At 43.8% G+C, this 69,908-nt stretch overlaps 3 protein-coding genes across 4 annotated transcripts in view; 1 reads left to right on the top strand and 2 right to left on the bottom strand.

Annotated features, from left to right (window-relative positions):
• Positions 1-9,162: 9,162 nt before the first annotated feature.
• otol1a (otolin 1a) lies at positions 9,163-14,125 on the bottom strand. The gene is made up of 5 exons (XM_029642367.2): positions 14,017-14,125; positions 13,347-13,859; positions 12,452-12,541; positions 10,494-10,565; positions 9,163-10,307 (listed from the first exon to the last, which is right to left on the bottom strand). The coding sequence occupies exons 2-5, from the start codon at positions 13,831-13,833 to the stop codon at positions 9,427-9,429; spliced, it is 1,530 nt and encodes a 509-aa protein (XP_029498227.1). The 5' UTR covers positions 13,834-13,859; positions 14,017-14,125; the 3' UTR covers positions 9,163-9,426.
• Positions 14,126-18,184: 4,059 nt separating this feature from the next.
• On the top strand, positions 18,185-42,915 carry LOC115114268 (protein phosphatase 1L). The gene is made up of 4 exons (XM_029642365.2): positions 18,185-19,067; positions 36,239-36,413; positions 37,899-38,060; positions 41,200-42,915. The coding sequence occupies exons 1-4, from the start codon at positions 18,669-18,671 to the stop codon at positions 41,550-41,552; spliced, it is 1,089 nt and encodes a 362-aa protein (XP_029498225.1). The 5' UTR covers positions 18,185-18,668; the 3' UTR covers positions 41,553-42,915.
• A 19,075-nt stretch (positions 42,916-61,990) lies between these two features.
• The window catches only part of LOC115114266 (schwannomin-interacting protein 1-like), a 14,805-nt gene continuing 6,887 nt past the window's right edge, over positions 61,991-69,908 (bottom strand). For both annotated transcript variants that reach the window (XM_029642363.2, XM_029642364.2), the window contains exons 5-7: positions 64,016-64,139; positions 63,758-63,851; positions 61,991-63,246 (exon numbers count right to left, since the gene is read on the bottom strand). In XM_029642363.2, coding sequence (XP_029498223.2) covers positions 63,195-63,246; positions 63,758-63,851; positions 64,016-64,139 — 270 coding nt within the window. In that variant the 3' untranslated portion in view covers positions 61,991-63,194. The remainder of the gene's footprint in view (positions 63,247-63,757; positions 63,852-64,015; positions 64,140-69,908) is intronic.

Below are 69,908 nucleotides of genomic sequence, written 5' to 3'. Positions count from 1 at the left end.
AAACATGATGCTGCCACCCCCGTGCTTCACAGTTGGAATAGTGTTCTTCGGCTTGCAAGCCTCCCCCTTTTTCCTCCAGACATAATGATGGTCATTATGGTGAAACGGTTCTATTTTTGTTTCATCAGACCAGAGGACATTTCTCCAAAAAGTACGATCTTTGTCCCCATGTGCAGTTGCAAACCATAGTCTGGCTTTTTTATGGAGGTTTTGGAGCAGTGGCTTCTTCCTTGCTTCTTCCTTCAGGTTATGTCGATACAGGACTCGTTTTACTGTGGATATAGATACTTTTGTACCTGTTTCCTCCAGCATCTTCACAAGGGCCTTTGCTGTTCTGGGATTGATTTGCACTTTTCGCACCAAAATGCGTTCATCTCTAGGAGACAGAATGCGTCTTCTTCCTGAGCGGTATGACAGCTGCGTGGTCCCATGGTGTTTATACTTGCGTGCTATTGTTTGTACAGATGAACGTGGTACCTTCAGGCGTTTGGAAATTGTTCTCAAGGATGAACCAGACTTGTGGAGGTCTACAATTTTTTCTGAGGTCTTGGATGATTTCTTTTAATTTTCCCATGATGTCAAGCAAAGAGGCACTGAGTTTGAAGGTAGGCCTTGAAATACATCCCAGGTACACCTCCAATTGCCTCAAATGATGTCAATTAGCCTATCAGAAGCTTCTAAAGCCATAATTTTCTGGCATTTTCCAAGCTGTTTAAAGGCACAGTCAACTTAGTGTATGTAAACTTCTGACACACTGGAATTGTGATACAGTGAATTATAAGTGAAATAATCTTTCTGTAAACAATTGTTGGAAAAATGTATTGTGTCATGCACGAAGTAGATGTCCTAACCAACTTGCCAAAACTGTAGTTTGCTAACAAGAAATTGGTGGAGTGGTTGAAAAACAAGTTTAAATGACTCCAACCTAAGTGTCTGTAAACTTCCGACTTCGACTGTATACTTTCATATTTTTTGTTGTTGGTCAGGGGCCGTAACATGATTATAAAAAATATAAAAAACATTGAATGCAAACCGACCGCATGAAGCCTAAACAGACAAAATATTTGACTAAACCTTGATTACATTTGGGAACACTGTCCTGTGTAGGGTGCCGTCTTTCAGATGGGATGTTAAAAACGGGTGTCCTGACTCTCTGTGGTTATCCAAAATCCCATGGTGCTTATTGTAAGACTTGGGGTGTTAACCCCGGTGTCATGGCTAAATTCCCAACCTGTAAACTATCAAAATGAAGAAAGTGGCACACTCCATGTATAAACTCCCAGCAATTTAATGGAATACTTGAACCAGGTTATGTAGACACACAGTGCAATTAGTGCAACCGATGCCAGTAGTGAGGGGTGTGTAATAATGATTAGGTTCATTCAAATTAATTAGTGAAACTGTTAAAAAATAGTATATGGCATATTAAATATATGACACTATTGTTAACATATAGAAACATCATGGAATATTGTACATCATATTAGCATCAACATACACTGTTTCGTTCAATTTCACATAATCATTTCATATTTAATTTTTGTTACATGTAGTCTTTTGGTTCAACCTTAATATATAATGAACATCAACAGGGGGAACATATTAGGTGTACGCTAATAAGCTGTAAAAAAAAATATATATTTTTCAGTTTATAAGACTTGTTCATAAAGGAAAATGGTGTTCATAAGAAGGGCCTGAGATTAAAGGGCACTAAGGGGTCAATGTTTTTAGATAGGATATGCAGTAAGCCTCCCTTTGTAGTAGTGGGATCTCGATGTTACCTCCTCTCCTTGGTAGAGCAACATGCTCAATGCCTGTGTATTTGAGGGAGGAGATGGGATGGTTCGCTTCAACAAAGTGAGCTGCTACTGGATAGTCAATGTTCTTACAGCTATGTTGTTTTAATTGTCTTTTCGTTTGTCCTACATAGGCTTTTCCACGTGAACAGGTGATGAGATGATGCCCCTAATAGGGATCTTTCAACCTGTATGTGGGTGTCTGAAGAAAGATGTTTTTATAGTGATATTGCACTGTGAGCATGAGCCACATTTGTAGTAGAGTAGGCTCAGGGGGCAGGTCAGATCTCACCAAACTGTCTCCAATATTGCAACCAAGCTTATAGACCACCAGTGAGGGTTCCTGGAAGAGGTGTGCGATTGTCTTTGTCTGATTGCAGAATATGCCCGTGCTTTTTCAGGATTGCTTTCATTTTCTCCGAAACCTTGGTGTATTTAGTGCAAAAGATGGTTGCGTTGTTTTTCTTCTTTGGTTGAGTTTTTAGTAATTCCGCTCTTGGTTTTTGAGATATTTTCATCATTGCAGCATCAAGAGTTTTGTCTTTGTAGCCTCTCATTTAGAATTGATCTGTCACAGATTCGTTTAACCCTGCATAACTGGCTATATGGTAGACCATTCTGGAGGGGGAAGGGGATGCATACTATCTGCACATAGCAAGGTATTGTGATCTGTGGGCTTTGTCTATAAGTCTGTGTGTAATGCATCATTCTCTTTGATAATCCATAAATCCAGGTAGTTTATTTATCTCTCGTCGGTCTGCATGGTAAATTTGAGGTATTCAGAGCTCTCGTTTAGTAGAGTTTGGAATGAATTTAGTTCCTGCTGACTTCCTTCCCAGAGCACAAAGACATCATCTATGTATCTTAGAAAGTAAGGGGTGTGTCTCTGTTTTAAAAAGGAATTCTTCTTCAAATTGTCCCACATTCAGGTTTGCATAGTTGGGGGGGGGGGGGGGGGGGTCTGACTCAAAGACAAAGTAGTTATGGGATAATACCAGTTCAGTGAGTTGTAAGATGCGATCATTGGATGGAGCAAGGGTAGAGTCTCTCTGCTGAAGGAAGTGTTGCAGCGCCTGCAAGCCTCCAGTGTGTGGGATCTTAGTGTACAAGCTCTCCACATCAAAAGTGGCCAGCAGGGTGCCCTCTGGGATCCTTCCTAAGCCCTCTATCAATGAGATCATGTGACTAGTGTCTTTGACATAAGATGGGAGATTCTCAACCATCCGTTTAATGTGGTAATCCACAAATGTACAAATATTGGATGTGACAGAGTCGATGGCTGCTACAATGGGTCTTTCTGGAGAAGGAGACACTTGTTTGTGTAATTTAGGGACGGTATAGAAAGTTGGTATCTTGGGAAATTTCACACATAGAAATTCAACTTCTGTTTTAGTGATTTGTCCTGATTCCACACAGCATTCCACTGTGGATGAGATATTTTGCTGGAATTCCAGGGCTGGGTCACCATTCAGTTTGCGATAGAAGTCACTTTCAGATAGTTGTCAGTGACATTCATTCAAATAGTCACATTTGTTTTGTACACAAATTCCTCCTGCATTGTCACATTTTTTTATGATAATCGAAGGATCTGACTTTAAGTCCTTAAGAGCCATTCTCTCGTCTCTACTCAGATTATAGTAGGATTTGTGTTTCTGTTTGTCTTTCAGTAAGTAACCTACATCATTTTCAACAATCCTACAGAAGGTTTCTATGGATGCATTACGTTTGGAGGGGGGGGGGGTACAAACAAACTTTTTGCTCTAAATGTGGTTCTCTCAGAGTTCTCAGGTACCTCGACTGGGTTAATGGCTCCATCTCCTCCTTGACTCACGGTAGGACAGGTAAATTGGCTTGTCTCTTCTGTTTTTTGGTTTCTTGTGCTCAGAGTCTTGCCAGAGATATATTAGTCCGTTGTTCTTATCTTCCAAATTGCGTTTATACTTCTTGATTTTCCTCTCCTTCAGTTCGCTCGTAATCTTAGTCTGAAGGTCAGCGTTACTCTTAATGAGATCATCCAGTTTAATAGGGTCATTAAGCTCGTCTCGTAGAGCTTTCTGTGGATTTTCAACTGAGGTTGCTATCTCGATAATATCCTTTTTAAGTTGTTCAATGATCAGAGTCGTCAGGTCCAATGAACATTTATTTAGTATAGCACACAATAGTTAAAAAACATTCACCTAGTGGTCCATGTAACCATTTACACAACTATTTATCAGTATTATGGCTTGGGGGTAGAAGCTGTCTTGGAGCCCGTTGGGCTGAAAGCCGATGCTCTCATCACTAAGCTAAAGATCCTGGGACTAAACACCTCCCTCTGCAACTGAATCCTGGATTTCCTGACGGGCCGCCCCCAGGTGGTGAGGGTAGGCAACAACACATCTGCCATGCTGATCCTCAACACGTTGGCCCCTCATGGGTGCGTGCTTAGTCCACTCCTGTACAGCCAGTTCACCCACGACTGCGTGGCCAAGTACGAGTCCAACACCATCATTAAGTTTGCTGACGACATAACGGTGGTAGGCCTGATCACTGACAACGATGAGACAGCCTATAGGGAGAAGGTCAGAGACCTGGCAGTGTTGTGCCAGGAAAATCAACCTCTCTCTAAACGAGATCAAAATAAAGGAGATTGTTGTGGACTACAAGAAAAGGAGGACCGAATACACCCCCATTCACATTGATGGGGCTTTAGTGGAGCGGGTCGAGAGTTTCAAGTTCCTTGGTGTCCCCATCACCAACAAACTATCATGGTGGTCCAAACACACACAGGTTGCATCACCGCCTGGTATGGCAACTGCTCAGCATCCGACCGTAAGGCACTACAGAGGGTAGTGGGTAGAGCCCAGCGCATCACTGGGGCCAAGCTTCCTGCCATCCAGGACCTATTTACTAGGCGGTGTCAGAGGAAGGCCCAAAAAATGGTCAAAGACTCCAGTCACCCAAGTAATAGACTGTTCTCTCTGCTACCGTACGGCAAACAGTACCGGAGCGCCAAGTCTAGGTCCAAAAGGTTCCTTAACAGCTTCTACCCCCAAGCCATAAGACTGAAGAACATTTATTCAATTGGCCACCTGAACTATTTGCATTGACCCCCTCCCTCCCCCTTTTGTTTTTACAAATACAATTTGATTAGATTTGACTTGAAACTGTTGAGCATAAAAACTCTGCAGTGTTGCAGTTCTTGACACAAACCGGTGCGCCTAGCTCCTACTACCATACCCGTTCAAAGGCACTTACATTTTTTGCCTTGCCCATTTAACCTCTGAATGGCACACATACACAGTTCATGTCTCAATTGTCTCAATGCTTAAAAATCCTTCTTTAACTTGTCTCCCCTCTTTCATCTACACTTATTGAAGTGGATTTAACAAGTGACATCAATAAGGGATCGCCTGATCGCCTTTCAACTGGATTCGCCTGATCAGTCTATGTCATGGAAAGAGCAGGTGTTCTTGATGTTTTGTATACTTAGTGTATATTTTTATTCTGGACTCTCGTCCAAAAGCTACACACCGCATATTTATTTCTATACTTGACATAGCTCACTCTAGTATACTCCCAGTTTATTAGGTACACCACCCCGTTCATGAAAATGGTTAGCTCCTACAGAAAGTGAGTCACATGGCCATGGCTTGCTATTTATACCAGGCAGACAGGCATCGAGGCATTCAGTTACTGTTCGATTGAACGTTAGAATGGGCAAAACGAGTGACCTAAGTGACTTTGAGAGTGGTATGATCGTCGGTGCCGGGCCCGCCGGTTCCAGTATCTCAGAAACGCCCGGCCTCCTGGGCTTTTCACACACAACAGGGTCTAGGGTTTGCAGAGAATGTTGCGACAAACAAAACACATCCAGTCAGCGCTATGTCCTGTGGGCGATAAAATCACATTGATGAGATTTCGAAGGAAAATGGCAAGAGTCGTGCAAGCTAATAGGCGGGCCACAAACAGGCAAATAACAGCACAGTACAACAGTGGTGTGCAGAGCGGCATCTCGGAACGCACAACTCGTTGGTTCTTGTCACGGATGGGCTACTGCAGCAAACGACCACACCGGTTTCCACTCCTATCAGCTAAAAACAATAAGAAGCGGCTCTAGTAGGATCAGCAACACTGGACAATTGAGGAGATGAAAAACATTGCCTGGTCCGGCAAATCCCGGTTTATTATACTGTCTGCTCCAACTCCTCTCCAGAGCCCAAAGAGACCATTAAATGAACCCATCCCTCTTCCTGGAACACATCTAGCCCACTTTGAGTCTGACTGCAGTAAGCTTTCCCACGACGACATGGTGAACCTGTATAACAGCATTCTGACTACTACCCTAAATATCACTGCTCCAGAAAAAACATGAAAGTAACCTCACAACACTCTTCACCCTGGTTCACTGATGAACTGCGCTAAAAGAAGACTCTTGGCCGTAAGCTTGAGATGCGTTGGAGGAAGGATGGCCTCACTGCCCATCTACTGGCCCACAAAGACCACCAAGCAAGCTACTATGCCTCCTTAAGCACAACCAGCCTTCTACTCCACCACGATTGACAAGATCAAAGATAACCCTAGAACCTTGTTCTCAACCATCAACCGCCTTCTCAACTCTGCAAACTCATGCCCTCTTGCAGCCTCATTTGAGCAGTGTAATCGCTTGCTGTGCAGTCAATCATCTTTAAAATGAAGGCCACCACTTGCTCCCTTGACCCTATCCCTACATCCTTACTCAAAACCTGCTCATCTAACCTGCTTCAGTTTGTCACCACCCTCATCAACAAGTCCCTGCTGCCCGGGGAGGTACCTTACTGAGGAAACTCAACTTTGGCCATGACATCCTATCCAACTACAGGCCCATCTCCAACCTCCCCTTCCTATCAAAAGTACCGGAGAAAGTAGTTGCAAACCACCTTCAAACAGCTGTACAAAGTTTTCCAGTCTGGTTTCCGGCCCTTGCACAGCACTGAAACAGTTCTAGTGAACGTTACCAGCGACCTACTGATAGCTTTGGATTTGAGATCACTTTGCCTCCTCCTCTTAAATCTCAGTGCTGCCTTTGACACCATTGACCACAGCATCCTCCTGCCGTGTCTCAGAGAGCACACCGCAGTGCTCCTCCTACCTCTCCAACAGGAAGCGATACATCCCCATTGGAGAGTCCAGGTCGGAGGAGTCTACAGTCACATGCGGTGTACCACAGGGGTCAGAGCTGTGACCTATTCTAGATGCTCCCTCTCAGCCAAATCCTCAGAAACTATAACTATAACTTCCACCACTACAATGACGATACCCAAGTATATATTAACACCAAACTGGACACCATCTCAGCCCTATCAAAAGTTGGCAGCTGCCTAGATGACATCAGGGCATGGATGAAAGAGAACTTCCTCCAACAGCAACATGACTGAGGCTATGCTTATTGGGACACCCAAGCTGGTTACCAGTGCTAGAAACATCTGCCCTACAATTGACTGTAAAGCCATCCATATGTCCTCTGTCATCTCCAACCTGTGAGTCAAGTTTGATCCTGCTTTGTCATTTGATGCCCACATAAAACATAACTGCAAAACATATTTTTTCCATCTAAAAAACATCGCCCAGCTCAAACCATCGCTCTCCCAGCCAGATGCAGAGAAACTCGTCCACGCCTTCATCTTCTCTCGGATCAACTACGGCAACGCTCTGTTTGGGGGCCTTCCAGCCGAATCACTTCAGAGGCTACAACTTCTCCAGAATAGTGCTGCTAGAGTCCTAACCAGGACCAAAAAGTCATCCCACATCACTCCCTTCTTTGCTGAACTCCACTAGCTACTGGCCAACTATAGGATTGACTTTAAAATCCTCCTCCTCTTGTTTAAAGCCTTGAATGGATTGATTCCCACCTACAACAGCAACCTAATTTTTTATCAAAGAGCCACCTTGCACTATCCACTCCAGGAATTCACCACTGCTTCAAGTCCCGAAGACACATCTCTGTACTAATGGGGACTGGGCATTCTACTGCCTTCCTCCTCGGCCTATGGAATGCTCTCCCTGACCATCGGAGACCACTCCATCCATTAGAACTTTTAAAATGAGCCTTAAAACACATTTCTACAAACTGCCTTTCTTATAGTCCTAATCTGGAAAGTCATTTTAGCACCTAGCCTACTATTGCTTTTTCCTGCCTTGGTACTAAATGTATGATGTTTTTATAGTTTTTGCTGTAATTTATTTGTTCATTATTTTTTGCCTATGTAGAGCTTTGAGATAACACTGTAATTAAAAGCGCTTTACAAATTAAATGTATTATTATTATTTTTATTTTTTATTATATCATACACCAGTTTAAATATTCAAAACAAAAAAACTTGAAATAGAAATGAAGTTATTCTGAATGATATTTTATTCCATGCATTTTTGTTTAGCTTTTTTTTTTAAATGCCTTTTTAAATAAATAATCTCAATAGTCTGCTTTCCCTCCATCCAACTCCAAGAAGATGACATCATGTAGTTATAGGGAGGTCATAGACTGGTCATGGATTCTGTGTTGCATCGTGCCCAAGAACAGCCCTTAGCCGTGGTATATTGGCCATATACCACATCCCCTCGTGCATTATTGCTTAAGTAAAAACAGAGTATAAACCTGCTTTATTTAGATTTCTAATTCTATTTGGCTATTGGTGCTTGGATAGTGTAACACAAATACGTATGGCATGTGTGTGTGTTTGTGCTGTTGATATTCCTTTTCGGGAATATCAACATTATATTCATGTATTTAAACATGATTTTTTTTACATGATACTGTACAATCAATACGATCCTCATTCAGCCCTCCTCTTCAAACTGTGATATCCCAGTGCCCTCTAGTGGTAGAAATAAAATGTGCGTTTCAGTCAGACATATTTTGGTGGTGACCATATACTACCAGTACATTAGTAGGCTGTAATACATAATGCATTCACACATCAACCACCATCACTCCCAGACCTTGGAGCTGTATGTCTATGACACAACAATGATGAAGGCTCATTACTGTGAGGAGCACATTCAAGTAGTAATGGGTGAAACTGTCCCTAATCAGAGCTGGGATTGGGCAGTTGACAAAACTAAAGGGCTCTATTCAACCAGATCTGCTTTGGCCGACATCCGCATAACGGTTGTTTTTTGCAGTGTCAGAGGTGGAACTGCGTTAGAGCTGCCATATCCACAAGTAGCTCCTGATGTTAAACCTAAAGCGGACATTGCCATTGGCTGCATGGAGACGCATTAGTAGAAATTCGTAAGAGCAGCTGCTCACTGTGTTGGCTATCGCCGGTAACACTTGATCTGATTGAATCTAAGGCCAGGATCAGTAAAGTCTAGATATGTTCAAATCTATAAACACACACAATATTCATTTCAAGCATTAGCAGTGTTTTATTGCATTGTCAGAGCACGTAAGCGTTGCATAAAGTGTTACAGCCTTTCCCATCCAAATTACAGCAAGCATTTGGTCAGATTGTTGTGATAGCAATAGGCAGAAGCATAGTTAGCAGCAGTAGCAATAGCAACATTGACAGAGATGATTTAGCCGAGTGGTGCAAAGCGTTTGGAGGGGATGCGGAGTTGTCAGATACAGGTCATGGAGAGGTCAAGCCGGGCTCACAGGCGAGGTCGTAGGTCAGGCCTTGGGGTCGGCATAGAGCAGAAAGCCGGTGAAGGTGCTGTCGTCTTCGCTGCTGGAGTAGACTCCGTTCCAGTCCCTCAGCGTCTCTAGCCATACCTGGTCCCCTGATGCCAGACGCAGCAGAGCCAGGTTGGACGCCTGGTCGATGTCCTGACCGTACAAGGAGTCACGCGTCCGCAGCTTCTTCACGCCGTTAATCACCAGTGCGGCGCGCAGGGGCCGGTTGCGCACGGTGATGTGGTAGGAGAACACGTAGACCCCGGGGTGGGTGCAATTGAACTTGCTGAGCATTGGGTCCCAGTGTTCCTCTTCGTTGTAGAGGACCTTGTCGAACTTGACGGGAAGGCCTGGAGGGGGGAAGGACTTGCTGGGGAAGAGGCCCACGCTGAAGGCAGATCGTATCTGCTCTGCGGTCTCCCCCTGCGGGCCCTTGGGACCCCGCACACCTCGTGGGCCCTTGGGGCCTTTCTCTCCTTTCGGCCCAGGCATGCCCCTCAAGCCTGGGGGCCCCCGAGCCCCTGCCTCCCCTTTCCCTCCTGGGGAGCCTAGCTGACCCCTCAGACCTACAGGCCCTGGTAGACCATTGGTTCCATTTACTCCCGGGGGTCCCACCAACCCCCTCGGCCCAGGGGGGCCAGGCAAGCCCGCCTCCCCTTTCTCTCCCTTCTCGCCAGTTGGACACTCCCCCATCTCTCCCTTTTGGCCATTCTGTCCCATTGGGCCAGTCAGCCCGGAGGGACCTGCAGGGCCTATTTTACCCAGGTCACCTTTCTCGCCCTGGGTCCCATTCCACCCAGGCTTTCCCCTTTCTCCCAGATCTCCTTTCAAGCCAGGGAGGCCTGTTTCTCCTTTTTCTCCTTTGGGGCCCAAGTCACCTGTGAGAATGAAATTAGTCACTTACTGTTGCAAGAAAGTATTTGATAGTGAAACAACAGTTGACATTCAGTCTAATAAGATGACTGTTCTCCCCTAATAGAGTGTGGTCTTCTAGCAATAGCATTATACTAGAGCTACTCTGCCTCCACACATTACTCTGATGACACCTAGCGAACATTGTATACCTTTCGGTCCCTCTTTTCCAAGTATCCCTGGAGCACCAGGCATCCCCGTGTCTCCTTGATCGCCTTTGTCACCTATCAAATAGAAAGAGAAAGGGATTGGTATCTTAAACGTGTGGGTATAGATATCAGTCCCCGGCATTAATGCTCCATTTTAGATCAAAGTTACAGATTTGTTGAAATCAGCACCAGAAAGCGACGTGTTCAATAACGAGATAACAGATAGCATAGTAGCTAACGCTTTGGGCAATAAATGTAGAAACCAAGATTACATTCTTTAAACACCTACACCACTTTTCTTTAGCTTGAAAGATGATGACCAGAGCTTACCCATGATGTTGAACAACGATGTAAGTCAATAAGTCCTCCTTTCTTTTAGTCAGAGTATGATATATTTGGGCTTGAAGTGACAAATCTGAACTGCCCACTTTGTGAAAATCCGTGTAAATGCGGTGTCTTTTCCTATGATATGAAATACAAATCATTTTCTGTCTAGGTTTCAATTCAGGGCTGGGTTTTGTTTTAATGTTACCACCCACCAGCATGGAATTGTTTATGAATCAGAAACAGCTTCAAAGTTATTCCTCTTTGTGACTGAGATGATTGTGTGTTTCTGCACCTCCACATTCTTTACCAGAAAATGTGTCACTTATTTTTAAGCTAGTCTGTATTAAAAAAACATATATACACACTACTGTTCAAAAGTTTGGGGTCACTTCGAAACGTCCTTGTTTTTGAAGGAAAATCACATTTTTTGGTCCATAAAAATAACATAAAATTGATCAGAAATACAGTGTAGACACCGTTAATGTTGTAAATGACTACTGTAGCTGGAAACGGCTGATTTCTTATGGAATATCTACATAGGCATACAGAGGCCCATTATCAGCAACCATCACTCCGATGTTCCAATGGCACGTTTATCATTTTAAAAGACAAATTGATCATTAGAACACCATTTTGCAATTATGTTAGCACTGCTGAAAACTGTTGTACTGATTAAATAAGCAATAAAAATGTATTTCTTTAGGCTAGTGGAGTATCTGGAGCATCAGCAATTGGGTTCGATTACAGGCTCAAAATGGCCAGAAACAAAGAACTTTCTTCTGAAACTCGTCAGTCTATTCTTGTTCTGAGAATTGAAGGCTATTCTATGCGAGAATTTGCCAAGAAATGGAAGATCTCTTATAACGCTGTGTACTACTCCTTTCACAGAACAGCGCAAACTGGCTCCAACCAGAATAGAAAGAGGAGTGGGAGGCCCCGGTGCACAACTGAGCAAGAGGACAATTACATTAGAGTGTCTAGTTTGAGAAACAGACGCCTCACAAGTCCTCATCTGGCAGCTTCATTAAATAGTACCCTCAAAACACTAGTCTCAACGTCAACAGTGAAGAGGCGTCTCCAGGATGCTGGCCTTCTAGGCAGAGTTGCATAGAAAATGACATATCTCAGACTTGCCAATAAAATAAAATATTAAGATGGGCCAAAGAACACAGACACTGGACAGTTGAACTCTGCCTAGAAGGCTAGCATTCCGGAGTCGCCTCTTCACTGTTGATGTTGAGATTGGTGTTTTGCAGGTACTATTTAATGAAGCTGCCAGTTGAGGACTTGTGAGGCGTCTCTTTGGAAGATGCCAAAACTATGGAGATAACATTAGCTAACGAGATAAGGTTAGCAAGATGGCTAGCTAGCTAAATAAGGTTAGACAGATGACTAGCTAGATAAGGTAAGCATGCTAGCTAGCTACACTGACAGCTGTCATTGCCATCTTTGATTTTTATCATCTCCACGTGGAAATTCCCACACCTAATTCATGAATATGTATAAATAGCCTTCCTCATTTTTCGGAGGTGAAACCAAAATGGGCATTTCCTCTCTAGGTCAGGAAATGACGTCGAAACAGTGGCCTCTGTGGGGGTCCTTTAAAAGTTGTATTTGAGAGTTGGCAAGCTAACCTTTATCTCCTTCAAGTCCAGTAGCTCCAGGCATACCATCCAGTCCAGGAGGTCCCATGAGTCCCACATCACCTTTCTCTCCAGGTACACCTGAAAGAAGACAGGGGGAAGGAGGGAAGAGCAGAGGTAGGGGGGTTGGGGATATGAGGAGCTATTAAGGATATGAGGAGCCGCCTCAAAGCAGAAGGGACCAAAACACAACCGCAGAGGGAGGGATACATTTCTCTAATGAGCCTCCATACACACACACAACATACTGTATGCAAGCACACCAAACACAGACTACGAGTTATGGTCACTATCCAGTACAGTCACAATCCCTATGTATACTTAAGGTCATCTGTACTAAAATCAACACAATTTATATATATTTTTTTCTTTTTCTTTTTTTACCCATTTTTTCTCCCAAATTTCATGGTATCCAATTGTTTTAGTAGCTACTATCTTGTCTCATCGCTACAACTCCCGTACGGGCTCAGGAGAGACGAAGGTTGAAAGTTATTTAAAGGTAAGCACAGAGTGCTTCATTTGAGGTCACTCCGATACACAACCCAACCAAGCTTCTTAACACAGCGCGCATCCAACCCGGAAGCCAGCCGAGGAAGGAAGGACGCCGGAGGAAACACCGTGCACCTGGCAACCTTGGTTAGCACGCACTGCGCCCGGCCCGCCACAGGAGTCGCTGAGACAAGGACATCCCTACCGGCCAAGCCCTCCCTAACCCGGACGACGCTAGGCCAATTGTGCGTCGCCCCATGGACCTCCCGGTCACGGCCGGTTACAACAGAGCCTGGGCGCGAACCCAGAGTCTCTGATGGCACAGCTGGCGCTGCAGTATAGATCCCTTAACCACTGCGCCACCCGGGAGGCCGCCAATTTATATTCTTTAGTCTACCTGGAAGACCCCTCTCCGCTCCAGGCCCTGGGGGCCCCCTCTCCCCTGGGGGCCCCACAGGGCCCTTTTCAGGCGGGCAGCACTCGCAGACATTTAAGTAGCAGTGGCTGTAGTCCAGGGTGTAGTTTCCCATGCCGGCTCCAGGGAGCGCCATGGAGTCTGTGTGGAACTCTGTGGGGTAGGCGTCGCCTGCGTAGGTGGTGCTGTCAGTGGGGGACAAGGAATAGGCGTCCGTCATGGTATCCTCTGTGGTCTCGTCGGTGCCCAGGCTACTGGAGGGGGCCATGGTGGTGGTGGTCTGCCTGAAGCCCAGACGGGCCGGCTGGTCGCCACCTCCTCCCCCTCCTCCGGTACCACCTCCGCGAGGGGGCTTCTTGGTATTCTGAGGCTTTGGTCTGCGGGTTGTTCTGGTTGCGGACGACTGGGTCGCCATCAAGACTACCGCTAGCAGGGTTGTGAGAATGGCGAGCAAACGAAGAGAGGGCATGTCAGCGGCTTTTGGTGTGCATTGATCTGAGAAGTGGAGAGAGAGAGAATAAACATAGATGAAGGTAGTAAATCACATTTAGTAACAAGTAGCTATAAGTTCATGAACAATTCTGAGGACTGGCCTAAACAAAAAAGTTACCTCACATACAAAGTGACCTCAAATGAAGCACTCTGTGCTTACCTTTAAATTAAATGGTTTGCTGTTCACTCCATTCCCTGCATTTGGTGATTTCAACAACAAAACTCTTCCCTTTTATTGTGTCTGCTATCCTCTTGCCTCCGTAGCTTGACCAATGAGAGGAGACCAAGGGATACACTGGGATTTGGAGGAAGGGTGGGTTGGCACGGACACAAGGTGAGAACCTGAGGGATATGGTCATGATGTGCTAGAATAACATACTACAACACAGGACTTTCTTTCCTTTCACCTTGGGTCTTTGTGATGTGTGATATGATGTTCTATATGGCTGCCACAAACAGACATGCATGCGCACGAACACACACGCAGACACACACGCACACACACACACCTGTTAGTAATGGATCATACCCCATATGAGATGGTGGCAGGACCGTACGGTCAGGCATCAGGGCGACCACACCACATTGGCACCGCCTCAAAGCGGAATGGACCAAAACACAACCGCAGAGGGAGGGATACATTTCTCAAACGAGCCTCCATAACCACCTTGATCTAACATCCCACCAACCTTTAGGAAACCCAGTACTGCTGACTTTTACAACTCCTCTCAGAGGGCTTTATGGGTAGGATGTCAACCCTCTACCTTGACACCGGATGAGGTGTGGTTTGAGGTTTGAAGTTTGAACCCCCTCCGATGCTGTACTGTGGCCTCGTCTGTGAAACCAACACCAGCAGTCAATATTTGCATGTGCTCCTCTGAAGCTGTAGGTGCCTCATGACAGGTTCCTACTCAAGGCTCTGATGAAGGTCTCCTACGCCGAAACATGACCCTGCTTGATTGTCCCGTGAATGAAGTCATGATCAATGCAGACACAGAGTGCAACTTTTTCTTCATTTTTAATGGGATAGTCACCTGGAGAGGTGTTCTGAGGTAAGAGTTTTTTGGGAGGTTGGGTACATGTATCCTTAAATGGCTTTAGATCTGTAATCACATTCTCAATGTGCTTTTTTCTGAATGTCCACAAGCCGTGAGCTTACAGATTTGGGGTAGGCCGCAACTATGTTCTTCATTCAACAGAGAGGGAGAGAATCAACCAAAGGAAGTTAAGATAGAGAGACCTTTGTTCAACAAATCTAGGCTCACATTTGATATCCAGCGGCTGTTGCCTTAAGATCTTATTCTTGAAAGTGAGAACATCTGATGAATATGCATGTGTGACCATTGTGTGGCGCAAAATTGCAGTGAATTCTCTGGGTTCGACCAATTCTGTCTTGTGGAGTGAAACCTGCAGACCCAAAGGCCCTCCAGGAAATGAGTTTGACACCCCAAATCCCCCAATATATATCCCAATGAGAGCTTGGTAATAATTTGGTCCATTTATAGCCTGGCTGACCCTTAACTCAAAATCTTCCCGACTTCAGAGTCTGGAAAGGCTCCAGGATGTTGTGAGCAAGATTAGTTGATCCTTACTGATTACTTTGTCACTTAAACACCAACATAGACAGAAACATACAGCCCCCGAGCGCTGCCCCCTTCCAATACAATTGATGGACCCCCCCCCCCCATGGACAAAACACTTTGAGAGAACCAATCAAAGCTCAAATCAAATCAGATTGTATTTGTCACATACAAAATTTTAGCAGATGGTATTGTGGGTGTAACGAAATGCTTGTGTTTCTAGCTCCAACAGTGCAGTAAAATCTAACAATTCACAACAATACACACAATACACACATCCTAAAAGAATGGAATTAAAGAATATATAAATATTAGGATGAGCAATGTCAGAGTGGCATAAACTAAAATACAGTATAATAGAATACAGTATATACAGTTGAAATTAGTAAAGCAGTATGTAAAGAGTATTTAAACATTATTAAAGTGACTAGTGTTCCATTATTAAAGTGGCCAGTGATTTCAAGTCTATGTTTATGGGGCAGCAGCCTCTAAGGTGCAGGGTTGCGTAACCAGGTGGAAGCCAGATATTGATGGCTATTTAACAGTCTGATGGCTTTGGGATATAAGCTGTTTTTCAGTCTCTCTGTCCCAGCTTTGATGCACCTGTACTGACCTCACCTTCTGGATGATAACAGGGTGAACAGACAACTTCTGTACGAATACTGCACTAACAACGGGCTCCTTTCCAGACCAGTGTGTCACAGTTCTCTCTCTCACTGTGTCAGTCGCGTCAGCCAGGCTACCCATGCTACATTACATAGTGCTAAAAAAGTGTGTATTCACATGGTATATACACTGAGTGTACCAACCATTAGGAATACTTTCCTAATTTTGAGCTGCACCCCCTTTTGCCCTCAGAACAGCTTCACTTTGTCGGGGCATGGACTCTACGAGACCTTGAAAGCGTGCAACAGGGATGCTGGCCCATTTATTTATTTAACCTTTATTTAAAAGGCAAGTCAGTTAAGAACAAATTATTATTTACAATGACGGCCTAACAAGAGGCAAAATGCCTCCTGAAAGGACGGGGGCTTGGGATTAAAAATGTAAAAATACAATATAAATATAGGACAAAACACACATCACAACAAGAGAGACAACACAACACTACATAAAGAGAGACCTAAGGCAACAACATAGCACGGCAGCAACACATGACCCACACAGCATGGTAGCAACACAACATGACAACAACATGGTAGCAACACAACATGGTAGCAGCACAAAACAAAGTACAAACATTATTGGGCACAGACAACAGCACAAAGGGCAAGAAGGTAGAGACAACAATACATCACATAAAGCAGCCGCACTTGTCAGTAAGAATGTCCATGATTGAGTCTTTGAATGAAGAGATTGAGATAAAACTGTCCAGTTTGAGTGTTTGTTGCAGCTCGTTCTAGTCGCCAGCTGCAGCGAACTGAAAAGAGGAGCCCATGTTGCTTCCACTGCTTCCCACAGTTGTGTCATGTTGGCTGGATGTCCTTTGGGTGGTGGACCATTGTTGATACACATGGGAAGCTGTTGAGTGTGAAAAACCAGTGGTTGACTTGGGCAGGAGCTCACTGGAGCAGAGTACCGGCACCTCAAATGTTCTACTGCTGGAGCTCTGGTTCCTCTTATAGAATACTAGCTCAAAAGTTTAGTGGAGCTCCTGCACCTAAATATAAACAGCACCGGCACACAAAATGAGTACCGTGAAATGAGTACCGTGAAATGAGTATTGTGAAAAACCCAGCAGCGTTGTAGTTCATGACACACTCAATCCGGTTCGCTTGGCACCTACTACCATACCCAGTTCAAAGGCACTTAAATATTTTGTCTTGCCACATTCACCCTCTGAATGGCACACATACACAATCCATGTCGCAATTGTCTCAAGGCTTGAAAATCCTTCTTTAACCTGTTTCCTCCCCTTCGACTTCACTGATTGAAGTGGATTTAACAGGTGACATTAATGTCACGAGATTCACCTGGTCAGTCAATGTCATGGAAAGAGCATGTTTTGTGCACTCAGTGTAGGCCAGTATTACAGCATAGGTTCACATTGTTGCAACGTAATCATATAATCATTTGGAACAAATAAATATATTTTTATTTATATATCATATATATATATATATATATATTTCAATATCAACTGTTTTGATTATGCAGAGGTCGTTGATTCACAAGCCCTCACTGTCAGCCCTAGATATGGAAACACAATTTCCCTAGTATTATATGGATGTATACACTAGTGAAACACCGGCGTTACAGTCGAAAAGCAGTTTAGAGGGACAATTTGTATTTCACCTCAATAAGAGACAAAGGGAAATGTGTTTCAGACACCAGAGGGCTACAAGACAACATTACTTGTGGTACTGTTTAAGGTTAGTGTTCAGTGGTCACTAAGCCTTTCCCCGACAGCCACCAATGTGCATCCCAACACCAACACACCTGACACCTGATACCCAAGTATCAGTTGAATAGCCCTAACATTTCAATAAAAACATTTAATGATAATACAACTCTACAGTTAATGACATTTTAGTAAGCAGACCGGACTGAAATGTGTCATATTCCTCAAGAAAACTAAATAAGCCTACTGGAATAAAATGAAAGCTATATTTAAGAAATAATGAATAATAAGGCTATTCCCTCACTTGCTGCAAGTGTTGTGATGATCCATCAGGACGTTCTGCCGCAGCTGCGCACGCTGTCATCCCAGACTAGAGTTGAAAACTGAGGGAGGGGGGGAAGGGGGGATGTTGTTGATGCGGATGAGTAGAAGCTGAATAGGAGCATTTCCCACACGAGAAACGGGGTAAAGGCAAAAAGAGGCCACCAAACCCATACGTCGCCCCCGGTGACAACTCCTCACATTCCGCTGGGTCTTCGCCCGTTATTCGCGAAGCCTGCAATGGGCTACAGACGAAAGCGGATTCATAACGGGTTTTTTTGTCGGCAGATCCTCTTGCAGCAGCTGTCCTTCAGAGAGCCAGGAGGACAGTCTCGCGTGTATATTTCAAGACAGCGGGCCTAGTTTCTTCTTCGCTCTTCACTTCATTGTGGCTATATTCGGCTGAGTAAATCCTGGGAATACATTGACCATTTAAATCCAATTAGATATATTTATAGCAGTTCTGACATCAGACATTTATATGGTGGACGTTTTTTATTGTCCCATTGAACGGATATAATGGAGTGAATTGCACGAGGGGAGCGAGAGTCAGTAGTTTTCTTGCGTGTGATGATAGGAGACACAATGACGCTGTTGTCTCTTTTGGGTCGGATCATGCGTTATTTCCTCCTGAGGCCAGAGACATTGTTTCTGCTATGCATTAGCTTGGCCTTATGGAGTTACTTCTTCCACACGGACGAGGTGAAAACCATCGTCAAGTCTAGCCGGGATGCGGTGAAGATGGTGAAGGGGAAAGTGGCGGAGATAATGCAGAACGACAGGTTGGGGGGGCTGAGCGTCCTAGACGCGGAGTTCTCCAAAACCTGGGAGTTCAAAAATAACAATGTAGCTGTGTACTCCATTCAGGGGCGGCGTGACCACATGGAGGACCGCTTCGAGGTGCTCACGGACATCACCAACAAGAGTCATCCGTCTATATTCGGGATATTTGACGGTCACGGTGGTGAGGTATGTATCAAAGGTGTGGGTGTCTTTCAAAAACACAGCCTAAAATAGGCCTGAACGGTCAGCATCATTATCATTTTCCTCGGAGTTGGCCATTTTAGGGAATGGGAATTTTAATCTAGATTGGCAATCCGCGGCCTCAAATCAATTTAAGAGTATATGCATTGATTTTATTCGATCTCAATTGATCTCAAAACCAACATGGCTAAACGTGAAAAACCCTGTTAATTCCTCATTGATTTATTTAATTCATACTAACAACTTCCATAAATATTTGTCCAGTGGAGTATTTGCATATGATCTCAGTGGTCATTGTGCCATAGTATGTATTAGAGATAAGAAACCTCAAAATACTCATCGTTTAATTAACCGCAAAATACTCATCGTTTAATTAAGAAGACACGTAAAAAAAATCCCCTCAGTGAGGGAGACATGACATGCACTACTCTGATTTAGGCACTTTCTCCTGTATTCCTGACCATGGATTGGTTCTACAAAATGTATCCCCCATATTTATTCCTCTGGCAGATAAACATGCCCATTTGAAACAATTCAGAGTGAAATATAGATCTAACCTTCTTCTGAGCGTATTCAAATGAGAAATCAGTCCTGGGCCAAATCAAGTTAACTGGCAGTCTTTCAGACAATTGAGAAACAGATGTACTCAATTAATAAAGCTAAATCAAGCTACTTTTTACGCTCTATCTTTGACTCTGCTGGTGATCCTTCAAAATTTTGGAAAACAGTAAACGCACTGAAGCGTACACATTCCTCTTCTTCCCTGCCTCAGCAAGAATGGCATAAGTGATGCTTTTAATCATCATTTTATCTCGGCAGGCTTTTTATTTGAGTGAAACGGTGGTTTAATTGACCCTGGTCAGTCATTCGACTGCTCTTCCCTCTGCCAGCCTCTAGCTGACTCGACGGTTAACCAGTCAACTTCTAGTGAATCTTTGTTTTCATTTCAACAATTTACTATCTGTGATGGGCTAGATGCTTTGCTTAAGATTGATGCAAAAAAAGGGTCTTCCCCAAACTGTTACCACAAAGTTGGAAGCACAGAATCCTCTAGAATGTCATTGTATGCTGTAGCGTTAAGATTTCCCTTCACTGGAACTAAGGGGCCTAGCCCGAACCATTGAAAACAGCACCAGACCATTATTCCTCCTCCACCAACCTTTACAGTTGGCATTATGTATTGGGACAGGTAGTGTTCTCCTGGCATTCACCAAACCCAGATTAGTCCGTCGGACTGCCAGATGGTGAGCGATTCATCACTCCAGAGAACGCGTTTCCACTGCTCCAGTCCAATGGTAGCGAGCTTTACACCACTCCAGCTGACATTTGGCATTGCACATGGTGATCTTAGGATTGTGTGCGGCTGCTCAGGTATGGAAACCCATTTCATGAAGCTCCTGACTAACAGTTCTTGTGCTGACAGACAATTTGTACGCGCTTCATCACTCGGCGGTCCCGTTCTGTGAGGTTGTGTGGCCAACCACACAGTGAGCCGTTGTTTCTCCTAGATGTTTCCACTTCACAACAACAGCACTTACAGTTGACCGGGGCAGCTCTAGCAGGACAGAAATGTGATGAACTGACTTGTTGGAAAGGTGACATCCTATGACGGTGCCACGTTGAAAGTCACTGAGCTCTTCAGTAAGGCCATTCTACTGCCAATGTTTGTCTATGGAGATTGCATGGCGGTGCGCTCGATTTTATACACCTGTCAGCAACGGATGTGGCTGAAATAGCCAAATCCACGTATTTGGTGTCCACATACTTTTGTATATACTGTATATTGTTGTTAAAAAGCTGAGAATAAAAATGGTACTTTTCTAAATTAATAGGTCCTGCCTTTCACAAAATAGTAGAAAGCAGATCATTCAGTCGACGTTCCTATTGGTCCCAGACTATGGCGAAGTCATCTATATGAACACAGCAGCCACTCCATTAAAGCCATTAGATGCAGTTTATCGTAGCGCACTGCGCTTAATTACAGGCAACAGTTTTAGTTACTCATCACTGCATTCTCTACCAGAAAGTTGGTTTTCCATCTTTTATGTCACGCACAGGATGATATATTGCTACATTTTCATTTATAAAGCCCTTTTATTAAAAAGTCCCACTGTGCCGATCATCTTTACTAAACTTTAGACATTCGAGTTACCACACCTGGTCTCAGGGATGGTTAACTCTGGAAACTCCTTTGGTCTCTACTGCGTTAACTGAAAGCTGGATTTACCTTTCTTGCATCTTATTTGTGAAACAACCTTCAAAATGTTCTTAAATTTGATGTTCTGGTGCCTCTCGGGCAATTCGGGACCTTATTACTGATGAATCAGTTTTTTTTTATGACCGTCTTTTCCTCTCTTTCTGCTTGCATTTTGTATTCACATTTTGACGTGTACTCTCTGTCATTTGAAGTCATTCAGGGCTCATCTGTAAAAGAGACCTTGGTCTCAGTAGGACTCCCTGATAAAATAAAGTGACTAAATAACATAGATATCTATGGTCATTACAGCGTTCTCATTTGGATTTGGAGTGAGAGGGGTCCAAACAAAACATGTTCCCACCCCAGCTTTCAGGATACATCAAACTAAAATCACTTCAAACAGAGAATAGTCTGGGGACATGCTAACCATGACCAGAATAAGAGTGAAGTTGAGTAGGCGGCATCTGAATCCTCTGCAATGCAATCGGTCATACAGTTTCCACTGGCCTATTCACTGTTTAGTGGGCCCTGTGTGTGCAGCCTACCAGTACCTTTTGGTGGAACTAGGATCACCCCCTTTGTGCTCCTTTTTGTTTTTCTTGTGATGTCATCAGCACAAATACATGGGAGTTGAATTGCGTATGCGCACAGAGAGGCTGCCTTTGAGGCTTTGTGTGTCACACACATGGGTGTGAACCTTTTCCCCCTTTTTCTGTCAAGGGTCAGTGAATTCCCAAAGGAGCCTCCAGACCACATGTCTGGTGAACCATCTGCCACTCCGGTGTCCTCAGTGAGCCTGGAGGCGGGATTCTCTTTCTCACCGACACTATTACACGCTATTACAAAGCTATTACAAAGCTATTACACACTATTACAAAGATATTATATACTATTGCAAAGCTATTACAAAACTATTACACACTATTTCAAAGACATTACAGAAAAGCCATATCTCTGTCCAGTGTCTGTGTTCTTTTGTCCATCTTAATCTTTTCTTTTTATTGGCCAGTCTGAGATATGACTTTTTCTTTGCAACTCTGCCTAGAAGGCCAGCATCCCGGAGTCGCCTCTTCACTGTTGACGTTGAGACTGGAGTTTTTAGGGTACTATTTAATGAAGCTGCCAGTTGAGGACTTGTGAGGCGTCTGTTTCTCAAACTAGACACTCGAATGTACTTGTCCTCTTGCTCAGTTGTGCACCGGGGCCTCCCACTCCTCTTTCTATTCAGGTTAGAGCCAGTTTGCGCTGTTCTGTGAAGGGAGTAGTACACAGTGTTGCACTTCTCTCGCAAGAAGCACTGCTGACTGGTGTAACAACAGAAATCTTACAAAGTCAAGATAGCTCATGGAAGACCTCTTTATAAGCTTCTAGAAACACAGAGTCAAGGAGAGTAGACAGTCTTTCGCTTCCACTTTTCTCTCCTATCAAGAAGCCGCTTGGTTTGATGAACCTCATGTTTGTGATCCTCTAAATCTGACTCAAAGGTCTGAGCAAAGGCAAACAGAAGCTCCTCATTCAAGGATGTTGTAGTCTTTGGGTTGAGAGACTGGACCCTTTGCATTATCTCGCAATTCTTCTTTGAAAAACGCCTCTGCAGCTCAGCTGTGAGACTGTCTCTTTCTGAACTGCAAGCCACTTGAGATGAACGTACGAGCCAGATACAAACTTATAAAGCTTCTGCAGGAGAGCAAAAAGAGTTAACTGCCTCAGGCACTGATTTTACAGCATCGACAAGAACCAAATTCAAACAATGTGCATTACAGTGCACATAAAATGCAAATCGCGCACTGTTTTTAATCCGTGCAGACACATCCGAATGCTTTTCGCTCGTGATGGATGCACCGTCATAGTCTTGCCCCACAAGATAATTTCTGCAGTCCAGACCATGTTTTTCAAGGCAATCAATTATCATTTTTGTGAGACCTGCTGCATCTAAGCTTTCAGCTGACTGAAAGTGTAAAAAGCTTTTGTGGATGGCCCCGTTGTAACAGTACCTCACAACTAAAGACATGTTTTCTTTAAATCTTTGGATTCATCTGCAATTACACTGAAAATGTCACTTTTTAAAAAAACTTCTCTTATTACTTCACTTTGTACCATCTCAGCTCAGCCCTCAACAACTTCCTTCTGGATTTGGTGACTTGTGGACTTAGCAGTGCCACATGCATTCATCTTCTTCTCTATGAGATGGGTCATGCTTTGCCATTTCTTCTAAGATTGTCCAAAAAAATTACCCTTGCCGTGATAGTCATCAGACTCTGGATGACCTCTCTGCACTATATTTTGAGTGTCAGTTAATAGGAGCATATCTGCAGTTGTTTTAATGTAAGTACAGTTTTCCTCAACTTTATTTTTCCGGTCCTCATTTATGACATCTAACATTGACGAGTTGCTGTCAATAGCCCTTTTTTCGGCTGATTCCAAGCATACATAGCATTGATATGATGCTCTGCCTTCGAATGGAGCTTAAACCCAGAATCTTTAAACAGAGCCTTTTTCCCAGTTACAAAACCCTGACTGTGTGTGAAGGCAGATTCAGGTGTATTTGGGCAGAGAAAAATGCCTACAGGTGAAACAGTAAGTCGAATCTTGACTTAGAGAATATTCAAACTATGAATTGTCCTTATACCAGGAGCTGTTGAAAGCCCTTTTCCTAGTACCATGCTGAGTTCTGGGAAATGGTTTCAAACACGGCTGGTACAGGACCCTCTTCTCTGGTTCTTGTAATGTCTGAAATACACGTTAAATAATGTGTCATATCTCTATGGAAATGTGTAATTAAGGGATTCACAAGATTAGATACTAATAGCTGCTAACTAAAATGTGTAGTTTAAAGTATAGGCCTGGCCTACCATTGGGTCCTTTAGGAACAGAAGTCTGATATCTCTCCCTTTTTTTTCATGTTTATTTGACCCTATGCAAAAAATATGGTTACATCTAAGCATCCAATTACCCACATTCTAGTCCAATCTCAATCTTAATTACAAATCCCCATTATCATAACTGTACCTTAAAACTGTATAACTGTACCTTAAGTTACTAGTTAGATCATGGCTAGCCCAACTCTGCAGTAAGTAACTTAGCTAGCTATAATTTCTTGCACCTTTACGATAGCAAACAGGCTATCTGCAAATTGTGGTAGTCTTTTGAGTAACGTTAACAGATTGATAGTAACACTTGTTCGTTTTGAGTTCAAGTACGAAAATCTAACTGAGGTAATAGATTTCAAGTTGCTGAATGTTAACTTGCTGAACACTGACAGCTGTAGCCTACTAGTTACCCCACGTTAGCTAAACATTCATATACTGTAACTTACGACACTGCACTGTATATGCATGTATTACTAGCACAGATGTAAACATAATGTTAGGCTAAATTGTTAACCGATCTCTCTTATCTGATTAACTGTCTGTTAATGGAGCCAAAGGTCTAACGTTAACTTACACAGCGACCCAACTTTCGTAAAAGTTGTTCAGGAAACCTAAACCCAATGCTAAACATGAACTTACTTCAAATATGATGCTTTCGCCAAGTGCGAAAAGAGCTTGTGGAGCTGTGGAAATATTCTCTCTTCTTCTGTATGTTCTTCTTATTCTTCTGTATCTCGCAACCAACGTTAATATTCTCTCTTCCTCATTCTCGATTTGAAAAATGCGCCGCCGACCGTCAAAATAAATGCTTCTTTCAACAAGAGGTGAAATGAGATGTCAATCAGCATCAAACTGCCAGTAGCGAATTACATGTTGGGGTGGCAAATCAGATGTCAGTGGTGTCCAATGCCACCCCGGACACCCCTCTGGCTCCGCCCCTGTGCACCGGGGCTTCCCACTCTTCTTTCTATTCTAGTTAGAGGAAGTTTGCCATTTACAACATTAACAATGTCTACATGGTATTTCTGATGAATTAGATGTTATTTTAAAGCACCCAAAAATGTTTTTCTTTCAAAAACAAGAACATTTCAAAGTGACCACAAACTTTTGAAAGGTAGTGTACGTAAGATATGTAAACATCAAAGTGGCATTATTTAAAGTGATTTGTGATCCATTTATTAAAGTGGCCAATGATTTGAGTCTGTACGTAGGCAGCAGCTGTGTTAGTGATGGCTGTTTAACAGTCTGATGGCCTTGAGATAGAAGCTGTTTTTCAGTCTCTCGGTCCCAGCTTTGATGCACCTGTACTGACCTCGCCTTCTGGATGGTAGCGGGGTGAACAGGCAGCTGCTCGGTTGGTTGTTGTTCTTGATGATCTTTTTGGCCTTCCTGTGACATCGGGGGCTGTAGGTGTCCTGGAGGGCAGGTAGTTTGCCCCCAGTGATGCGTTGTGCAGACCGCACCACCCTCTGGAGAGCCTTGCGGTTGTGGGCGGTGCAGTTGCCGTACCAGACGGTGATACAGCATGACAGGATGCTCTCAATTGTGCATCTGTAAAAGTTTGTGAGGGTTTTAGGTGACAAGCCAAATTTATTCAGCCTCCTGAGGTAGAAGAGGCGCTGTTGTGCCTGCTTCACCACACTGTCTTTGTGGGTGGACCGTTTCAGTTTGTCCGTGATGTGTACGCCGAGGAACTTAAAACTTTCTACCTTCTCCACTACTGTCCCATCGATGTGGATAGGGCGGTGCTCCCTCTTGCTGTTTCCTGAAGTCCACAATCATCTCCTTTGTTTTATTGACGTTGAGTGAGAGGTTGTTTTCCTGACACCACACTCCGAGTGCCCTCACCTCCTCCCTGTAGGCTGTCTCGTCATTGTTGGTAATCAAGCCCACTACTGTTGTGTTGTCTGCAAACTTGATGAATGAGTTGGAGGCATGCATGGCCGGGCAGTCATGGGTGAACAGGGAGTACAGGAGGGGGCTGAGCACACACCCTTGTGGGGCCTCAGTGTTGAGGATCGGCGAAGTGGAGATGTAGTTTCCTGCCTTCACCACCTGGGGGGCGGCCCGTCTGGAAGTCCAGGACCCAATTGCACAGGGCGGGGTTCAGACCCAGGGCCTCAAGCTTAATGATGAGCTTGGAGGGTGCTATGGTGTTGAATGCTGAACTATAGTCAATGAACAGCATTCTTGCATAGGTATTCCTCTTGTCCAGATGGGGCAGTGTGATGGCGATTGCGTCGTCTGTGGACCCGTTAGGGCAGTATGCAAACTGAAGTGGGTCTAGGGTGGCAGGTAAGGTGGAGGTGATATGATCCTTGACTAGTCTCTCAAAGCACTTCATGATGACAGAAGTGAGTGCTACAGGGAGATAGTGATTTAGTTCAGTTATCTTTGCCTTCTTGGGTACAGGAACAATCGTGGCCATCTTGAAGCATGTGGGGACAGCAGACTGGGATAGGGAGCGACTATTACATAGTTATTACACAAACACTTTTACACACTATTACACATGCATTTTAGAAGTCACAAATGCCACTTTAGTTTACTCATTAAGTATGGTGACTGTGTCTATCTTCACAAATGGAAATACTAAAGGATTTATGTTGATGGGAAAAAAGTATGTTCTATCTAGGCCATTTACTTCTTAGGAGTTTGTTCACCATGCATGATGAGATGAGACCCACATTAGACCTTATATTGACTACAGAAGATAGGCATTCAACTCTGCCATTTTGAGATTCATGTAGTTAATCCTCTCTACTTTTTATCTTATGGTAATGCTCATCTCCTGTAGCCTAATCATTTAGTCCACAAACTGTTGGCATCACCTTCAGGCAGATTTTACTGTGTTCTCTATGTTATTGGCTCTTTCTAATGATTAAAAAATGTACGGATTAAAAAAAGTTTTTTTTGTGTGTGTTGTATTACCAGTCTTATATGTACACTGAAAACGAAAGCCAGTTCAACCTACATCAACTTTCAACCATTAGTAGTAGTATGTCAGTCATGCTATTCCTTATCTAAATAGGTTGGCAAGATCCTGTTAATATAAGGGACCTCCTTGGCCTTAAGGCTTTGAATAGAGTTGTTGTTGTTGTTGTTGATGTTGTGTAGTGAAGGCTGGAGGGAGTCTGATTGAGCGGGCTGTTTACATATCTATCTGGACCTTTCTGCCTATTCCTGTCTGTTCCCCCATCCCTCTGTGGGCCAATTACCACTCCTGCTGTGTTTGTGTGTTTTCTGTGGTTATGGTGACAGAGTGACATGCATTAGCTATTACTCTGCAGGCTGGGTTACTTTGACCTTGTTCTCAGTGGGATTTTTGCCAGAAACACACAAATCAGAGTCCACACACAATATAAAATAATGAATAAATAAATAAATAATGAACCGAAGATCGCAATGCACCTCTGATGCTTTCAAAAGCAGACGTGGTTCATTGTATACGCACCATGTTCATTTATTTGCATCAGTGTGTCAATGTACCGACTCCAACTTCCCTTCCTGGTTTGGCTTACTAGAGACAGTTAGGTGGAAACATGGAAAGACGCCACGCTGTAACCTTAAAGGCGCCAGGTTCCCCTGGATGGCTGTGAAATGACCCTCCATGCCTGTGACCTGCTGGTAGTTGGTGAACGTGATTTAGGCCTCCTTGATCATGTGAGGGAAATGTTCTGTTTTATGTATCAAATCAATGCTACTTCATAATCACTCATTAGATGGGTTCGGGCAGGTGACTGACTGATCGCTTATGGAGGAATCCTCACTATCACTGATTCTCAGCTTGGCAGTCGACCAGAATATTGCTATGGGAACAACCGAGGTGTCTCAGTTTCAAGGTCTCAACTTGGAGGGAGAGAGAGCCTCGTTAGGTATTGGCCAGTCACATGTGCGAGCCACCGGTAGTGATGAATTAGTTATGCTAAATCATGCAAATATAACTTGTCTGTGTATAGCTGTATATAAGACAGCAGCTGGGACCGCCCCAACAGAGCTTCTGATAGACCTGCAGGGTGTGCAGAGTTTGTTGTAACCTCTCCAGCTTGCTGATAATAAAAAGTGATTCATTTTAAGATCGGCTTCAAGTGTCCCTTGTGTTGAATTTCCACCACAATCTGTTGGCAGAAGTCTCTTGGTAGCTCCCATCCATCTTTTTCATTTGGAATGGAACTCTGTGTCTCGCCTGTCTCTCTGTCACAAAAAGGACCTGGCCAACTCCCGTACCAAACATTCACCTGCCTCTTTCTTCAGATACTCTTGTGACATGAAGCGAACAAACCAAACCGTAGCTCTTTCACCATTTTAGAGGTTGGAGCTTGGTGCACCAGCATCTGAGAGTGGAAGGTGGCTCTGTTGACCCAATGCTTAGGTACACTGTGCCCAGGCTGGCCACATAGGCAATAAACCTGGCTGTCAGCAGCTGGGCAGAGTGGTCCTGCAGCAGGACCAAGGAGTTGAGCCCAGATTACCACAGGAGAGAGTTGTCAATGTCTACATGAGGCAGGTCCCCTTTACAGTAGGTACACTGTTCACAAGCTGGCCACGTAGGCAATAAACCTGGCTGTCAACAGCAGGACCAAGGAGTTGCAAATAGTCCGGGTAGCCATTTGATTACCTGCTCAGGAGTCTTATGGCTTGGGGGTAAAAGCTGTTGAGAAGCCTTTTGGCCCTAGACTTGGTGCTCCGGTACCGCTTGCCATGCGGTAGCAGAGAGAACAGTCTATGACTGGGGTGGTTGGGGTCTTTGACCATTTTTAGGGCTGTCCTCTGACACCGCCTGGTGTAGAGGTCCTGGAAGGCAGGCAGTTTAGCCCCAGTGATGTACTGGGCCGTATGCACGACCCTCTGTGGTGCCTTGTGGTCAGAGGCCGAGCAGTTGCCGTACCAGGCAGTGATGTTACCAGCCAGGATGCTCTCATTGTTGCAGCTGTAGAACCTTTTTGAGGATCTGAGGACCCATGCCTCTTCACGAATGTCTTGGTGTGTTTGGACCATTCTAGTTTGTTGGTGATGGGGACACCAAGGAACTTGAAGCTCTCAACCTGCTCCACTACAGCCACGTAAATGAGAATGGGGGCGTGCTCGGGCCTCCTTTTCCTGTAGTCCACAATCATCTCCTTTGTCTTGATTACGTTGAGGGATAGGTTGTTATTCTGGCACCACCCAGCCAGGTCTCTGACGACCTCCCTATAGGCTGTCTCGTCGCTGTCAGTGATCAGGCATACCACTGTTGTGTCGTCTGCAAACTTAATGATGGTGTTGGAGTCGTGCCTGGCCATGCAGTCGTCGGTGAACAGGGAGTACAGGAGGGGACTGAGCACGCACCCCTGAGGGGCTCCAGTGTTGTGTAGAATGTGTTGCTACCTACCCTCACCACCTGGGGGAGGCCCGTCAGGAAGTCCAGGATTCAGTTGCAGAGGGAGTTGTTTAGTCCCAGGATCCTTAGCTTAGTGATGAGCTTTGAGAGCACTATGGTGTTGAACGCTGAGCTGTAATCAATGAATAGCATTCCCACGTAGGTGTTCCTTTTGTCCAGGTGGGAAAGGGCAGTGTGAAGTGCAATAGAGATTGCATCATCTGTGGACCTGTTTAGGCGGTATGCAAATTGGAGTGGGTCTAGGGTTTCTGGGATAATGGTGTTAATGTGAGCCATTACAAGCCTTTCAGAGGACTTCATGGATACGGACGTGAGTGCTACGGGTCTGTAGTCATTTAGGCAGGTTACCTTAGTGCTATTGGGAACAGGGACTATGGTGGTCTGCTTGAAGCATGTTGGTATTACAGACTCAAATCAGGGACATGTTGAAAATGTCAGTAAAGACACCTGCCAGTTGGTCAGCACATGCCCGGAGCACACGTCCTGGTAATCCGTCTGGCCCAGCGGCCTTGTGAATGTTGACCTGTTTAAAGATCTTACTCACGTCGGCTACGGGGAGCGTGATCACACAGTCGTCCGGAACAGCTGATGCTCTCATGCATGCCTCAGTGTTGCTTGCCTCGAAGCGAGCATAGAAGTGATTTAGCTCGTCTGGTAGGCTTGTGTCACTGGGCAGCTTGCAGCTGTGCTTCCCTTTGTAGTCTGTAATAGTTTGCAGGCCCTACCACATCCGACGCGCGTGGGGACGACGTCCTTGATGCACTTATTGATAAAGCCAGTGACTGATGTGGTATATCTTTGGTCTTGGCCATGGTGGAGAGTTTTGAATCTGATTGATTGATTGCTTCTGTGGACAGGTGTCTTTTATACAGGTAACAAGCTGAGAGTAGGAGCACTCCCTTTAAGAGTGTGCTCCTAATCTCAGCTCATTACCTGTATAAAAGACACCTGGGAGCCAGAAATCTTTCTGATTGAGAGGGGGTCAAATACTTATTTCCCTCATTAAAATGCAAATGCATTTTAAAATGCAAATCCATTTATAACATGTTTGACATGTTTCTGGATTTTTTTGTTGTTATTCTGTCTCACTGTTCAAATAAACCTACCATTAAAATTATAGACTGATCATTTCTTTGTTAGTGGGCAAACGTACAAAATCAGCAGGGGATCAAATACTTTTCCCCCTCACTGTACTCCTCAATGCCATCGAAAGAATCCTGGAACATATTCCAGTCTGTGCTAGCAAAACAGTCCTGTAGTTTAGCATCTGCTTCATCTGACCACTTTTTTATAGACCGAGTCACTGGTGCTTCCTGCTTTCATTTTTGCTTGAAAGCAGGAATCAAGGGGATATAATTATGGTCAGATTTGCCAAATGGAGGGCAAGGGAGAGCTTTCTACGCATCTCTGTGTGTGGAGTGAAGGTGATCTCTATTTTTCTTCTCCCTCTGGTTGTGCATTTAACATGCTGATAGAAATTAGGTAAAACTGATTTAAGTTTCCCTGCATTAACGTCCCCGGCCACTAGGAGCGCCACCTCTGGGTGAGTGGTTCCTGTTTGCTTATTTCCTTATACAGCTGACTCAGTGTGGTCTTAGTGCCAGCGTCCGTCTGTGGTGGTAAATAAACAGCCTCGGAAAAAAATAGATGAAAACTCTCTTGGAAAATAGTGTGGTCTACAGCTTATTATCAGCTACTCTACTTCAGGCGAGCAAAATCTAGAGACTTCCTTAGAATTTGTGCACCGGCTGTTGTTTAGAAATATACACAGACCACCCCCCCATCTTACCGGAGTGTGCTGTTCTTGCTAGCCGGTGCAGCTTATATCCCGCTAGCGGAATGTTTTCCATGTCGTAATTCAGCCACAATTCGGTGAAACATAAGATGTTACAGTTTTTGATGTCCCGTTGGTAGGATATTCGTGATCGTACCTCGTCTAATGTATTGTCCAATGATTGTACGTTGGCAAGTAATATTGATGGTAAGGGCAGATTTCCCACTCGCCGTCGGCGGATCCTTACGAGGCACCCAGTGCCGTGTCCTCTATACAGGCGTCTCTTTCTCCTGCCAATGGCAGGGATTTTGGCCTTGTCGGGTGTCTGAAGTACATCCTGGGCGTCCTGCTTGGTGACGAAAAAAGATTTGTCTAATCCGAGGTGCATGATCATTGTCCTGATATCCAGAAGTTCGTTTTGCCATAAGATATGGTGGCAGAAATATTATGTACAAAATAAGTTACAAATAACGCAAAAAAAAAACACATAATAGTACAATTGGTTAGTCACCCGTAACATGGCTGCCATTTCTTCCGGGCACCATCTTCCATTAAGAGAAGGTTGCACAACATCCTGACTAGTGCCAGAGACACGTCCAAGAGAAGCACACGCAGTAGACTATAGACCACTGAGGGAATGAGTTATAAGAACATGCATATAGGAATGTGTTGTGGAACTTTTTTGTCAGAAGGGGCCGTGTGTTGAATTAAGTTATCCGGAGCTGAGCTCTTTTGGCAAGCATATGGTGAGAGTAACAGAGGAGGTGTGTTAGTTTGAGAAAGCATGTGTATGTTTGCATGCACCAAACCCAACAGACTCAGACGGCTAAATGTTCACCTTTTCAGTACAAACCATAAGTTACCCAAGTCTCCGGAATGAAGAAAAATCTTCCACTCCTCCGCCTTCCAGTTGCAGGAGGTGTTTGTGTTCAAGGGCTTTTCTCCAAATAATTTTCTGCAAGTTGGTAAATATAAATGTTTGCTTGTCCCCCAATATCAAATGGAGAGAAATGTCTCCAAAACAAATATCTGTGTATAGAACATAGCCTGTTCCTAACTGAGCAGTGTGTCCTTAAACTGCAAATATGTTGCATATTCTCAACTCTTTCTTTTTTCAATCTTTTAGCAGTCCTTATTTTGACCAAAAAGGTAAAAGGTCAGTAAAGTACCAGGAGCCTATCTCCGGTTTCTCTAATGTGAGACAACTTGATGTACAAGTTCACCCCCGTGGACAGGATGCCAGTCTATCACAGGACCTTACCTCCAATCTCTCTCCTCAATGCTGAGTGCCAAGCAGAGACTCATTGGGTCCCATTTTTTGTCTTTAGAATGACAGAGCCGGAGCTCGAACTCTCAACCTTCCAATCTCAGGCCAGACACTCTTAACCAACAAGCCCATTACAAGTTAATATTCTTCATTTTATTTTGATTCAAACTGACAGTTGAGTTTACACAGGAACTGCTCTCTGAAAGGTTTTCTACCAAATTAAATTGAGTCTACAGCCATGAAGACTGCATTGACTTTTACATGGCTCAGTCATTTGGGCTCTTGGATGGGTAACTACATTCACTGTTCACTATTCAATGCTCCCTATGTACACTTAGAGCGAGACTAATGAAGAGTTGGTTGTTTTGGTCATCTATTTATACCATTTCACTTCATCATCACCCCCCCTCTCCTTTTCTCTCTCAATTGAATCTGATCCTACAATTATCACTACGGGTGAAATGAGTTTGTTCGTTAATACCTCATCTGCCTCAGTTAATTGGATGCCTTGATTACAGGACTGATGAAAACACAACAACTGTTGATTGCAAAGTGTAACGGATATGTAAACGACATGAGCGTTGGAGCCTCAAGTTTGAGAGAGTTTTGAACGGTTCTCTACTGAAATATTTCTGAACGTTTAGCTGCTGAATTAGTGTTCAGTGAACGTGGTCTGAGGAGAAAGTAGGGGGCAGGGGAAATAAGGAAAGGGCTTGAAAAAGAGAGCAGGAAGGAGGGAGGAATGGCGATGAAGAGAGGTTGTTGAATAATTAAGCACAGAACACCTGTTGAACCATCCTTCATTTTCTCTTTCACCTCCTAGACAAAAAAATAACCACTAAGATACTGAATACCATCCTCTTAATGTCAATCCAACTAATATCACATTTTTACTTGTAGTGAAACAAAGAGGATTCACTGTGCTTACCGGAGTAAGGTAGCTTTGGCGGATAGGAGCGTTGGGCTAGTAACCGGAAAGGTTGCTGGATCGAATCCCTGAGCTGACAAGGTAAAAATCTGTCATTCTGCCCCCGAGCAAGGCATTTAACCCACTGTTCCCGGGCGCTGATGACGTGGTTGCTGATTAAGGCAGCCACCAGCACCTCTCTGATTTAGAGGGGTTGGGTTAAATGAGGAAGACACATTTCAGTTGAATGCATTCAGTTCAACTGAATGAATGAATTCAGTACAACTGACTAGGTATCCCCCTTTCCCTAATACACAGTAATCTCAATATACAGAGTCTTTTAAACATAATCACTGGAAACCAATGTTAACCTTCATGCACACTGTAGAGCTCTTCCCATGGTACTTGATTAGTCATTATTAACTATTATAAACTGGGAGGTTCGAACCCTGAATTGGCTGATTGGCTGACAGCCATTGTATATCAGACCGTATACCAGGGGTATGACAAAACATTTATTTTTACTGCTTTAATTACGTTGGTAACCAGTTTATAACCCGTTCAATAAGGCAAATCAAACTTTATTTGTCACATGCTCCGAATACAAGTGTAGACCTTACATTGAAATGCTTACTTACAAGCCATTAACCAACAGTGCAGTTCAAACCCTCAGGGGTTTGTGATATTTACATATTATTATACATTTTTGGGGGGTGATATATTGCCAATATACCACAGCTAAGGGCTGTGTCAAGGCACTCAGCGATGCGTTGTGCCTAAAAACAGCCCTTAGCTGTGGTATATTGGCAATCTACCACACCTCCTCGGGCCTTATTGCTTAACAATACCATGGCATTGTTAAGCAATAAGGCCCGAGGAGGTGTGGTAGATTGCCAATATACCACAGCTAAATCTACCACACCTCCTCGGGCCTTATTGCTTAACAATACCATGGCATTGTTGATTACTTGTTTCCGATTGGCTTGACAGGCATTCTAGAGCATGCATTATTTACCTATAATGCACAGTATATTTGCATGGTAGAATTCAATGGCTATAATTCCTTCTTAAACTTTCTATGTTTGAGCTGGGGGTTTTTTACCACCTTTTCCTCCCCAATTTCATGGTATCCAATTGTTAGTAGCTACTATCTTGTCTCATCGCTACGGGCTCGGGAGAGACGAAGGTCGAAAGTCATGTGTCCTTACTCAACCAGCCGCACTGCTTCTTAACACAGCGCGCATCCAACCCGGAAGCCAGCTGTACCAATGTGTCTGAGGAAAAACCGTGCACCTGGCAACCTTGGTTAGCGCACACTAAGCCCAGCCCGCCACAGCGCCCTTAACCACTGCGCCACCCGGGAGGCCCTTGAGCTGCTTTTGAAAGCAAAAGTCGAATTGAAAACATTATTGGTATTGTTGAATTCGATTTTCATAATGACAAGCAAGGACTGATGTTTTGGTTAGCTAAACTAGCAAGTCTGGTTGTTTGGCTACCACGGCAACTACTGTAGCTAACTAGTAAACTTGCTAGCTACCTCAGTGGACGTTGAACACATGTCTACCGGCAAATGTGTTACATTATAGCCAAGATCCTATGCGTTCTCTGGAAAATGATAATGAACTCTTCGCTCTATGCCTTCTCTGGAAAATAATGCAACTCCGTGGAAAGTCAGTTCCACTCTGCTAGCACGTCGTGGAACACACCTTCCACGTCGTTCATTATTTTCCATAGAACGGCATAGCCTCTCGTTGATTATCCATTACACAATTAATTCCTGAACAGCCAGGCATGATTCATTGAAATTAGCAACTCAACCAAGTGTGCGTTTGGGCGTGCATGTTAAAATATCTTACAAATAGCCTCCATTCACTCAGTGCTTTATGTAAACACATTAATTATGTGTAGACATACTGCCATATACATACATTTCTACACTGTATATATAAAATGTGCTTGGTCAAATATAACTTCTATGGTCCTGTGCTATGTATAGCTTTTTGTTTAGATATGCTCTTACTGGGTCTTACTGTAAATAATGAATAGGCTCCCTCTAGTCTTTATGAATATTTCTGGTAGCTCCTAGAAAGCATGGGTATCTTTAAGTGTCATGTCGTGCCTTTGGTGTGTATAAAAAGTATTTTCAACTTGTATTTTGGAGTCAAGTCCATTTCAATGTATTTCAATTTGAAGAACTTGTTTTGACTATCAATTTAAATTGAACCATGATATAAATGGACATTTTGAAACTAAACATCTGATACTTTGTTTACCTTGGCAGCTACCTCCCGAGTGGCGCAGCGGTCTAAGGCTCTGCATCTCGGTGCTAGATGTGTCACTACAGACCCTGGTTCGATTTCAGGCTGTATCACAACCGGCCGTGATTGGGAGTCCCATAGGGAGGCACACAATTGTCCCAGCGATGTATGGATTAGGGTTTGGCCGCCGTTGACTTGCCTAGTTAAATAAAGGTTAAGTATAAAATAAAATCTCCTGTCTGTGCTCTTGTAAAAGATGGGCACATAGACACTCTATCTCAAGGCTACCATTAATTTACTCAGAACACTGCTGAGTATAGATAATAATCATGTACGTCTTTCAAACATAAAGATTAATTTGGCTTTAAGAAAAAAAGCTAACATTCTGTACATGTAACGGCACGGTGTTGTATCAACAAATCGTTGGAATGTCGACCAGTCAAATAACTGAAATTCAACCAAATAAGGGAAATTCTTTTTCTATCCTCCCTTCTCTCTCTCAGGCTGCAGCTGACTTTGTGAAGGCCCACTTGCCAGAGTCTCTGAGGCAGCAGCTGCTGTCCTATGACAGGGAGAAGAGGGAGGGCGTTCTCACCTACCACAGCATCCTGGAGCAGCGCATCCTGGCTGTGGACCGAGACATGGTGGACAAGCTCTCCGCCAATCATGACGAAGCAGGTGAGGGACCGTTTTGCCAATAATTAATAAGATTGCATGTACAGGGGGAACCTGATCCTAGATCAGCACTCCTACTCTGAGACGTTTTGTGAATACGAGCCCAGGTGTTACACATTAAAAAGGTGGCAACAATGGGGGAGGGGTTAAGACAGTAGGTCAGATAGTTATCTTCAGTAGGAAACGAAAATATGTTCTTATTGGACAAGTTAAGGTAGTGCCTCCCTGTTTCACTCTGTTTTCCACCTATTGAACGTAACCCAGGTTAAGACTGGTCAGAGTTGACCCTCTCTGTAAAACATCCTAATGACGTTCTGCGTAGAGAAAACAGAAAGACACGGAACACTTTTTATAAATGTAAAGCACTTTTTTAGATGTTTTACAGATTTTGTCTATGAAGAAGAAAAGCCATATACCTCAAATGTAGTATTATTTGTTATGGCGACGGTGAAATGTCTCCATGTAGAAGACCTTTTGAAGGTCAAGACATAAAGTCAGTGTCGCATCCCTTTGTTGCCCTGGGAGATTTATTGTCAGCCCTGAGAAATGGATTAGATGCCTGTACTGGAAACAGTACCTTATAAATCAATTCCAATGGAAGTGGAGGACATGGGAAGAATGAAAAGATAAACCTTTGTCAGATAAGTAACTATTAGATAACTATTAGGGCCAGGAGTAGCATTCACTCCTGTTACTCTGATGCTTTCATTGTTATGATATACACTGAGTGTATAAAACATGGGGAACACTTTCCTAATATTGAGTTGCACCCCTCCTTTGCCCTCAGAACAGCCTCAATTCATCAGGGCATGGACTCTAAAAGGTATCGAAAGCATTCCACAGGGATGCTGGCCCATGTTGACTCCAATGCTTCCCACAGTCTTGTCAAGTTGGCTGGATGTCCTTTTGGGTGGTGGCCCATTCTTGATACACACGGGAAACTGAAAAACCCAGCAGCGTTGCAGTTCTTGACACACTCAAAGCGGTGCGCCTGGCACCTACTGTCTTGCCCATTCACCCTCTGAATGGCGCACAGACACAATCCATGTCTTAATTGTCTCAAAGCTTAAAAATCCCTTTTTAACCTGTCTACTCCCCTTCATCTACACTGATTTGAAGTGGATTTAACAAGTGACATCAATAAGGGATCAGAGCTTTCACCTGGATTCGCCTGGTCAGTCTGTGTCATGGAAAGAGCAGGTGTTCTTAATGTTTTGTACACTCAGTGTAAATACACTCTGGCGTTCAGTATTACACATATTGTATTTTGAGAATGAGAAACACAAGTGAAAAATGTATTCAAATAAACTTAAAGGGACATCACATAAAAAAAAAATCAAAGTTCGTCAAATGTTTTCATTACTTCACAGTAGTCTAATATCAAAATAGATCCACGTCCCAGGCCATCGGTTGTGTAGATCTAGCTATGGTTTTGGAATGTAATGTCCCTTTAAAAAAGAAAAAAAACAATTTATCTCTCTCTCTTAGGCACTACATGTCTGGTGGCCCTGCTATCAGACCGGGAGCTAACAGTGGCCAACGTTGGGGACTCGCGGGGCGTGCTGTGTGACAAGGATGGGAATGCGGTGGCCCTGTCACATGACCACAAGCCCTACCAGCTCAAAGAGCGCAAGAGGATCAAGAGGGCAGGTGAGCAGAGTGCTGCATGGATCAAAAGGACCACAACGTTATGGGGACGTTGTGGAGACGTTTGTGTCAAACCAAGCTAAACTAAATACTACAGAGTTAAGTCACGCTAAATTTCACAGGGCTGTTTTAGAACGGAACTAAAAAAGCATTTTGAATGAAAAAAAATCTCAATTGAAAATGCTTCTCAGTCCAGCACCAGGCTTAAAGGTCCCGTGCTGTCAAAATTATGTTTTGTTCTGTGTTTCCAAACCTCTCTGCCAATAACATCTACTTTTCCCCTCCCAAGTCAGACCACTCCCAGACAGTCCTAGCAAAATTCTTGTTTCAGAAATAGTGTTTTGCTAAAAAGCTATTTTTCTTTCTTTTTGACCATTTCAATGGAATGTACTTAATTTTTACCAAGAAAGGATTTGATATTGATAGTACAAATCTGCTGCATTGGGCCTTCAAACTGTCCAGGAAACAAACTGTCACAGAAACAAAACACATTTCCTTGGCTGTGGCAGGCAGTGTATAATTATCCTCATAAAATGTTTCCCACATTTCAGCAGATCACAATGGCACGCTAGGATGATTCACTAGAATGAATCAGTGTCAAATGGAGAGACTAAGAATTGCAGCCTTGAGTCGCCACCTGTTGGCCCTCTTTGGAAATGCAAACAGTGCTGTCTTATCAAATCAAATCAAATTGTGTTGGTCACATACACATATTTAGATGTTATTGTGGGTGTAGCAAAATGCTTGTGTTCCTAGCTCCAACAGTGCAGCAGTATCTAACAATACACACAAATCTAAAAGTAAAATAATGGAATTAAGAAATACAAATATTAGATCGAGCAATGTCGCAGTGGCATTGACTAAAATGCAGTAGAATAGAAAACAGTATATACATATGAGAAAACTAAAGCAGTATGTAAACATTATTAAAGTGACCAGTGATTCCATTTCTATGTACATAGGGCAGCAGCCTCTAAGGTGCAGTGTTACGTAACCAGGTAGAAGCCGGCAAGTGATGGTTATTTAACTGTCTGATGGCCTTGAGATAGAAGCAGTTTTTCAGTCTCTCGGTCCCAGCTTTGATGCACAGGTACTGACCTCACATTTTGGATGATAGTGGGGTGAACAGGCCGTGGCTCGGGTTGTTGATGTCCTTGATGATATTTTTGGCCTCTCCGTGACATCGGGTGCTGTAGGTGTCCTGGAGAGTAGATAGTTTACCCTCTGTGATGCGTTGGGCAGACCGCACCAAACTCTGGAGAGCCCTGTGGTTGCGGGCAGTGCAGTTGCTGTACCAAGTGGTGATACAGCCCGACAGGATGCTCTCAATTTTGCATCCGTAAAAGTTTGAGGGGTTTTAGAGGCCAAGCCCCTAAAATTTCTTCAGCCTCCTTGAGGTTGAAGAGGCGCTGTTGCACCTTCTTCACCACACTGTCTGTGTGGGTGGACCATTTCAGATCGTCAGTGATGTGTATGCTGAGGAGCTTGAAGCTTTCCACCTTCACTGCGGTCCCGTCAATCTGGATAGGGGGGGTGCTCCCTCAGCTGTTTCCTGAAGTCCACGATCAGCTCCTTCGTTTTGTTGACGTTGAGTGAGAGGTTATTTTCCTGGCACCACTCTCCCAGGGCTCTCACCTCCTCCCTGTACGCTGTCTCGTCATTGTTGCTAATCAGGTCTACTACTGTTGTGTCTTCTGCAAACTTGATGATTGAGTTGGAGGCATACGTGGCCATGCAGTCATGGGTGAACAGGGAGTACAGGAGGGGACTGAGCACGCACCCTTGTGGGGCCCCTGTGTTGAGGATCGGCAAAGTGGAGGTGTTGTTTCTACCTTCAACACCTGGGGGCGGCCCGTCAGGAAGCCCAGCTTAATGATGAGCTTGGAGGGTACTATGGTGTTGAATGCTGAGCTATAGTCAATGAACAGCATTCTTACATAGGTATTCCTCTTGTCCAGATGGGATAGGGCAGTGTGCAGAGTGATGGTGATTGCATCGTCGGTGGATCTATTGGGGCGGTAAGCAAATCGAAGTGGGTCTAGGGTGTCAGGTAAGGTGGAGGTGATCTGATCCTTGACTAGCCTCTCAAAGCACTTCATGATGACAGAAAAGTGAGTGCTACAGGGAGATAGTGATTTAGTTCAGTTATCTTTGCCTTCTTTGGTACAGGAACAATGGTGGACATCTTGAAGCAAGTGGGGACAGCAGACTGGGATAGGGATAGATTGAATATGTCCGTAAACACACCAGCCAGCTGTTCTGCGCATGCTCTGAGGACATGGCTAGAGATGCCGTCTGGGCCGGCAGCCTTGCGAGGGTTATTAGCTCTGACAAATGATAGGAAGCACTAATATATCCTGTGCTGGATTTGGTCAGTGGTGGAAAAAGTACCCAATGTCATACTTGAGTAAAAGTGTAATAGAAAATTACTAAAGTAAAAGTGAAAGTTACTCAGTAAAATACTACTTGAGTAAAAGTCTAAACGTATTTGGTTTTAAATATACGTAAGTTTCACAAGTGGATTGAATTCCTAAAATATACCTAAGTATCAAAGTAAAAGTAAATCATTTCAAATTCCTTATATTAACCAAAGCAGGCGGTAGCGTTTTCTTGTTTTTAAAATGTATGGATAGCCAGGGGCACACTCCAACACTCAGACATCATTTACAAACTATGCATTTGTTTTTAGTGATTCCGCCAGAACATAGGCAGTAGGGATGACCATGTGTTCTCTTGATAAGTGTGGGAATTTCACAATTTTCCTTTTCTGCTCAGCATTCAAAATGTAACGAGTACTTTGGGTTGTCAGGGAAAATGTATGGAGTAAAAAATACATCATTTTAGGAATGTAGTGAAGTAAAAGTTTTTAAAAATCTGTAAAGTAAAGTACAGATACCCAGAAAAACTACTTTAGTACTTTCAAGTATTTTTACTTAAGTACTTTACACCACTGGATATGGTAAATATAATATTTATAGATATAGATATTGTGTACTTTGACTAGGATACAGACATTTCTATGCTCAGTCTGCACTTTTTTCTGTGTTGTTTTCTGTGTACACAATGAATGACCCAGTGTGGAATAATAAAGTTACAAGTAGTTTAATTCAATTGCATTGCACTTCCATTCCTTCACCACCAGGGGGCTTCATAAGCTTCAACGGTTCATGGCGAGTCCAGGGCATCCTGGCCATGTCTCGATCGCTGGGCGACTACCCCCTGAAGAACCTCAACGTGGTCATCCCCGATCCTGACGTGTTGACCTTTGACCTGGACAAGCTGCAGCCCGAGTTCATGATCCTGGCCTCGGACGGCCTGTGGGACGCCTTCAGCAACGAGGAGGCGGTGCGCTTTGTGCGCGAGCGCCTGGACGAGCCGCACTACGGTGCCAAGAGCATTGTGCTGCAGTCCTTTTACCGCGGCTGCCCAGACAACATCACTGTCATGGTGGTCAAGTTCAAGAGTGGTCCTGTGGGGAGCAGGGCTGGGGAGTAGAGGTGGTGATGAGGTCACAATGTCATGATAGGGTCATCATTATTGTTAGATTGTCTCTTCTCCCTTGTTGATAGTGTAGCAAGCTATCAACCTGGGGAGGATTGGGAACTGTCGCAACCTGGATACCTGGCATTCTCTTTGACACGCACGTACCCCTACACCCAAAACTATTTGTTTTCATTTCTGACCATAACTTTTGGAAAGATACACATTTTTGTTTGATATATGGATTTTACTCTGAAGCTGGAGTGCTAGATCGTCCTGACACACACACCTCCGTCTCACACGTTGGCATTCAGCATGAACACTAATCTCATCCATTCAACCTTTACTGACACACAACTGAAGATCACCCCTTCTGCATCAATGAGAAGATGACTCTCTGACTCAACCAGCACTGCATACTGTGATCTACTGTTCTCTACCCACAAACAACAGCAGTGTGTTCTACTGTCAAAGGACTGACACTGTCCTGAAGAGAAAAAAAAAGGAAAAAAATGTACCTTTTGGGACTTTTATTGTTGTGGAATGATAAGCCCTTATATCAGCCCATAAGAATGCTGTAAGTTCCTTGGTTGTATACAGGATCAAACCCTGACTTAGCTCCAGCCATTGCCTTTTTTTTGTTAACACAGTCTTAACCAGGCTGATGTATAGTTACTCTATTATGGTACTGGACCTGTAAAGGATATTTGTTTAGCCTATCCATGTTTGGGAAAGATCTGTGAATGTTAGCACACAGGTGTTGGTGCGTCCGTCGGAATCGACTGATTCAAAGGCTACACAGCTGAGACAGGAAGGCTAATTGCCAGTAATATGCAATATGATTGGAGTGAATACTGATGTGTCAATAAGGCCAGGATCATGTTAGAGACCAAGGATGGCCAACTTTGCTCCGGAAGTAGCAGCAGTGTGTGCAGGGTTTCATTCCAGCCCAGCACACCTGATTCAAAGAGTTTTAAGTAATAAAGACTGCACACACGGGTTATCCAGGAACAGTTGGCCACCCTTGTGTTAGTTTTACTACTGTACTACTGTATTGAATACTAAAATTACTACTGTATTTCATAGGTACATTTTATGCTTGAAATTGTGGCAAGCCTTTTATAATTTAACAATGTACCTTATTTGCCTTATTTGTTGTTTACGTTTTAATATTATTGCCAAAACAAAACATATACAGCTGTTTATTGTTGACCTTTACACACGCATAAGTCGATGATGTAACAACAAGCGTCGCTTGTAGACAGCTCACCAACAAGTCACTCGTATACTCTGCCAAACACAATGTATGACTTTGCTGAATACAGTCTGTCAGTATTAAAATTCAATGCTACCTTGTGAAATGTTTTTGTTGTCCTTACTTTTGCCAATTTGAAAGAGAACGTGCAGAGAGTTAGCTGCAACTGCCTTCTCAGATATAACACGGTCAATTAATTATAAAATATGTATATTGGGTCCAATCAAAATGGAGGCCTATTTTAATTGTATAATAGAGCAAAAATAATAAGTTATTGAAATCTCGAGTCACAGATTTGGCTGACATCTGTTGCCTATTCATATATATCAATGTGTATGTGCAGGGTCAGACTTAGTGATTTGGAGGCCCCAGGCAGAGTCCAGTCTGAGGCCCACAAGCACCAACATTTTCAATGGGTTTTTTATGTACCATGAACACAACCAAAAAAATCACTTCAAAAAGTTGGTTACCATCGCACATTCATCCAAAATATTTCCAGCATCCGAACAGTGAACTCACCAACTTTTCTTCAATTTGCAAGTGGCTGAAACCATCCCACCAGAAAAAGCATCTTCAGCGAACGAAACAGATTTCATGCTAGTGAGGGCCGAGAATCCACTCTCACATAGGTGCGTGGCTGCAAAGGGCATCAGTGTCTTAATAGCACGATTTGCCAAGGCAGGATACTCTGAGCGCAGCCCAATCCAGAAATCTGGCATTGGCTTCTGATTAAATTAAATTTTCACAGAACCGCTTGTTGTAATTTCGATAAGGCTCTCATGATTCAGATATCGGTAAGTGGACAGGAGGCAGGGCATGAAAAGGATAACGAATCCAGTTGTTTGTGTCGTCCGTTTTGGGACAAACCTGCGTAATTGCGAGCTCACTCAGGTGCTTCGCTATATCACATTTGACATTGTCCGTAAGCTTGAGTTCATTTGCACACAGAAAAATCATACAATGATGGAAAGACTGTCAGTGTGTTGTCCTGCAGACAGAGAAGAGATCCAACTTCTTAATCATAGCCTCAATTTTGTCCCTCACATTGAATATAGTTGCGGAGTCCCTGTAATTGTCACGTTCGTTATAAGGATCGGACCAAGGCGGAGAGTGGTATACGTACATTCTTATATAATAAAAAAAAATGAACACTGAACAAACTAACAAAATAACAAAAAGAAACGTGAAGCTATACAAACGATTGCTGACAGGCAACTAACTACACATAGACAAGATCCCACAACAGAAAGTGGGAAACAGGGCTGCCTAAATATGATCCCCAATCAGAGACAACGATAAACAGCTGTCTCTGATTGGGAACCATATCAGGCCAACATAGAAATACAGAACTCCTATACCTACAACAACTCTAGACATACAAAACCCTAGACATACAAAACCCTAGACATACAACAGTAGGGTACTCACCCTAGTCACACCCTGACCTAACCAAAATATATAGAAAACAGAGATATCTAAGGTCAGGGCGTGACAGTAATCCTAGATTCAGATCATTCAGGCTAGAAAATACATCACCCAGATAGGCCAGTCGTGTGAGAAACACGTCATCATGCAAGCGATCAGACAAGTGAAAATTACAGTCAGTAAAGAAAACTCATCTCTCAATTATTTTATTTTTTAGAGTAGTAGAAAGTGGGTTTAGCAGCGGATACAGAGGAAGAGAAGGTAGAGAGGAGGGAGTGAAAGGATGATAGGTGTCACGCCTTGGCCATAGAGAGGCTTTTTATTCTCTATTTTGGTTAGGCCAGGGTGTGACTAGGGTGGGCGTTCTATGTAATTTTTTCTATGTTTTTGTATTTCTTTGTTTTTGGCCAGGTATGGTTCTCAATCAGGGACAGCTGTCTGTCGTTGTCTCTGATTGAGAACCATACTTAGGCAGCCTGTTTTCCCACTATGGGTTGTGGGTAGTTGTTTTCTGTTTTTGTATTCTGTACCAGACAGAACTGTTTCGGTTTCGTTCATTCTCTTTTGTTGTTTTTTCATACAGTGTTCAATTCATAAATAAAGATGAACACGTACCACGCTGCACCTTGGTCCTCACCTTTTTCCACCAACGGCCGTTACAGAACTACCCACCACCAAAAAAGGACCAAGCAGCGTGGTAACAAGGAGCAGAGGGTTCTGGACTCCTGGACTTGGGAGGAGATACTAGACGGTAAGGGACCCTGGAGTCAGGCTGGGGAATATCGCCGAGGCAGCGAAAGCTGAGCGGAGGCGATATGAGGTAAGGCAGCGCCATGGGCACGAGAGGCAGCCCCCCAAATTGTTTTGGGGGGGGGGACACGGGGAGATTGGCGGAGTCAGGCGATAGACCTGAGCCAACTCCCCGTGCTTACCAGGAGAGGCGTAGTACTAGTCAGGCACCGTGTTATGCGGTGAAGTGCACGGTGTCGCCAGTGCGCGCTCATAGCCCGGAGCACTATAGGCCAGCCCCCCGTAAATGCCATGCGAGTGTGGGCATCCAGCCAGGGCGTATTGTGCCAGCTCAGCATGTGTGGACTCCGGGATGCCGTTTCAGCCCAGGGTATCCTGCGCCGGTGCTGCGTGCTGTGTCTCCGGGGCGCTGGGAGGGTGCAGTTCGCCCTATGCCTGCCGGGCGAATGTGGGCATTGAGCCTAAGGGAGAGCTGCGAGTGGTATGCATCAGATCTCCAGTGCTCCCCCACAGCCCGGTTCAACCTGGGCCTGCACTCTGGAGGGTCCGGGCTAAAGTGGTCATCCAGCCTGGAGGAGTGGTGCCAAGGCTGCGCACCAGAGCTCTAGTGCTCCCCCACAGCCCTGTCCATCGGTGCATCCTCCACGCACCAGGCCTCCTGTAGGTCTCCCCAGCCTGGTGGGTCCTGTGGCAGCCCCACGCCCCAGGCTGTCTCTCCGTCTCCTCCCTCCAGGTTCTCCTGCCTGTCCGGCGCTTCCAGAGTCTCCCTCCTGTCCGGAGCCGCCAGAGTCTCCCTCCTGTCCGGAGCCGCCAGAGTCTCCCTCCTGTCCGGAGCCGCCAGAGTCTCCCTCCTGTCCGGAGCCGCCAGAGTCTCCCTCCTGTCCGGAGCCGCCAGAGTCTCCCTCCTCTCCGGAGCCGCCAGAGTCTCCCTCCTGTCCGGAGCCGCCAGAGTCTCCCTCCTGTCCGGAGCCGCCAGAGTCTCCCTCCTGTCCGGAGCCGCCAGAGTCTCCCTCCTGTCCGGAGCCGCCAGAGTCTCCCTCCTGTCCGGAGCCGCCAGAGCCGCCCGTCAGTCAGGAGCCGCCAGAGCCGCCCGTCAGTCAGGAGCCGCCAGAGCCGCCCGTCAGTCAGGAGCCGCCAGAGCCGCCCGTAAGTCAGGAGCCGCCAGAGCCGCCCGTCAGTCAGGAGCTGCCAGAGCCGCACGTCATTCAGGAGCTGCCAGAGCCGCCCGTCAGTCAGGAGCTGCCAGAATCGCAGCCCCTCAGTCCAGAGGCGCCCCTCAGTCCAGTGGCGCCCTCTACGAGGGTCTTCAGTCCGGCGCCACCTAAGTGGGCCAAGAATGAGGTGGAGCGGGGTCCACGTCCTGCACCCGAGCCGCCGCCGTAAGAAGGCCCACCCGGATCCTCCCCTTTAGAGTCAGGTTTTGCGGCCGGAGTCCGCACCTTTGGGGGGAGGGGGGTTAGGCCAGGGTGTGACTAGGGTGACTAGGGTGGGCGTTCTATGTGGTTTTTCTAATGACTGTCTTGCCTGGTTCACCAACTACTTTGCAGACAGAGTTCAGTGTGTCAAATCGGAGGGCATGTTGTCCGGTCCTCTGGCAGTCTCTATGGGGGTGCCACAGGGTTCAATTCTCGGGCTGACTCTTTTCTCTGTATATATCAATGATGGTTCTCTTGCTGCGGGTGATTCCCTGATCCACCTCCATGCAGACGACACCATTCTGTATACTTCTGGCACTTCCTTGGACACTGTGCTATCTAACCTCCAAACGAGCTTCAATGCCATACGACACTCCTTCCGTGGCCTCCAACTGCTCTTAAACGCTAGTAAAACCAAATGCATGCTTTTCAACCGTTCGCTGCCTGCACCCGCACGCCCGACTAGTATGACCACCCTGGATGGTTCCGACCAAGAATATGTGGACATCTATAAGTACCCAGGTGTCTGGCTAGACTGTAAATTTTCCTTCCAGACTCATATCAAACATCTCCAATCTAAAATCAAATCTAGAGTCGGCTTTCTATTCCGCAACAAAGCCTCCTTCACTCACGCCGCCAAACTTACCCTAGTAAAACTGACTATCCTACCGATCCTCGACTTCGGGGATGTCTTCTATAAAATAGCTTCCAATACTCTACTCAGCAAACTGGATGCAGTTTATCACAGTGCCATCCGTTTTGTTACAAAAGCACCTAATACCACCCAAGACTGCAACCTTTATGCTGTAGTCGGCTGGTCCACGCTACATATTCGTCGCCAGACCCACTGGCTCCAGATCATCTACAAGTCCATGCTAGGTAAAGCTCCGCCTTATCTCAGTTCACTGGTCACGATGGCAACACCCACCCGTAGCACGCGCTCCAGCAGGTGTATCTCACTGATCATCCCTAAAGCCAACACCTCATTTGGCCTCCTTTCCTTCCAGTTCTCTGCTGCCTGTGACTGGAACGAATTGCAAAAATCGCTGAAGTTGGAGACTTTTATCTCCCTCACCAACTTTAAACATCTGCTATCTGAGCAGCTAACCGATCGCTGCAGCTGTACATAGTCCATCGGTAAATAGCCCACCCAATTTACCTACCTCATCCCCATACTGTTTTTATTTATTTACTTTTCTCCTCTTTTGCACACCAGTATCTCTACCTGCACATGACCATCTGATAATTTATCACTCCAGTGTTAATCTGCTAAATTGTAATTATTTGCCTACCTCCTCATGCCTTTTGCACACAATGTATATAGACTCTTTTTTTCTACTGTGTTATTGACTTGTTTATTGTTCACTCCATGTGTAACTCTGTGTTGTTGTCTGTTCACACTGCTATGCTTTATCTTGGCCAGGTCGCAGTTGTAAATGAGAACTTGTTTTCAACTAGCCTACCTTGTTAAATAAAGGTGAAATAAAATTTAAAAAATAAATAAATAGGAAGCACTTTATTGCAGTTATTTTGACCAAAGGATGTGTAACCAAATATTAAGTCTAGGGTGTCAATAATTTTGTCAATGACATTTCTGTTTATGTTCTGATTTAAATGGATATATTAAGTTCTGAATCAAAAACAAAGGTTCTGTAATATTAACAGTGAAATAAAGAATTGTGGAGACCAAATACTTTGTTCAATTTTAAGTTATTTTTAGGGAAAATGTTGAGTTACTTGAAAAAGTACAAGGGTGACAATATTTTGTGCCTAGGACAGTATAATATTTATTTGAAACAACTAGAAATATTTTTACAGTGCACCAATACGCTCAGAGAAAAAGTGTACCAAAGGAAATGTAAAATGTATGTTCTCGACATGAATTGGTTACATCAGCCTATGAGATTCTATCTAACCAAATTTGATACCTTTGTATCAGATTATTTCCTCTGAGAAATATGGTCATAAATAATGTTAAATAGCCTATAATAACCAATGTGAGCATTTTAAATGACTCTGTATGTAAATCCGAGACACTCCATTTAGTATGATATGTTACATTTTGTATGGTATGTATTCGTTTTTGGATATCTATCATCCATTTTGTATGATATGTTACAAATTGCAATTCATACAGTATGTTACAAAATCCAATATGTTGTGGCTAATGTTAGCTAGCTCTAGGGGTTAAGGTTAGGAGTTAGGTTAAATGTTTTTTTAAGGTTAGGGGATGGGTTAGCTAACATGCTAAGTTGCCAAGTAGGTAAAAAGTTGTAAGTAGTTGCAAAGTTGCTAATTAGCTAAAATGCTAAAGTTGTCCATGTTGAGATTCGAACATGCAACCTTCTTTGGGTTGCTAAGCGCTTGCATTATATGCCCACCCATTCACCCCGACAAACCCCCTCCTTTCGTTTTTACCTTAAGTAACCTTCTATCTTAATCATACCAAACATATCATACTAATTTGAGTGTCCTGGATTTGAGTTTACTATGTTAAGTCGAGTCTATGAGACCAGTCTGCAACAACTGATCATGTCTTGTGGACTTTGGGGAGCAATGCCTACAAACGCACTCCAAATGCTCAAATTCACTTTTCACCGTGTATGTAGCCTTATAGCCTAATATAAATATTTGATCTAATAAAATGTCTTCTCAACTGTTACATTCTATATCCCCCTAAACATGTGAGGCCTCTTTCACACTCAGGCCTATTTAATTTGTGCTTAGGGCTATATGATGTCACTTCTTGCGCACTAAAACTCAAAAGTCAGCTATTTTGTTTATTTGTGTTAATAGGATTTTCATAAACAATCGTTGTGAGAGTTATCAAACGCCCTTAGTGAACCTTGTTCACTCAGCAATGAATTACGGTTTGAGATGCGCAGGTGAACGTGGCCGGTCCCTGTTCTTGTCTCGCATGAGCCGTGATCTCCAACCGACCTCTGTCCCCCTCCCGCACGATGTCCTCATATGTTGGCAGATACTTCACTTCATCATAGGCGGGCAGAGAGACAGGGGGAGCTAGGTCAGTAGCCAGGCTATGCGATGTGTAGCTCTCCAGGAGAGAGTCCTGAGATACCGTTATGAGTCCGTTGACGAGCGGGTGCGGCACTTGGCTGTCAAGCAGTTGCCTGGGTCTCGGGCAGACAGTCCGCTGGATGAAGTAGCCCAGGACAAAGAGAAGGAGCAAAATAAGGACCCCAGTGAGATTCCGCGTAACCATGGCGATGTTGTAGTAGGTGGTGTGAACCGTGTGCCTGCAACAGCCGCCGGCTACACTGGCGTTACCGTGCGCGCAACATATCTGATCATCTCTGCAAAGGGTCTCTCCACAGTTTCGAAGCGCTTGTCCAATAGTTACAACAGAGATGGAGAAAAAGGTCAAGCTCGGCGTCTGACATCTGAAGTAAAGACACATTCCTCAAAGAAAATGCTGGATGTCAGCTATTTTGATTGTCAACATTCCAAGTTGGTTGGTAATGACGTAGGCTAGCCCGGGGCTCTTGACGCGCGTTTGGCTGAGGCACTATTAGTGAAATTAGGTCAGAGCCATGGATTGATGTCACTTGGTGAGCCATAGCATCTGAACATTATGCGGTGTTGAGAAATCTGTAGTGTGGTATTTTCCTCCATATTGGCTCTCTGGACGTGATTTCATAGCCAAATCAGCTCGGTGAGCCTGCTGTCACCCAATTGCATGTCTGTCTAATAAAACATGTATGACCTCCATCACTAAAGTAACTATTAGACAGGTACTTCAAAACTGTGCAGAGACCCTTTGCAGAGATGATCAGATATACACGCATATATCTATTTGTTTACTGCCCTTGATTCATAGCAAATCAGGTTTTTCAAGATAGATAGATATGCTACCAAGCTAGCTAGCGAACAGTCTATTTTGATTTGAAAACACCAGCCTATTTTTTTGTCTTTTTCTATGGTCTCCTGACACAATGAGGATTACAATGCACAACCTGGTCTCAGAGCATTTCATATTACTCTGTACGTAAATACCAAATGTTATAAATTACTTCCCATATGTTGTGAATTTGCAAAACTTATAATATGTTACGAATTCTAGCTAGGGGGCTAATGTTAGCTTGCTGGTAAACTTTAACTTGGGTTAGGGTTAAGTTTAGTAGTTAGGTTAAAGGGTTAAGGTTAGGAGAAGGGAGCTAAAAGGGTTAAGGTTAGGATTAGGACAAGGGTTAGCTAACATGTTAAGTAGTTGCAAAGTAGCTAAAAAGCATGGCGAGTTGGCAGTTATGATTGGGCTGTCATTATTAGTCTATCCTGAGTGAACGGAGAGCTCAAAAACGAACTTAACCAGAGAGTCAACGGCTATATAGAAGTCGCGGTCAGACTGCGGGGAGGGCGTGACGCCAGTAAGACGCCTTCAACGGAGAGCGAACTATGCCGCCTGCCTTTAATTAAGTAACCTGCTCATCTCCCTCCGTTTACCACATTGTCCCTTTGCTCAAGCCATGTGGTTCCCTCTTGACTGTTGCCCCATTTGTTGGAAACCGAACACGTTCAACTCTGCCTGAAAATCGTAGTCCAGATCTCTATCATAGTAGTTTCTTTTTTATTCCTGTTTGTTTAGCTTTTTCAAGCGCTTTGATATTTTTTCTGTATTGAAAAGTGCTAAAGTGCTATGGATTATTATTGTTATTGTTATTAAATTAGCAATTATCTGCCTGCTATGAAATCATTAGAGAGCACACAATGGCCAATTGTTTGAGGGTTGTCATTTGATACATGTCGTCTAAACTCAACATCAGTCATGTTAAAGTAAACCCAGAAATCGATAGGCTACAGTTGGCACTGGGTCTTGTAACAAAGCAGAAACCTTCGACTTGAGTAATATCTCTGGTGCGAGGTTCTATCGGCTTATCCCAAGTACGACCTGGGAGCGTGAGGAGCTCTCCATGATCCCGAAACCCGATTTGGGCGTACGGAGACCTTTCCATGGTCCTGAACCAGTCACACAGAAAAGTTGTGTTGTTTTTACTTTCTCATTCTTGACAATAATCTATACTTGTTTAGCGCAAACATTTCCAGGTTAATCACTGGCATCCAATGTTCCATGGTGAGTAGAAACAGAACACGAAATGGGAAGCAATGCTGCATCTCCATTTGCATGACAAGGGAATACATTGTTTAAAAACTTATTATGGCTGGGGGGCATTATTGAGTAGCTTGGATGAATAAGTTGCCCAAAGTAAACGGCCTGCTCCTCAGTCTCAGTTGCAAATATATGCATATTATTAATAGTATTTGATAGAAAACACTCTAAAGTTTCTAAAACTGTTTGAATGATGTCTGTGAGTATAACAGAACTGATATGGCAGGCAAAATCCTGAGGAGAAATCAAAACAGGAAGTGAGAAATCTAAGCTTGGTATGTATTCACCACAGTTTCCAATGAAATCCCCTTGAGATATTAATGATGTTGCACTTCCTAGGGGTTGCACTAGATGTCGACCATCTATAGAAATTTGAATGAGACTTCTACTGTGTTGTGGGACTGAATGAGAGCAGATTCTATCAGGTGACTGGCAGTCAGCCGTTTTCTGATCACGCACATTCCTCATGGTATCCACTTGTGTTCCATTGCTCATCAAGACACAAAGGAATACTCCGGTTGGAACTTTATTGAAGCTATATGTAAAAAAACATCCTAACGATTGACTCTGTACTTAGTTTGAAATGTTTGTTCGACCTGTAATATAACTTTTAGAAGTTTTTGTCCGACGTAATGCTGACCAGAATGAGCGTTTGGATATGTATACCAAACGTGCCAACAAAAGAAGGTATTTGCACATAAATAACGGACATAATCGAACAAAACAAAGATTTATGTGGACCTGGGATTCCTGGAGTGCTTTCTGATGTAGATCATCAAAGGTAAGGGAATATTTATCATGTAATTTCTTGTTTATGTTGACGCCAACATTTCGGCTATTGTGACTTATTCTTCTGAGCGCCGTCCCAGATTATTACATGGTTTGCTTATTCCGTAAAGTTTTTTTGAAATCAGATACAGCGGTTGCATTAAGGAGAGGTATATCTATAATTCCACGTGTATAACTTGTATTATCATCTACATTTATGATGAGTTTTTCTTTTGAATGATGTGGCTATGCAAAATCACTGGATGTTTTTGGAACTAGTGAATGTAACACGCCAATGTAAACTCATATTTTGATAAATATGAACTTTATAAAAAAAACATACATGTATTATGTAACATGAAGTCCTATGAGTGTCATCTGTTGAAGATCATCAAAGGTTAGTGATGAATTTGATCTCTTTGTGCTTTTTAAAACTCCTCTCTTTGGCTGGAAAAAATGGCTGTGTTTTTCTGTGGCTTGATGGTGACCTAACATAATTGTTTGTGGTGCTTTCGCTGTAAAGCCTATTTGAAATCGGACACTGTGGTGGGATTAAAAACAAGATTACCATAAAAACGGTATAAAATACATGTTTGGGGAATTTTAATTATGAAATTTCTGTTGTTTTGAATTTGGCGCCCTGCACTTTCACTGGCTGATGTCATATCATCCCGTTAACGGGTTAGGGGGAATTTTGCAGTTCAAACAAAGCGGACACCCTACCACATTTTTAGGTAAACAGCTTAGGGATGGGGCTGGAGAAATGTAACCACTCTCAAAATCATAGACGTGGCTATTTTATGGAATGGTCTGCCTATCCATGTGAGAGACGCAGACTCGGTCTCAACCTTTAAGTCTTTATTGAAGACTCATCTCTTCAGTAGGTCCTATGATTGAGTGTAGTCTGGCCTAGGAGTGTGAAGCTGAACGGAAAGGCACTGGATCAATGAACCGCCCTTGCTATCTCTGCCTGGCCGGTTCCCCTCTCTCCACTGGGAATCTCTGCCTCTAACCCTATTACAGGGGCTGAGTCACTGGCTTACTGGTGCTCTTCCATTCCGTCCCTAGGAGGGGTGCGTCACTTGAGTGGGTTGAGTCACTGACGTGATCTTCCTGTCCGGGTTGGAGCCCCTCCTTGGGTTGTGCCGTGGTGGAGATCTTCGTGGGCTACACTCGGCCTTGTCTCAGGATGGTAAGTTGGTGGTTGAAGATATCCATCTGTTGGTGTGTGGGCTGTGCTTTGGCAAAGTGGGTGGGGTTATATCGTGCCTGTTTGGCCCTGTCCAGGGGTATTGTCGGACAGGGCCACAGTGTCTCCCGACCCCTCCTGTCTCAGCCTCCAGTATTTATGCTGCAGTATGTGTCGGCTGGCTAGGGGCAGTCTGTTATATCTGGAGTATTTCTCCTGTCTTATCCAGTGTCCTGTAAGTATGCTCTCTCTAATTCTCTAATTTTCTTTCTTTCTTTCTTTCTTTCTTTCTTTCTTTCTTTCTTTCTTAGGACCTGAGCCCTAGGACCAGTCCACCTGGTTGTGCTGCTGCACCAGTTTCAACTGTTCTGCCTGAGGCTATGGAACCCTGACCTGTTCAACGGACGTGCTAACTGTCCCAGACCTGCTGTTTTCAACTCTCTAGAGACAGCAGGAGCGGTAGAGTTACTCTGAATGATCGGCTATGAAAAGACAACTGACATTTACTCCTGAGGTGCTGAACTGTTGCAACCTTGACAACCACTGTGATTATTATTATTTGACCCTGCTGGTCATCTATGAACATTTGAACATCTTGGCCATGTTCTGTTATAATCTCCACCCGGCACAGCCAGAAGAGGACTGGCCACCCCTCATAGCCTGGTTCCTCTCTAGGTTTCTTCCTAGGTTCTGGCCTTTCTAGGGAGTTTTTCCTAGACACTGTGCTCCTACACCTGCATTGCTTGCTCTTTGGGGTTTTAGGCTGGGTTTCTGTACAGCACTTTGTGACATCAGCTGATGTAAGAAGGGCTTTATAAAAAAAATGGTTGATTGATTGATGGCTATGGATATGGTATGTATTCATTTGTGGATGTCCATCATCCATTTCGTATGATATGTTACAAATGACAATTTGTATGATATGTTACTGTCGTGGAAATTATTACACAGGGACACTCAAAGTCGACCTTAAATTAATCATTGTTTATTGTCAGCACACTGGAGAGGTTCCAACAAACTTGATGCATCATAGTGAATGTCTGTCAGGAGCTCTAACGGGGCAGTCCCATTAGTTATCTTATATAATGCAGACAAGTCATATTTTCATGATTTAGCTTATTCATCATTAATTCATCATTAACATCTGCTTCATTCATGTGACCGACCAATACTGGGTCATGCATGTGACAGACCAATACCTCACGAGGCTTCCTTTCTCTAAGCTGAGACCTTGAAACTGAGATATCTTTCATTCTCAAAACAAGGGTCTGGGCGTACTGCCAAATTGCAGATACTGATAGTGATGATTTGCTCAGTCAGTCACTTGCATGAACACAGAAATTGGTGAATAGAAAAGCCCCAACATAAAATGTTCCATCACATTACGAATTGCAATTCGTACAATATGTTACGAGTTGAAAAAATGTACAATATGTTAGGAATTTGCAAAATGTATGATTTAGAGGTTTAGAATTCCAATTTGTTGTTGCTAATGTTAGCTAGGTGGCTAGTGCTAACATGGGTTATGGTTAGGGTTAAGGTTAGGAGTTAGGTTAAAGGGTTACGTTTAGGGTTAGGGGAATGGTGCTAAAGGGTTAAGGTTAGGGGAATGGTTAGCTAACATGCTAAGTAGTTGTAAAGTAGCTAAAAAGTAGTAAGGAGATGCAAAGTTACCCGTGATGAGTTTTGAACATGCAACCTACTAGATGTTTGCGTTCTACGTCCACCCCAACAAACCACCCTCCTTTCATTTTTTCCTGAAGTAACCATCTGTCTTATGTAACCATACCAAATGTAACATATCATACTAATTTGAGTGTCCCAGGTTTACTTTTACTATGTTACATCTAGTCTATGAGACCAGGCCGCAAGAGTGCCTGGTTAATTTAATTGTGCCTAGGAGCATTTTTTAACTCTCTCAATGGTTAAAGTAGGAATAAATAGATGTCATTGTTGTAAAAATGTGAGTGTGCTACATTTACTATCATCAAATTAAAATATTGAATTACATTGACATTTAATATATGGTGAGTAAGATGGCACTGACAGACAGGGCTGCCTCACTTCTAGTTCTTGGGAAACTTTACAGTATATTTGTTTTTTTATGTATTATTTCTTACATTGTTAGCCCAGAAAATGTTATGTGTTACATACAGCCGACCAAAAACAACGCTGGTGATGGACAGGTACTCGGAGCAATCTTCTTGTCTGACTTAGGAGGCGCGCACAACACCCACCGCTTCCGAGTATATTACTCGCTAATGTTCAGTCCCTGGATAATAAAGTTGACAAACTCAGGGCAAGGGTTTCTTTCCAGAGAGACATCAGGGATTGTAACATACTCTGTTTCGTGGAAACATGGCTCTCTCGCGATATACTGTCGGAGTCAGTCCAGCCATCTGGATTCTTAGTTCATTGCGCCGACAGGAATAAACTTTTCTCCGGGAAGAAGAAGGGCGGGGATGTATGTTTTATGATTAGCAACTCATGGTGTAATTGTGATAACATACAGGAAATCAAGTCCTTTTGTTCACATGACCTAGAATAGCTCACATTTACATTACATTTTACATTTAAGTCATTTAGCAGACGCTCTTATCCAGAGCGACTTACAAATTGGTGCATTCACCTTATGACATCCAGTGGAACAGCCACTTTACAATAGTGCATCTAAATCTTTTAAGGGGGGTGAGAAGGATTACTTTATCCTATCCTAGGTATTCCTTAAAGAGGTGGGGTTTCAGGTGTCTCCAGAAGGTGGTGATTGACTCCGCTGTCCTGGCGTCGTGAGGGAGTTTGTTCCACCATTGGGGGGCCAGAGCAGCGAACAGTTTTGACTGGGCTGAGCGGGAACTGTACTTCCTCAGTGGTAGGGAGGCGAGCAGGCCAGAGGTGGATGAACGCAGTGCCCTTGTTTGGGTGTAGGGCCTGATCAGAGCCTGGAGGTACTGAGGTGCCGTTCCACTCACAGCTCCGTAGGCAAGCACCATGGTCTTGTAGCGGATGCGAGCTTCAACTGGAAGCCAGTGGAGAGAGCGGAGGAGCGGGGTGACGTGAGAGAACTTGGGAAGGTTGAACACCAGACGGGCTGCGGCGTTCTGGATGAGTTGTAGGGGTTTAATGGCACAGGCAGGGAGCCCAGCCAACAGCGAGTTGCAGTAATCCAGACGGGAGATGACAAGTGCCTGGATTAGGACCTGCGCCGCTTCCTGTGTGAGGCAGGGTCGTACTCTGCGGATGTTGTAGAGCATGAACCTACAGGAACGGGCCACCGCCTTGATGTTAGTTGAGAACGACAGGGTGTTGTCCAGGATCACGCCAAGGTTCTTAGCGCTCTGGGAGGAGGACACAGTGGAGTTGTCAACCGTGATGGCGAGATCATGGAGAGTCCTTCCCTGGGAGGAAGAGCAACTCCGGCCGAGGTTCAGCTTGAGGTGGTGATCCGTCATCCACACTGATATGTCTGCCAGACATGCAGAGATGCGATTCGCCACCTGGTCATCAGAAGGGGGAAAGGAGAAGATTAATTGTGTGTCGTCTGCATAGCAATGATAGGAGAGACCATGTGAGGTTATGACAGAGCCAAGTGACTTGGTGTATAGCGAGAATAGGAGAGGGCCTAGAACAGAGCCCTGGGGGACACCAGTGGTGAGAGCACGTGGTGAGGAGACGGATTTTCGCCACGCCACCTGGTAGGAGCGACCTGTCAGGTAGGACGCAATCCAAGCGTGGGCCGCGCCGGAGATGCCCAACTCGGAGAGGGTGGAGAGGAGGATCTGATGGTTCACAGTATCGAAGGCAGCCGATAGGTCTAGAAGGATGAGAGCAGAGGAGAGAGAGTTAGCTTTAGCAGTGCGGAGCGCCTCCGTGATCTAGAGAAGAGCAGTCTCAGTTGAATGACTAGTCTTGAAACCTGACTGATTTGGATCAAGAAGGTCATTCTGAGAGAGATAGCGGGAGAGCTGGCCAAGGACGGCACGTTCAAGAGTTTTGGAGAGAAAAGAAAGAAGGGATACTGGTCTGTAGTTGTTGACATCGGAGGGATCGAGTGTAGGTTTTTTCAGAAGGGGTGCAACTCTCGCTCTCTTGAAGACGGAAGGGACGTAGCCAGCGGTCAGGGATGAGTTGATGAGCGAGGTGAGGTAAGGGAGAAGGTCTCCGGAAATGGTCTGGAGAAGAGAGGAGGGGATAGGGTCAAGCGGGCAGGTTGTTGGGCGGCCGGCCGTCACAAGACGCGAGATTTCATCTGGAGAGAGAGGGGAGAAAGAGGTCAGAGCACAGGGTAGGGCAGTGTGAGCAGAACCAGCGGTGTCGTTTGACTTAGCAAATGAGGATCGGATGTCGTCGACCTTTTCAAAATGGTTGACAAAGTCATCTGCAGAGAGGAGGAGGGGGGGGGGAGGAGGATTCAGGAGGGAGGAGAAGGTGGCAAAGAGCTTCCTAGGGTTAGAGGCAGATGCTTGGAATTTAGAGTGGTAGAAAGTGGCTTTAGCAGCAGAGACAGAAGAGGAAAATGTAGAGAGGAGGGAGTGAAAGGATGCCAGGTCCGCAGGGAGGCGAGTTTTCCTCCATTTCCGCTCGGCTGCCCGGAGCCCTGTTCTGTGAGCTCGCAATGAGTCGTCGAGCCACGGAGCGGGAGGGGAGGACCGAGCCGGCCTGGAGGATAGGGGACATAGAGAGTCAAAGGATGCAGAAAGGGAGGAGAGGAGGGTTGAGGAGGCAGAATCAGGAGATAGGTTGGAGAAGGTTTGAGCAGAGGGAAGAGATGATAGGATGGAAGAGGAGAGAGTAGCGGGGGAGAGAGAGCGAAGGTTGGGACGGCGCGATACCATCCGAGTAGGGGCAGTGTGGGAAGTGTTGGATGAGAGCGAGAGGGAAAAGGATACAAGGTAGTGGTCGGAGACTTGGATGGGAGTTGCAATGAGGTTAGTGGAAGAACAGCATCTAGTAAAGATGAGGTCGAGCGTATTGCCTGCCTTGTGAGTAGGGGGAGGTGAGAGGGAGAGGTCAAAAGAGGAGAGGAGTGGAAAGAAGGAGGCAGAGAGGAATGAGTCAAAGGTAGACGTGGGGAGGTTAAAGTCGCCCAGAACTGTGAGAGGTGAGCCGTCCTCAGGAAAGGAGCTTATCAAGGCATCAAGCTCATTGATGAACTCTCCGAGGGAACCTGGAGGGCGATAAATGATAAGGATGTTAAGCTTGAAAGGGCTGGTAACTGTGACAGCATGGAATTCAAAGGAGGCGATAGACAGATGGGTAAGGGGAGAAAGAGAGAATGACCACTTGGGAGAGATGAGGATCCCGGTGCCACCACCCCGCTGACCAGAAGCTCTCGGGGTGTGCGAGAACACGTGGGCGGACGAAGAGAGAGCAGTAGGAGTAGCAGTGTTATCTGTGGTGATCCATGTTTCCGTCAGTGCCAAGAAGTCGAGGGACTGGAGGGAGGCATAGGCTGAGATGAACTCTGCCTTGTTGGCCGCAGATCGGCAGTTCCAGAGGCTACCGGAGACCTGGAACTCCACGTGGGTCGTGCGCGCTGGGACCACCAGATTAGGGTGGCCGCGGCCACGCGGTGTGGAGCGTTTGTATGGTCTGTGCAGAGAGGAGAGAACAGGGATAGACAGACACATAGTTGACAGGCTACAGAAGAGGCTACGCTAATGCAAAGGAGATTGGAATGACAAGTGGACTTACACGTCTCGAATGTTCAGAAAGTTGAGCTTACGTAGCAAGAATCTTATTGACTAAAATGATTAAAATGATACAGTACTGCTGAAGTAGGCTAGCTGGCAGTGGCTGCGTTGTTGACTTTGTAGGTTAGCTGGCAGTGGCTGCGTTGTTGATTCGGGGGCTCACAATCAAATGCCAGCTGTATTATCTCCCAAGAGAATTTTCTTTAGTTATAGTCACGGCCATGTATATCCCCTCTCAAGCCGATACCTCAGTGGCCCTTAAGGAACTTCACTGGACTTTATGCAGAAAGGAAACCATATATCCTGCATTTATTGTAACTAGGGATTTTAGCAAAGCAAATTTGAGGAAAAGGCTGCCTAAATTCTATCAGCATATCAACCGTAGTACTCACGCTGCTAAAACACTTGACCACTGTTGACCAACTTCCGGGATGCATGCAAGGTCCTCCTCCGCCCTCGTTTCGGAAAATCTGACCACGACTTCATTTTGCTCCTCCCTTCCTATAGGCAGAAACTCAAACAGGAAGTACCCGTGCTAAGGACTATTCAACGCTGGTCTCACCCATCAGAATCCACACTTCAAGATGTTTTGATCATGCGGACTGGGATATGTTCCGGGTAGCTTCCGATAATAATATTTACGAATACAAAGAGACTGTGACTGAGTTTATCAGGAAGTGTATAGGAGATGTTGTACCCACTGTGACTACTAAAACCTACGCTAACCAGAAACCGTGGATAGATGGCAGCATTCGCAACGCTCGCACACGCGACTTGAGCGGTGAGGTCAGCATGCTAGAACATAGCTGTCATTTTAAGAACACAAGTCTCTGGCCTCACGTGAATTAATGGATTTGAGGGTTAAGCTATCATTCAAATGAAACCTTTGTGAGATGGTGATTCATTGACATTATCCAGTCAAAAAGTGTTTCCTTTTCCATATTTGCCGTCTAACAAAATAATTCTCCCTCAGAGATATACTTTGATAAATAACTACTCCAGGTTGTCATCTATTATGTCATCTATCGGCAGACACGTAGTATACCCAAATTCATTGAGATTTGTCTGAAGAGCGGAAACGGTACATGTAGCCACGGTTATTGTCCCAGGTCCAATGATTTCAATACAATATACAATATTGTGCAGTGTAGATGGTACTAATATTGTGTGTGTGTGTGTGTGTGTGTGTGTGTGTGTGTGTGTGTGTGTGTGTGTGTGTGTGTGTGTGGAAAAAATTTGGAAAAAAGTTAGGCGTTTTGATGACTGAATTTTCGTTTTTTTTTGTTAGCCAAACGTGATGAACAAAACGGAGCGATTTCTCCTACACAAATAATATTTTTGGAAAAACTGAACATTTGCTATCTAACTGAGAGTCTCCTCATTGAAAACATCCGAAGTTCTTCAAAGGTAAATGATTTTATTTGAATGCTTTTCTTGTTTTTGTGAAAATGTTGCCCGCTGAATGCTAGGCTTAATGCTATGCTAGCTATCAATACTCTTACACAAATGCTTGTTTTGCTATGGTTGAAAAGCATATTTTGAAAATCTGAGATGACAGTGTTGTTAACAAAAGGCTAAGCTTGAGAGCCAGCATATTTATTTCATTTCATTTGCGATTTTCATGAAATAGTTAACGTTGCATTATGGTAATGAGCTTGAGGCTATTTTTGACTCTAGTTTCAAGAGTCAAGTGTCTCACCTGTGTGAGCGCCTCGGTGGTGTTCCAAAGAAGTGCCTTTGCAGAAGTGGCACAATTCTCGGTTATCGGGGCGTTACGTGTCACAATTGGACTGGACATGTTTACGTGCCAGATAGAACAAGTGAGCGCGACCAAGAGCAGCCAATCGGCAAAATCTGACAGGTGCAAGAAGAGGATAGAACAGTCTTAAAACTAACACTTTCTATACAAATACATTTGTCAATAATATGCGCACTATATTTTTTTCCAGAAGCTTTTGCAATATTCCCATGCAGGATTTTTTAGAAATACGTTATCCTAACCTATTCTAAGTCAAATAAATAAGCTATTTTATAACAATTTCGCTAGAAGAAAAAGAAAGACTGTAGGTTATGCATAAAGCTTGGTTTTTGGCAGCATGGTATTAACAATGTTTATCCTTGGTTTATCCAAATAATTTTGTGTGTCTTGCTTCACCTCTGTGTTTTTATACCTTCCTGGGCACTATAACAATGCTTGCCAATATACATAAAGTAATTCAGGTAACATAATCTCACTATCTGTAATTTTCCTAGATGCCAGAGATATAAAAAAGGGGTCTGTTTTGACAGAGTGGAACTTGAATTAACATTGGCTGGAGTTGAGTTGATTGTATCTGATGTTTTGGTTGTGGCCACTATTACGAACTACAGTAGGTAGTTTCTCACATCCATGATTCAGTATGGGCTTTCACTATGGCCAAAACTTAATTACATACAGTAAGTGTTTGGAGCCTTGTGGTGCAAGGTGTGGAAGGAGGGGAGAAACAACCTGTTTAGCACAGAAATAACTTGCTGCTGTATTTTCAGGCCTATATTCAGCGAAGCTATGTCATAGCATTAATGCCTAATTTTATTATGTGATTTTTGACATCCATAGAAGAAAACAACTAGTAGGCTTCCGCTACCCTAAGTTTGACCTTATTTTGAGGTTTGTATTTGCATGTTTTATGTGTTTTATTTATTAAGAGGTACATGTAGGCAAATGTAGCCTTCTTTGGTCCCTCAAGCAACCTTCTGTACCATTCATTAATTCATTTAAACTGTTCATGTCTCATCTGCGGAGTTAGATCTGGTTCATATAGCTACCAAGACTGACCACGACCAGTGAACCAATAACAACACTTAAACGTTTATTTATCATTTTCATCTCTGTACACAAAACGTTGTATGATTTCTGAATGCTGCAGAATACGTTTGAATGAGTTTTAGTATAATCTGATGGAGAAAAAAATGCAAAAGACCTGCTAGAAAATGACATTCTCCAAATGCTGAAGATTGACTAATCATAGTGAACACCGATGACCATCATCTACAACCAGGCAATGAGGCATCCAAGTCTCCTTCCAGCACAGAATGTGTATTTAGTCAGCCGAGACTGACCAGCTATCGCTTTACAAGTGTCAAGATCAGTCAGCTCAGACATCTTTAGTTCTTAATCATTGGGATCATTACTTTGTCAATAATATTTTACTGTGGACTAGCATTAGGGTCACAAAGCAGGGAATGATTGACGTTTGGGGCGTCCTAAAAATATTGGACTAAACCAATGTTAATATTTGGAACACGGATGTTAAGTAAGATTAGTTATTTAAACCCTGCCACAAAGAACACTAAAAAGACTCTTAGCTTTCACTTCACCTATAGTGCAGACAGAAAATAAGGTCAATGCAATCTGTCTTTAAATTTGGCAAAATCAAGGGTCAACCAGTAAATCTTCAGAACATCAGCATGTTAAAGCAGGTGGAATTAAGCAACAACAGCTGTACTACATCCACGTGTGTCTAAATGATTCATACAAGAGCTGTGCAGTTGCCGCACAGTTTATATCCTGGGAAGCCTAGGAGCTCATTCCTTAGCAACGGCACAAACAACTACAATATGTTGTCAATAGATATAGCTATGCAGTGTGTTGAGTATTCTACAAAGCACACGACTAGCTGAGCAGGGCAACAAACAGAACTCTAGTCATCTTCTGTGATCAAGACGTGGTTTATGACTGGGGACTGGACTTTTGCCTGACCACTTAAAACTCAGGGCCCTATGTGACTCCCGGGAGGGTGGGGTCCTCTAGTAGTGGACGGGAGCCCTGACAAGCTAAAGCATGTCCAGGATTGGTCCAGCCTAGTACTAACATACCTGAATCACCTAATCAACTAAGCATCAAAAGATATTGATGAGTTGAATCAGCTGTGAAAGTGCTGGGCTGGAACAAAAGCCTGCATGCCTTATTGGTGTCCAGGACCAGGGTTGTTGACCACTGCTCTGTGGTGGTTGTGGTTGTCATGTGACGTGGTTGATGATGGGGACAGGTGGCCGGGGTTTTATTTGGAGAGGGTTTTCTCTGCCATGTGTCTCTGCTGGCTCTGAGCATGCCTGTGACAAAAAAAGAACAACAAATAACAGTTACGTTAAAGAATGCATGGGAAAAGTCCTCCTTAGATAAAACATTTTAGAAAGGATGCAATGGTGACCTGTTTTCAGAAGAATGCCTTTTTAAATTTCAGAATGTATTTTTAAACTGAGACATTCCATGGCATTTAAAAATATATATATTATCTTAACTAGGCAAGTCAGTTAAGAACAAATTCTTATTTTCAATGACAGCCTAGGAACAGTGGGTTTAACTGCCTGTTCAGGGGCAGAACACGACAGATTTGTACCTTGTCAGCTTGGGGATTTGAACCTTTCGGTTACTAGTCCAACGCTATAACTACTAGGCTACCCTGCCGCCCCATTTGACCTCCAGGACAAACAGAGGCCTATTGTTATTTGCGTTAGTGGTGTCGGTGCTCAGGTGTGTGTGTGTGTATATATATATATTAATACATGTATGTGTGTGTGTGCTTCTGTGGTCATAGTACTGGGTATGAAAGGGGCTCTCCACCTGGTCATGTCCTCTACGTCCACCAGCATGGCGTCCTGCTCCACATGAAGCTCATCTCTCATCAGCAACAGCTGCACCAGCTCCTCATTCAGGCCTGCAACGTCATCCCATTTTGTTGTTGTTTTATCTCAACATCCTCACAGCACCAGAACAGCAGAGTTATGACGGTGGTGATGAAGGCAGATTGTGTCTGTACGTAAGTGTGTTTAGTGTAGCGTTTGTGTGCATACGTGTGTGTGTGTGCTTGTGTGTACTCACTCTGTATTTGTGAGTGCAGATCGTTGGTGATGACCTGGAGCTGGCCCAGGCTCATGTCCCTCATGTCGCCCCTCCTCAGACTCCTCTTCATCAGACCCTCACTGATGTGGGGCAGGTGGGGCAGCTGCACACAGAGAGACCCAGGGATAACGTTAGAACAATGTTAAATAGAAACCGGGGTCGCAGTCATTAGTCAGCAGAGTCATGTTGACCTAATGTTGAAGAGAGAAATAAGGACACTATAGATTGCGTATTTGGGGTTAGGGTTATTAGACGCAACCCACTGGGCACACACTGGTTGAATCAACTTTGTTTCAACGTAATTTGTCAACGTATTGTGACGTGGAATCAATGTGGGAAATACATTGGATTTGAAAAAAAGTAATCAACCAGCACTGTTTTCTTCTCATTTCAACCAGCGTTGTTAGGGTAAAACTTCAACTTGATTTAACCTGACTAAGAGGTTGTTACATCAATGTCATTTACAAATAATCATCAGAACTATGTATGTGCTGAAATTGCGTTGAAAATTCTATGTGTAAATGTAAAAAATATTTACCCTATATACTGTATATTGGGGTGGTTGAAATTATGTTGAATTTCATATTTAATTAGACATGTTTTATTTGACCTTGATAGTAAAACAGAATGCTTGACTCAACGTCATTGTTTCAACTTTGTCCTATCAACCTAAATAAAGAGGTGCAATAAAATGAGACGCCTCAGTTCAATGTTTCCCGCCTGAACAGTGACTCCTACTGGTACATGAGAGGTAATGCACTCCAAAGAGAACAAGTCCACCATCCAGACACCTAGCTCTATGTACACTGCTTAGCTTTAGGAAACTAACTGTGTTGGGGTCAGCTGGGTTATCACTGCAACAGATTCAGACATTGATCAGATTACATACTAATTTGCATAGACTACCTAATAACATTTAGTAGTTGAAAAGTAATCCCTATAGCTTTTCTTACACAAGCTGTATGTGAAAATACATTCAGAGTGAGATTGGGTTTATGTGGGCTACATTGGCATCTGATTGGCCCAAAGGACACCATTTAATGTGTGCTGTCATTCGTCAATGGTTGATTGGATCTTTGGAAGTTTAGACGTACTTGCCATTATCCCAAATGATTCATAATAAACCTTACCTTTGGATATTGTGTTGTATATATGTTATTCATAATATAGCCTACAGTATATGTACTATCCAAGCAGAAGATAACTTCCCCTTCAAATGTTGATATTTGGTTGCATTCACAATTCAATATCCAGTTTGTCCACAAATGAATGATTGATATGTTGGATTCACATCTGCATCTCAACCCTCAAGTTAAAAAAATAGCACTACACCAAATCTAACTTTAAATTCACTTCAAATAAAGTTTGGTTTGATTGAGTCCTATTCTCCGACTTCCATTTTTGGTTGAGTTGGAGAACCAACAGATTAATAACTTGCAGATTAAAGACAATATCCAAAGGTAAAGTTTCTTATTAATATCATGAATTTGGAATCCTATTTATAGGGCTAATGGTAACTACTTCTAACTGTCCAAAATTCCAATCAGCCGTGGAAGAAACATAAACCCAACCTCACTCTGAATTTACTTTCGCATACAGCCTGTGCAAGAAAAGTAGAAGCGTTATTTAGGTAGTCTACACACATGAGTATGGAAGCGGATCAATATTTTTAATGTGTTGACATGATAGCTCAGCTGAAAGGAACAGGGTACATACTGTACGGGTAGCCATCTGGATGTCAGACTTGTTCTCACTGAAGTGATTTACCCCTCTCAGTGCACGCCAGTCAAGTTCTTCCACACCAATCTCAACAATCAATTTCTCACTTTGTGCACGGGGGCATTGTCATGAGGAAACAGGAAAGGGCCTTCCCCAAACTGTTGCCACAAAGTTGGAAGCACAGAATCGTCTAGAATGTCATTGTATGCTGTAGTGTTAAGATTTCCCTTCACTGCAACTAAGGGGCCAAGCACAAACCATGAAAAATGGCCCCAGACCATTATTCCTCCTCCACCAAACTTTACAGTTGGCACTATGCTTTTAGGCAGGTAGTGTTCTCCTGGCATCCGCCAAACTCAGATTAGTCCGTCGGACTGCCAGATGGTGAAGCGTGATTCAGCAATCCAGAGAACACGTTTCCACTGCTCCAGAGTCCAATGGCGGCGAGCTTTACACCACTCCAGCCGACGCTTGGCATTGAGTATGATGATCTTAGGCTTGTGTGCGGCTGCTCGGCCATGGAAACCCATTTCATGAAGCTCCCAACGAAAAGTTATTGTGCCGACGTGGCTTCCAGAGGCCGTTTGGAACTCAGTAGTGAGTGTCGCAACCGAGGACAGGACAGATTATTTCAGCACTCGGCGGTCCCGTTCTGTGAGCTTGTGTGGCCAACCACTTCGCGGCTGAGCCGTTGTTGCTCCTAGACGTTTCCACTTCACAATAACAGCACTTACAGTTCTAGCAGGGCAGGAATTTGACCAAACTGACTTGTTTGGACTGTGACATCCTATCCAATTCTTTGATCGGGAGTCCCATAGGGCGGCGCACAACTGGCCCAGCGTCGTCTGAGTTTGGCCGGGGTAGGCCGTCATTGTAAATAAGAATTAGGTCTTAACTGACGTGCCTCATTAAATAAAGGTTGTTGTTTTTTTAAATGTATTGAAAAAAATGAGGGTGCCACGTTAAAAGTCACTGAGCTCTTTAGTAGGGCCATTCTACTGCGTGGGTGAAATAGCCTAATCCACTCATTTGAAGGGGTGTCTACATACTTTTGTATATATAGTGTACATTCATTGTAATGTATATTTCAACCACCCAATCCTATATTATATATATATATATTGTATAGGATGAAAATATGTTTTATTTTTTTCTATGTTTAGTTGATATAGCAAAATGTTAGTTAGGTTAAGTCAATGTATTTACATTGAAGTTTTACCCTAATTTCAATGTTAACCATGCTGGTTGAAATGAGATGAAAACAGTACTGGTTATTACTTTTTATATTTTGCACGTTGATTCCACGTCACAATACGTTGACAAATCACATTGAAACAAAGTCGATTCAACCCGTGTGTGCCAGGTGGGAAATGACTCAATCCTTTCATTTATCCTGATCAGAGATCAGTTTCTTTAGACCTGGGTGAGTTAAATGCCCATATCCCCACCATTGTTTGTTTAGGTACTGACACACATCTACAGTGCAGTAGTACTCCAGTCAGGGGGGTAATTGCTTGGCCTGATCACAATGACTATATAGTTGTATTTACAACTCATTCACTACAATGTCTGGGGCGGGGAAAATATACAAAATTACATGGACAAAAGGTAGCTCCCAATTTCTCAGAAGTACTAAAGCACTTTTGCTTGTTCCAAAAAAAGCATGGTTTAATTCCAGTAAATAACTGTGTCTAATGGACGCATTGTCCCACCCTGGCTACCTGTCAGGCCTCTTGCACATACACACAGTCACGCACACATTGCGGATGGAGCAGAACCCAAGCCGGATGCCATGTCCTACATATCTTTGCTTACAATCACAATATGAGTAACCTGCTTAATTGCCTACACATACAGTAAGTGAAAATGTTCTGAAGTACACGTTTTTTTTCCATCACTCTGAGCCTCAGATTACACAGGTCACCAAGTCATCAAATGCCACAGGAACTCCGACAATCCAACCTTGAAATGGCAGAAACGGCTGAATGTCACTCTCTGTACCAGGGAACATGACATAGTAGCAGAAGTCTCAGTGTTCTCCTTGTTCAACTGAAAGTTGTATCAGCCCACATAAAAAATACTGTAATATACTATGGTATAAATACTGTAGTATTACTATATTTATATACTATAGTATTTGCTGTAGTGTTTTGCACAAGATTTTTGTGGACATGACTGTAGTATACTGTAGTATTTACTGTAGTGTTTTTGCAGACATTACTGGAGTATACTGTAATATCTACTCTCGTGTTTGTGGGTGGGGTACATGTAAATTCAAATTTCTGTATTATTACTATAGTTAAACTGTCGTGTTTTTGTGGACACTGCAGTGTTTTTGTGGACATTTTTTTGCGCATTAATACTGTAGTATTCTACAGTATACAAACAAATTATATACTACAAATTATCGAAGGATACTACAGTGTGTAGTATAGTATTCTCCAGTATACTACAAAATGATATAGTCAATACTACATCATCGAGGGATGTTGCAGTATGTAGTATAGTATTCTACAGTATACTATACAATTCTATAGTAAGTACTACACATGATCAAGAGATACTACAGTGCAGAGTATATTATTCTACAGTATACTACAGTTTACTACAGAATACACTTTTTACACTTTTTACTCAAATACTCAAATCAAAATCAAATCAAATGTTATTTGTCTAATGTGCTGAATACAACAGGTAAGCATTACAGTGAAAGGCTTACTTACAAGCCCTTAACCAACAATGCAGTTTTAAGAAAAGTAAGTGTTAAGTAAAAAAATAGATAAGTGTGCGGGGGTACAGGTTAGTCGAGGTAATTGATGTAATATGTGCTTGTAGGTAGAGATAAAGTGACTATGTATAGATAATAAACAGAGAGTAGCAGCAGCATAAAAGAAGGGGGGCAAACTTAATAAATGTGTTGGAGTCGTGCCTGGCCATGCAGTCATGAGTGAACATGGAGTACAGGAGGGGACTGAGCACGCACCCCTGAGGGGCCCCCGTGTTGAGGATCAGCGTGACGGATGTGTTGTTACCTACCCTCACCACCTGGGGGCGGCCCGTCAGGAAGTCCAGGATCCAGTTGCAGAGGGAGGTGTTTAGTCCCAGGGTCCTTATCTTAGTGATGAGCTTTGAGCTACTTCTAGTAAGTTGAACTCAAAGTCAATGAAAAGTCCTTATTACTTATAATGTTTATGTGGTAATTACATATTTTTTTTGATAAGTCACACCAACTCTTTGAAAAATATGGTAACAAATTCACTTTTTTCCCCAGCATGCTCTACTGCAGGTTTATTTTTTGGAATTGTTTTTAATATTGGTGTGTTTGCATGTACATTGAGTGATTGATTAATCGTATGCTACACAAAGGGCCTCAGATCACACAGGTCATCAAGTTCTCAAAGGCCTCAGGAACTCCGACAATCCAACCTTGAACTAGCAGAAGCGGCTGAATTTTACTCTCTGTACCAGGAAACATGACATAGTAGCAGAAGTCTCAGTGTTCTCATTGTTCAGCTGAAAGTTGTATCAGCCCACATGAAAAAATACTGTAATATACTATGGTATAAATACTGTAGTATTACTATATTTTTATACTATATTATTCACCGTAGTGTTTAGCGCAAGATTTTTGCGTTCATGACTGTAGTATACTGGTAGTCTCCTCACACTGTTCCTAATCCTGACAGTCATCATGAATATGCAAGCCAGCATAATGTGACATGCACATAGAGTTGCAAAATTCAAGTCCTGGAAATCTTTCAACTAGGATTTTTTTGAAAATCTGGGAATGTTTTACTATAATATTCTATAGAAAATTGTGGGATTATTTTCACGTGGGAGTTTCATATTAACCCACGTTTGTTTTGGTGCATGTATACGTAATTCAGAATGACTATGTAATCTTGAGACTCAAAAGAACAATTTTCTTCTTCGCCATTAGGGCTTTTCAGCCACTGCTTTTGACATCAAACTGTAAACGGAAATGTAATGCTATTCATTTTGTACAATTCCCTTGCATCTAAGATGTAACTTGCTCTCGCATCTTGCAGCTGTAATGCATGTCCCCAGAATAATTCTGTGTAAAATGTGTTACTTCGATCACACCATGGCCTCAAAGTCTCCTCGCTCTCCAGCCAAGTCAACTTAGCAGAAA

The sequence above is a fragment of the Oncorhynchus nerka genome, linkage group LG9b, assembly GCF_034236695.1.
Source record: "Oncorhynchus nerka isolate Pitt River linkage group LG9b, Oner_Uvic_2.0, whole genome shotgun sequence".
In the NCBI taxonomy this organism is placed as follows: Eukaryota; Metazoa; Chordata; class Actinopteri; order Salmoniformes; family Salmonidae; genus Oncorhynchus; species Oncorhynchus nerka.
This window is presented reverse-complemented; position numbering and strand designations above follow the sequence as displayed.

Excerpts from the sequence above, each read along its gene's own strand:
- otol1a (XM_029642367.2), bottom strand. The coding sequence starts at position 13,833 with ATGCCCTCTCTTCGTTTGCTCGCCATTCTCACAACCCTGCTAGCGGTA. Across the intron at positions 12,542-13,346 it reads AGCGGAGAGGGGTCTTCCAG|GTGTACCTGGAGAGAAAGGT; the intron begins GTAGACTAAAGA and ends GTCTTCTTTCAG. Across the intron at positions 10,566-12,451 it reads TGGACTTGAAGGAGATAAAG|GTGACAAAGGCGATCAAGGA; the intron begins GTTAGCTTGCCA and ends TCTATTTGATAG.
- LOC115114268 (XM_029642365.2), top strand. The coding sequence starts at position 18,669 with ATGATAGGAGACACAATGACGCTGTTGTCTCTTTTGGGTCGGATCATG. Across the intron at positions 19,068-36,238 it reads TTGACGGTCACGGTGGTGAG|GCTGCAGCTGACTTTGTGAA; the intron begins GTATGTATCAAA and ends TCTCTCTCTCAG. Across the intron at positions 38,061-41,199 it reads CAAGAGGATCAAGAGGGCAG|GGGGCTTCATAAGCTTCAAC; the intron begins GTGAGCAGAGTG and ends CTTCACCACCAG.